This window comes from Lethenteron reissneri, unplaced genomic scaffold (assembly GCF_015708825.2).
Source record: "Lethenteron reissneri isolate LAM-NWPU_2019-01 unplaced genomic scaffold, ASM1570882v1 scaffold_1352, whole genome shotgun sequence".
Taxonomy (NCBI): Eukaryota; Metazoa; Chordata; class Hyperoartia; order Petromyzontiformes; family Petromyzontidae; genus Lethenteron; species Lethenteron reissneri.
Genome location: NW_026891061.1, coordinates 9,651 through 80,214, shown reverse-complemented (window position 1 = coordinate 80,214; position 70,564 = coordinate 9,651). Strand labels below are relative to the sequence as shown.

At 53.6% G+C, this 70,564-nt stretch overlaps 2 protein-coding genes and 1 pseudogene across 2 annotated transcripts; 1 reads left to right on the top strand and 2 right to left on the bottom strand.

Annotated features, from left to right (window-relative positions):
- Nucleotides 1-12,893: 12,893 nt before the first annotated feature.
- On the bottom strand, nt 12,894-23,090 carry LOC133362053 (E3 ubiquitin-protein ligase Mdm2-like). The gene is made up of 7 exons (XM_061581021.1): nt 23,049-23,090; nt 18,449-18,540; nt 17,437-17,514; nt 16,578-16,711; nt 15,315-15,406; nt 13,838-13,899; nt 12,894-13,380 (listed from the first exon to the last, which is right to left on the bottom strand). Exons 2-7 carry the CDS (start codon nt 18,506-18,508, stop codon nt 13,012-13,014), a joined length of 795 nt encoding a protein of 264 aa, XP_061437005.1. The 5' UTR covers nt 18,509-18,540; nt 23,049-23,090; the 3' UTR covers nt 12,894-13,011.
- A 12,887-nt stretch (nt 23,091-35,977) lies between these two features.
- LOC133362055 (gap junction gamma-1 protein-like) lies at nt 35,978-39,394 on the bottom strand. The gene is made up of 5 exons (XM_061581022.1): nt 39,093-39,394; nt 37,737-38,216; nt 37,070-37,228; nt 36,133-36,297; nt 35,978-36,020 (listed from the first exon to the last, which is right to left on the bottom strand). The coding sequence occupies exons 1-5, from the start codon at nt 39,392-39,394 to the stop codon at nt 35,978-35,980; spliced, it is 1,149 nt and encodes a 382-aa protein (XP_061437006.1).
- A 4,918-nt stretch (nt 39,395-44,312) lies between these two features.
- On the top strand, nt 44,313-65,149 carry LOC133362054 (zinc finger E-box-binding homeobox 2-like; annotated as a pseudogene).
- Nucleotides 65,150-70,564: the final 5,415 nt, after the last annotated feature.

Here is a 70,564-nt window from a genome sequence, read left to right as displayed (position 1 = left end):
TTTGCGAAACGATTCATAACGAGGACCTTTCCCCACCAGAGCGCATGCCGCCAATGAAAATAACTCGGGCGACGGGTCACGTGCTTCCATGGGCAGTGGGGGACAGGGCATAGTTGTATTGCCTACAGGTGCCACCGGGTACGTCCCCAAGTTGCTCCGCCCATGGCGGGGTCAGGTAGAGGTCATAGAGGTGGGTGATGTAAAGACAGTGCGTCAACTAAGGGACAACTTTAGCTCAACAGGGACACCTAACGACTACAATTGAACCCTCTCACAACCAGTGCTCATCACACCACTTCGGCAAGTAATCCGATAACATTACAAACCACCACTGTGCACGTCATTAAACTCTCACAAACTGTAAAACTAAAATGGTCAAAATTACACACAAAAGTACTCGATACGGATTAAAAAGTATAACCACATGACGTAATATTTTTTCAGTCACCCCGAGCTCTCTGTTTGATCCTCGAGCCACTCCATTACATCCAGCCATCTCTCGGGATCCAACTGCATGGGATCGAAGGTGGAAACTTCTTCAGGACTCATTGCAGCACCTTGAATTTCAGCTTTTGATTTCAGTTTCCTATCATTGTGGACCTTCTGATGCCTGTTGATGTGTGACTTGTGTGCAAATGTCTTCCCACACACAGAGCACAGGAACGGCTTCTCGACTGTGTGTGTTTTCTTGTGACTCTGAAGATGTGATGACTGTGCAAATGTCTTCCCACACACAGGGCACAGGAATGGCTTCTCGCCCGTGTGTGTTCTCTGATGAGTTTGAAGAGTTGATGCCTGCGCAAATGTCTTCCCACACACAGGGCACAGGAATGGCTTCTCGCCCGTGTGTGTTCTCTGATGAGTTTGAAGAGTTGATGAGTCTGCAAATGTCTTCCCACACACAGGGCACAGGAATGGCTTCTCGCCCGTGTGTGTTCTCTGGTGAGTTTGAAGATTTGATGCCTGTGCAAATGTCTTCCCATACACAGGGCACAGGAATGGCTTCTCGCCCGTGTGTGTTCTCTGGTGAGTTTGAAGATTTGATGCCTGTGCAAATGTCTTCCCACACACAGAGCACAGAAATGGCTTCTCACCCGTGTGTGTTCTCTGGTGTCGCTTAAGACTTGATGACCATAAAAATGCCTTCCCGCACACAGATCAATTGAATTGTTCCTTGCCCCCGTGTGCGTTGGGCTGTGGAGAGCGTCTTTGCTCCATGTGAGCGTAGTAACAGTAGCGGTGTTATCGAGTCAAAAGTACGCTGTCGGTCGCAAGGATGTTTAGCGTCGAGTTTTGGATTTTGTTAACTGCTAAAACAAGAACGACACTCGCGTCTAACCGAGACGCAAAAAAATCCCGCTAATTTGACGACGAACACGTTTAAGATTTTATCCGCGAAAATAGACACTTACTTGGAGATTCACGATATATCGATGTCTAGAACCCGTCTGAAGATGTCGCCACGAACTCTCCGAAGCAATTGTGCTCGCCAGGCTGCGTTGTCTCGCGGTTGAAGGGCGATCAGCAGAGCGACGAGTCGAGCGTCCAACCTCATCAAGTTCCCTCTCGAAATGGCATTGAGCTCTGCTTCTGAGCCACCTTATAACACCCCCCCCTAGGATCCAATCCTTTGTCTTTCAGGATATTTGCATTCGATTGTTAATTTTGGAAGGTACAATCCTCATGTCTATTAACATAGCGACGGGTAATGTGGTCATTGTGCTTCATGCATACATATGTAAGTGCATATCAGTGTGTAATTGTGCGTTTATTTTGAATAAATGGAAAAACTTTGTCCTCGATTTAAAGTGAATGCAGAGAAGTTAGCATGTAACTTTAGAAAAGGAAGAGAGCGGCCTTCTCGACGAGGGCGTGAAACCCAATAGGTACAATGGATAGGTTGTAGTTCATAGGTTATAATATTATGTTTCACTATGATAGAGCTTAACATGTGAGAGTCTACAATATCAGAGTTGATCAAATGCGACGATCAAGGGCGTCAATCGGGTGAGTTTGATCAGAGGCTTTAATCAAAAGCGTCATCCCATCACGGATCACCACCTCCCTGCGTTTATTAGAGCAACAGAAGCAACTACAGCAGCAACAACAGCAGCGACAACAACAGCAGCAACATCACATTTCGAGGGCAACGCAGCTACTTCCGATTCTGCTGCCCAGCTGTTTGTAGTCGGGACCTGCTCTCGCAGGACCCCACACGTCTTTGGAAATGATTGCGATGATCATGTCTGAGCTGAGAATTAAGTCACTCAAGATTACTTTGTTTAACCATAACTTTAGGTAGGTTAGTGTCATCGGGGCTGTGTGAATACTACTCATGAATGAAATCACACTCCTGTATGACCGACATTGTACTAATTTTGGTTGATCGAGTAGAACAAGGCACGTGCCATGTCCAGACGAATTCTTATTGCATTTGCACATAACACACATTCAAGTACAGTAATTTGCTAATACGACCAAATTGTCATTCTAAAGTTTGAATGCGATTCTTACCCTCGACCGCCCACAGTTCACATATCCGACCGTCGGTTCGATTGAACGGACAATTAACCATGTGTAGAGTTCCATTATAATACTTCTAATGAAATTAAAATACCGTACCTCCGTTTATGGTGCTATGAATTATAAAACCAGTTGATATTTTTTTTGTCGTTTAATGTTTAGTGTTATTGTTTATAGTGTTATCAATTTACATGTTTTTAAGTACAGGTGATTCCCGGTATACTTCGGTATTCTGGACCTGAAATTTGCGAAACGATTCATAACGAGGACCTTTCCCCACCAGAGCGCATGCCGCCAATGAAAATAACTCGGGCGACGGGTCACGTGCTTCCATGGGCAGTGGGGGACAGGGCATAGTTGTATTGCCTACAGGTGCCACCGGGTACGTCCCCAAGTTGCTCCGCCCATGGCGGGGTCAGGTAGAGGTCATAGAGGTGGGTGATGTAAAGACAGTGCGTCAACTAAGGGACAAGTGGTGACAACAAGATAGAGAGAGTTCGAGAAGGGAAGGCGAGACCAAGTGTGGGCGGAGGTTCACGCTGAGAATGAGAGAGGGGGAGGAACGAGGTTCGGGGCTGTTTTGGCTGGTTGCTGTCTCGTCGTCGTCATTATATCACACTTCAATGTAAGGTGTTCTGATCTGTAACACTAGTTTATGATGTTATTTTATAGCGTTATAATGTATCGCTCATAGTTTACAATAACACTAGTTTGTATTGTTGTCCCGCCTTCCCTTCTTGAACTCTCTCTATCCTATTGTCACCGCTTGTCCCTTAGTAGATGCACTTGTGGGGGTCGCTAGCCCCCGAGATCCCTCCCTCGATAATGCTAACGGCCGGGCTAGCATCATCAATCGCCCCCCCGCTGCTAAGCGAACCGCTGCTAAGTTCCTCACCTATGGCGGGGGAGCCGTCGCCCGCGGATTCCCCTCCACCGCGGGTCCGCGTAATGGGCATGGTTAATTACCGATTAGTATTCTTCCCCTCTCTACTACGATACTTCCCTTTCCTAATCGCGCGCCTGCAACCCACGCGGAGCGAACGCACGCACGCCCACACACACGCCGCGCCGCGCACTCCAACTCAACTCACGTTATACTCGCGCACCTGTATCACACACGGAGTGAACACACGCGACACCCACTCTCGCACCGCTCTGCGCAGCGCTCCCCCGAGGCGAGCCGCAGCACTACAGAATCACTGCGTACCCACGCGCAACCCGCGCGCTCAGCTCCGCGCAGCGCTCACTCACGTGGCGAACCACTGTGCACACAGCGCACCCACACGCTCACACTGCACGACAAGATCACGCGAGACCACGCTTCGCTATTAATGATTTATTATAGGCCACCTGCGAATTGATGTTGAATCAGTGAGTCGACGAGGCTGGCCTATTCCACTAAACCTGTACCTATTCCCTATTTATCGGCTTACGATACCCTACTTTACCTCCCCACTCACTGTTTGGTGCCCGCGGAGGTTCGCTGCTCTCTGCGCTAACAGCGTACCTCGATGCGTCGCACGGACGTCCGGGTCGCTGGCTGGAACTCCTGCTGGTCCGCTGGCCTGGAGAGAAGGGGCGATTTCCCCTCTCCGCTCCTCTATTTATCCTCCCTACCTCAAAGGGGATGCTGCGCTGAACAATGGGCTCGTGCACCCCAAGCCCGTGCACGGCGGTTCCCCGGGCGCTGTTGATATGCTAATCAGTGAGCGACGTTGGCGGCGTACATCCTAATTACTCCCTTACCCTTCCTAACAATGGGGCCTGCGCGCTCCAGCGCAATTATCCCAACCCCCCATGACTATGCGCAACAGCCCCTGTGACCCCGCTATTCATGCTGTCCCGTGCCTCCCCTGCTTGCCCCGTCGACTCGTGGGGGTGTGTGTGGGGGGAAAATGCGCCTCAACCGCGGTGGCCGAATGCCCCACGCCGCGACCACACCATATTAAGGCCGGCCGCGGCGCCGCGGTGCCACGTAGCACGGGGGGGTCATCCAATTCCCTGATCGCCGGAAACCGTGAGAATTAATCCCGATAAGGGTCTCTCGGATAAAAACCGGTCGATCAGGTGACCTTCCCTTCCAGCTCTATGGGGGGGGGGAAATGCGTGCGGGTGTGTGCTTATGTGGGGCGGGTGATGGGGGGCAGTGCGGTGGGGGAAGCCGGGCGGCTCCCTGGTTCAGCAGAGCGGCCCCGTCGTTGTGGCACCACATAGCCCCCCGGGGTGCCAGTCCCCGTCCCGGGTTGACTGGAGCACCTCGCCTGGGTTGCCCCCACGAGGTATCGCCGCGGGGTCCGCGGGATTCGCCCGGCCCTTGTGGCTGGCCTCGGGGGTGGCGGCTCCGTCTCCTGGGGCTCCGGCGGTGGTCTCCTCCTCCATTCCAACGGCTCCCCTCGGCCTCTGGCACCTGCGGGCTGGGGAACAAACTCAGAGGCGGTGGGGTTTAAGGGTCGCCGTCCTCGTCGCCCCCGGCCCCGCCCGGGGCCCCTCGGAGCCCGGGGCTCCGTGGGGCCCATGTACTGCGCGAGGCCCCCGGGCACAGGGGGTGGGGGGACCCCGGGGTTTCGGGGTACTTGGACGGCGGGGCTCCCCCCCTCGGGGGCTGCTCGCCACGGCTTCAGTCGGCGGATGTTGACCACCATCTCCCGGCCCCTCTCTCCTCCCTGAATCAGCACCGTCCATGGTGAGATCTGCCGTCTCACAATCCAGGGTCCTCGCCAGTAGGTGGTCAGCTTCCCCACCTGTCCGGCACCGACGCGGGGAGTGTACAGCCACACCTCGGAGCCCGCAGTGTAGAAGGGGGGCTCCATACGGGGTCGGGCGCCCTGCTCTTGCCGCTGGTGCGCGGCCTCTCCGTGCGGGTAGGCTCGGCCCCTGGCCCCTCGCAGGGTCTCCAGCAAGTGCTCCACGGGGTGGCTCCCTTCCTCCCGTTGCGGCGGAGGAACACCGAACAGCAGATCTGCGGGCAGGCGAGACTCGCGACCAAACATCATTAGGAACGGGGTCTGTCCTGTAGAGGTGTGAACGGCGGTGGTGTAGGCGAACAGGGCATAGGGAAGGTGTTCGTCCCAGTCCTGTTGATTCGCGGCCGCCATGCGTTTAAGCTTCCCGGCCAGAGTCTGGTTCATCCTCTCTACCATCCCGTTCGCCTGGGGGTGATACGCCGTGGTTCGGTCCTTCTGGATCCCGAACTCTCGGCACAGCGCCTGAAATAGTTCGGCCTCGAATTCACTACCCTGGTCGGTAATGACTCGTTCGGGGATCCCGCACTTAAGTACGTAGTTTTCCACGAAGGCCCGGGCCATTACGAGGGCTGTTTTATCCGGGATAGCCACCGCCACGGGGTAGCGGGTGAAGTATTCCACCGCTACGAGAATATATCGGTTGCCCCGGTGGGATCGTGGAAAGGGCCCCTGCAGATCGATTCCGACCAACTGATTCGTCCGACTGACTCGGAACGGCCTCAGGGGTACCTGGTACCTCGCCGGCTTTTGCCCACACTGCTGACAGGCCCGGCAGCCCTGCACCCAGGCGGCCACATCTTGTGCCAATTTGGGCCAGAGATACTGGCGACGCAGGGTCTCTCGAGTGCGTCGTTCCCCATCGTGGCCCCCGAGTGGGTGGTCATGCACCAGCCGTAGCAGCTGGGGTCGCACCTGGGCAGGAACACAGATGCACCCCGGCTGGCCGGCCTCGGTTAACTCCCGTACCACTCCGTTCCGCACACACAACCGGGCATACAAACCGCTCCAGGGTCCTGGTAGGGCGCTCTTTTCCTCCCGCAGTGCCGCCTCCACTGCCGCCAGATCCGGATCTCGCTGCTGGGTCTGTCTCAGCTGCTCGTCGTTTAGGCCCGGGAAGGCGCAGCCGACGTCCTCCTGGATCCGTCCGATCGGGTCCCGAGCCGCGGGTCCCGCGCTTGCCGGGCGGTCGACGGGATCCTCAGTGCCACCTGTGAGGGTTTCTGTGGCGCACACTGCACTCTCTCTCGCTGGGGGGGGGTCAGTGGCCGCGGCCTCTCGGGGGTCCGTTGCCCGCGGGCAGCGTCCCCCCGTGAAACACGGGCAGGCCTCCTCCGCCCTCGTCTCGGCGTACACCGTGGGTCGCCTCGACAAGGCGTCCGCGTTTGCATGCGTCCGGCCAGCCCGATACTCGATTTGCAGGTTGTACTCCTGCAACTGCGCCAACCACCGGGCCATCTGCCCCCGCGGCTCCTTGAATGTAAGAAGAAACTGCAGAGCATAATGGTCAGTGCGTACGCGAATCTCCTGCCGTACAAATACGGCCGGAACTGTTTACATGCGAAAATCACGGCGTACAACTCTTGGCGGGTCACGCAATAGTTCAGCTCGGCCCCACTCAAGGTCCGGCTGGCGTACGCGATGACTCGTTCCGTCCCATCCTGTACCTGTGACAACACCGCGCCCAGCCCGCTGCTGCAGGCGTCGGTGTCCAAAATAAAATCGGTGGTAAAATCGGGGAAAGCGAGGGTGGGGGCGTGGGTGAGGTGATCTTTGAGAGTGGTGAAGGCCGTCTGGCAGGTCCCCGTCCACTGGTAGGGGTGCTTAGGGGAGGTGAGTTGGGTGAGAGGGCGTGCAATCTCGCTGAATCCCTTTACAAATCGACGATAATAGGTGGCGAGCCCTAAAAATGATCGGATCCCCGTCAGATTCCTTGGCCGTGGCCACTCCACTACGGCGCGTACCTTCTCCGGATCGGTGTGCACGCCTGCCTCGCTGACGCGGTGCCCGAGGTACCCCACCTCGCGTTGTGCGATGTAACACTTACGTGGCTTGAGCTTGAGATGAGCCGCTCGCAGTCGCTGGAATACCTCCCGTAACCTGGACCAATGCTCAGACAAAGATCTACTGAACACTATCACATCGTCCAAGTAAATCAGGCACTGTTCCCATTGCAAACCCCGCATCACGAAATCCATCAGCCGCTGGAACGTCGCGGGCGCGTTGGCGAGTCCGAACGGGAGTACTCGAAACTCGAATAGTCCCATCGGGGTGGTGAATGCGGTTTTTGGTCGATCCTCCTCCGCCATCTCCACCTGCCAGTACCCGGACGCGAGATCGAGGGTGGGAAAATACCGCGCTCCGGTGAGGCTGTCGAAGGTGTCGTCGATGCGGGGTATGGGGAAGGTGTCGCCGAGCGTGACTGCGTTCAGTTTACGGTAATCGACGCAGAACCGGGTTGACCCATCCTTTTTCGTTACTAGTACCACGGGCTGACCAGGGGCTCGCCGAGGGCTGAATTATGTTATCGCGAAGCATGTCCCCAACCGCCTCTTTGATCTGGGCGTGTTCGGGTGCGCCCACTCGGTACGCGGAGAGTCTGATGGGTCGGGCTGCACCGGTGTCAATTTGGTGCTTAACGAGATCGGTCCGACCCACGTCCGAGCCGTGTTCACTGAACACGGCGGCATACTCCTGCAACCGATCGGCCTCTCCCTTAGGTATATCTGCCCAAGGTACGTGTAACGCGTCGGGCAGGGGAACAACCTCGGCTCGGGGAGTCGGGCCGACTCGCCAGGCCAGGTCCTGGTCACCGAACACCGAGTCGTCAGAGTGGCGTGCGTGCAGGGGGTGCACGGTGGCAGTATCGCCGGGGTACTGTGAGGGTGAAACATCCGCATAAACAATCGGCACCCATCCGCGTTTACCAACGTGGCTGAGCCCACCACCCCGTACCGTTTTGCCAACTCCGGGTGGGGGGTTAGCATTACCTCACCCGATGGTCGGCGGAGGGTGTTGTCACCAGCACCAGCATCTCGGCGAGCGGCCCGATGGTGACTTTGCCGAAAAAAACCTAAGAATCTGCACTCAATCTTAATTTTAGAGCTTTCGTGACTGCAGGAATAACTCTTTGGTTCTTTCGGTAAAGTCACGTATAAAGATAAAATAATAAATTAAAGTACTTTACTACCACGCGTCGCCGTACTCATTGACATGTAAATGTTTTGTCTCTAACCCCTCCCTCTCTCCGCCCCCGCCCCCCCTCTGTCTATTTAAGGCCTCGCCACAGAGACGATCTCCCTCTCTGTGTCTGTGTTGCCTTCTCTCTGTGTATCTTTGTGATATCTGTCTGCTTATATGTCTGTCTATAGTTTTCTGGTTAGATTCTTTGTTGCTATTTCTTTTATACCTGATGACGATTGCTTGTGTTGCAATCGAAATGTCGTATGCAATTATTTAATTTATTATTTTATCTTTATACGTCACTTTACCGAAAGAACCAAAGAGTAATCTGTACTCATTGGTGGTTTTTCGGTAAAGTCACGTGTGCAGAAATAAAATCAACTTTAAATAAACAAAATTCAAATAAATCACGACGTTTGTACCACAACACAAGCGCCCATCGTCAGGTGGAAATGGGGTGAAACGCACAGCGAGGAAACACGCAGGGGGACACCACGCACACAGCACGTAGAGATTTTTATTGTATTAATACACGTGAGACTTTACCGGAAAAACAAGTGTAATTTCAGCAGTCACGAAAGCTTCAAACCTAAATCAAATCTCTGGCCCTTGAACAAAACAATGACAAGTCTTGCTGTTATCATTCAAAACACATTCCTGCGGAGGGAGCTGGTAGGAACGCTGGGATGCTCGGTCAATGGCCTGCAGGGTCAACGGCGGCGTGGTGTATTCCGCAAATATGCCCGACTGTGAGGGCGGGCACAAGCCGGCGTGAGTAGATTAAACGTTGAGTTTTATAAGGGCACCTCGGGGTGACCAGCCCCTCCCCACCCAGCCCTACCCCTCCCACCCCCACCCCCACCCAGCCCCTCCCCACCCAGCCCTACCCCACCCTCCCCACCCAGCCCCTCCCTGCACAACGGACACAATAATCCCCTGTGGGCTGGTGTAACCAGGAGGTTCCTACCAGTGTAGCTGAAGACTGCACGAAGCAGCGACAAAGCATTTGCCACCGAGGCCACCGCACAACGATTTGATGTCAACGTTACACCCGCACTATTTCGAGTCGATGGTGAATGGCTCTGTCGGTGTGGTGAGTCGGTGATGATTGCAAGGTCACATCTTGCTCAACATCCCACCAACAAATGTCCATTCGTTAACTTCAGCAAGACTGATATCACAGCGTGTCAAAGAGGTCCTCCCGGGTTGCGATCCGTTTGGGATCAAACAAAACAAAAACCGCTCAGAACAGAATTGCCAAGCGACATAATCACCGCTCCCGCCACGGGCATAATCCACACTCGGGCAGCGACAAGCTGACTCCACGCTAACTGCCGGGTAGTTGGGAATGAACAATTTAGCTTAGAGGAATCATATATATATAGACTCAATGTTGTGATATACAAAAAATATTCAAAAGATAAAACAAACGCAACTTGAGATGGCAACTTCATCGTTGCTGTGCTGGGAGTATTTTTCAACAACAAAACAGCAGCACTGGGTGGCTGTCATTGTTTTTGTTGCAATAAAATTCTTATTTTCTTCTCGTTGTCTTCGTCTTCACTTGAATCGTCACCCGATTGCAATGGCGGCTCTCAGGCTTCGCTGGAGAATCCAAAAATCGAGTCACCAAATTATTGGACCCATCACTGCTTTCTCGTCTCAATTCCCACCCTCTGTGAGCACTCACGCACAAGGCACACACACACACACACGTGTGTGTACGTGTGTACGTGTGTGGGGAGCGGTGGTGTAGCGGTTAGCGCTACGCTGCGCTATGAACCCGGTGACCCGGGTTCGATTCCCGCTCACGGCCAACACCGGTGACGATTATCTGAACCGGTCCAGGGCCTCCCCTAGGTCGACTCAGCCTCAAATGAGAACCTGGTGCGGTGTGTAGTAAACATCACCACCGGGGAGACAAAGGCGGTCGGGCGTGGTGCTGGCCACCCACCCCCTCGTGTGCCGTTCCGGCCTTCGTAGGTGCTCGCTGACAGCACTTGCCTCTACAGTCTGTTAAGGCTACACGGGGATCTTTATCTTTGTGTGTGGGTGGGGAGCGGTGGGGTAGCGGTTAGCGCTACGCTGCACTATGAACCCGCCGACCCGGGTTCGATCATATTTGACCGAGGCTATTCTGACATCCAATCTGTACAACAACAAAAATCTGCCACCTTTTACATAGTTGATAACATAGTGATGGGTTTTTACCCTTTCAACTGGTACAACAACTAACACCTTTATACAAGGCATCATGTTTGCAATAACCACAACACAAGCAGTCAAAATGCAAACAAAAAGAAACAACTGCTTGTGTCGTGGTTATTGCAAACATGATGCCTTGTATAAAGGTGTCAGTTGTTGTACCAGTTGAAAGGGTAAAAACCTACCACTACCTTTTGCCACTGGTAAAGGAGATGTCTCATAGTCGATAACATTTTCAGTATCAACTTCCAGATAGAAAAACTCAACAGGCGGGATGGTGGTGGTGATGGGTGATGGTGGTGGGTGGTGGTGGTGATGGTGGTGATGGTGGTGGTGGTGGGTGATGGTGGTGGTGATGGTGGTGGTGGTGGTGATGGTGGTGGTGATGATGGTGATGGTGGTGGTGAAGGTGGTGAAGGTGGTGGTGATGGTGGTGGTGATGGTGGTGGTGGTGGTGATGATGGTGATGGTGGTGGGTGGTGATGGTGGTGGGTGGTGATGGTGGTGATGGTGGTGTGGGTGTTGATGGTGGTGATGGTGGTGGTGTGGTGATGGTGGTGGGTGGTGGTGATGGTGGTGGTGATGGTGGTGGGTGGTGGTGGTGATGGTGGTGGTGATGATGGTGGTGGGTGGTGGTGATGGTGGTGGTTGGTGATGGTGGTGATGGTGATGGTGGTGATGGTGGTGATGATGGTGGTGATGGTGGTGATGGTGGTGATGATGGTGATGGTGGTGATGGTGGTGGTGGTGATGATGATGGTGGTGGTGGTGGTGATGATGGTGGTGATGGTGGTGGGGGTGGTGGTGATGGTGGTGGTGCTGATGGTGGTGGGGGGTGGTGGTGATGGTGGTGGTGCTGTGGTGATGGTGGCTGGTGATGGATGGTGATGGTGTGGTGATGTGGTGGTGGTGAGGTGGTGGTGATGATGGTGATGGTGGTGGTGGTGATGGTGGTGGTGATGGTGGTGGTGATGGTGGTGGGGGTGGTGGTGATGGTGGTGGTGGTGATGGTGGTGGTGATGGTGGTGGTGGTGATGGTGGTGGTGGTGATGGTGGTGGTGGTGATGGTGGTGATGGTGGTGGTGATGGTGGTGGTGGTGGTGGTGATGGTGATGATGTGATGGTGGTGATGGTGGTGAGGATGGTGGTGATGGTGATGGTGATGATGGTGATGGTGGTGATGGTGGTGGTGATGGTGGTGGTGGTGGTGGTGATGGTGATGATGGTGATGGTGGTGATGGTGGTGATGATGGTGGTGGTGGTGTGATGGTGGTGGTGATGGTGGTGGTGATGGTGGTGGTGGTGATGGTGATGATGGTGATGGTGGTGATGGTGGTGATGATGGTGATGATGGTGATGGTGGTGATGGTGGTGATGGTGGTGGTGATGGTGGGTGGTGATGGTGGTGGTGGGGGTCTTTTGAAACGAAGCAGATGGACAAACAATCCGTCGGCCATCTCGACGTGATTCCCAGCGGATGCCAAATGCCGTCTGGGCAAGCGGAGCTCAGCCAGGGCACCGCTTGGCAGCCCGCGGCGTAGACGCCGCCGCCGCCGCTACCGGCTGGCGTCTCTCTCACAGCAGGTACGTCCTGACGACGGCGTGGACGGTGACGTCAGCTGGCGTCTCTCTCACCGCAGGTACGTCCTGACGACGGCGTGGACGGCGACGTCAGCTGGCGTCTCTCTCACAGCAGGTACGTCCTGACGACGGCGTGGACGGTGACGTCAGCTGGCATCTCTCTCACCGCAGGTACGTCCTGACGACGGCGTGGACGGCGACGTCAGCTGGCGTCTCTCTCACAGCAGGTACGTCCTGACGACGGCGTGGACGGTGACGTCAGCTGGCGTCTCTCTCACCGCAGGTACGTCCTGACGACGGCGTGGACGGCGACGTCAGCTGGCGTCTCTCTCACCGCAGGTACGTCCTGACGACGGCGTGGACGGTGACGTCAGCTGGCGTCTCTCTCACCGCAGGTACGTCCTGACGACGGCGTGGACGGTGACGTCAGCTGGCGTCTCTCTCACAGCAGGTACGTCCTGACGACGGCGTGGACGGTGACGTCAGCTGGCGTCTCTCTCACAGCAGGTACGTCCTGACGACGGCGTGGACGGTGACGTCAGCTGGCGTCTCTCTCACAGCAGGTACGTCCTGACGACGGCGTGGACGGTGACGTCAGCTGGCGTCTCTCTCACAGCAGGTACGTCCTGACGACGGCGTGGACGGTGACGTCAGCTGGCGTCTCTCTCACAGCAGGTACGTCCTGACGACGGCGTGGACGGTGACGTCAGCTGGCGTCTCTCTCACCGCAGGTACGTCCTGACGACGGCGTGGACGGTGACGTCAGCTGGCGTCTCTCTCACCGCAGGTACGTCCTGACGACGGCGTGGACGGGCCTGCCGCACGCGGGGCAAGGCTCGTTGCGGCGCTTTAGCTTCTTGGCGCACGCGCAGCACGTGACCAGGTGGCCCGTCTCTCCGTGCACGAGCGTGCAGGTCCTGGGCCGGTGCTGGCACACGAGGCACACGAGGCACGCGGCGTTGGCGTCGCTGCTGCTGCTGCCGCTGCTGCTGCTGCTGCCGCTACTGCTGCTGCTGATGTCGTGGTCAGAGCTCGCGGGAGCCGAGGGAGCGGGGGAGACGGTGTCCGACGACGTCTTCGTTTTGACATCGTCGTCAACGCCCTCCTCCTCCTCCTCGTGTCCGTCTCCTCCTCCTCGTTGCGGTTCCTGTTGGGACTGACCACAACTTGCTCTGGGCTACGGACACGATGAGCAGAGTCGACGGTTACAATGGTAAAAACCACCTGGTTCCACCCAGCCCACAGATTATTGTGTCCGTCCGTCAGTCGTGCATGCAAGAATGGGAGGGGTGGGGCCGGGTGGGGTGGGGAGGATGGGGAGGTGCTGGGTGGGGTGGGGAGGGTGGGGCTGGGTGGGGGGTGGGAGAGGGGTGGGGCTGGGTGGAGAGGAGAGGGTGGGGCTGGGTGGGGCTGGGTGGGAGGATGGGGAGGGGCTGGGTGAGGAGGCTGTGCGTAGCTACGCTGCTGTGAGAGACTTACTTTTATGAAAAACACGGACAAGTCAATCAAAGCGTGTGTGGGCCACCGATCCCCACGCTCGCACCGGCCGCACGCGCGAGCGCACGCGCGCTCCGACGTGCTCGTAACGCCACCGCCAAACTCACCTGCCGCTTGTCTCCGTCGGCCGTCGCCAATGAGCTTCCCTTCACGGCTCCCGCCGCGTAATCTGCATGCCGCAGAACGACACGCGCACCGATACGTGAGCACCGCGACAGCAGAGGTCGCAAACGGGTTTTGATTCCTTTCACGTACCCGTACCCGGCCGTACCCGTACCCTACCCGTACCCGGCCGGGTACGGGTAGGGTACGGGTATCGGGTACCCGATTGCGACCTCTGGGATAGAGCCATGTTGCAGGCGCGGGTGGGTTGATTCTAGGAACTTGAATTGTGAGAAGAGACAAGACGTTGGGAAATGAGTGACAAACGGTTACTCACCAGTGACTCACGGCCTACCCGTACCCGGCCGCACCAGGGTCGCAAACGGGTACCCGGCTACCCGTACCCGGCTGGGTACGGGTAGCCGGGTAAAGGTGTCGACATGCCAAGGGGTAAGGTAAAGGGGTTAAAGGTAGTTCGGAAGAATTACCCGGTAGGGTCAAGGTAGCGCGAAGTGTTACCCGGTAAATACGGTGCCTTGTTTACCGCTAGAAGCTCCGTGGAGCAGTCTGTGGCCTCTATTCAATAAGTAATATTTTTTAAAACTTTTTTTTAAACACGCTTTTATGAAATGTACGAGTACTGGCAGAACTCCACGACTCCAGGAAGTGGCCACAACGTGAGGGACCGTGGCCGATTGCAGCCAACGCCAGTTGATTGTGGACAATTAGACCCAAACCGAAACTTAACAAATAAAAAAGAATGTTCAAAAAATTATATATTTTTGTCATCAGTATGACATAAGTATACCAAGTTTGCAGTCGATACCACATTGGGAAGTGGGTTAAAATTGAGTTACAAGATTTGAGGATACAACAACAACGACAAGCGTGTAAAATTGGAATCATGGAGAGTATTCTACATGAACAAAGCGCTCTACCTATAGCATTTACCGTTATAAACCTTGTTCATGTGTAGTAGTTCCCCAGTAATTACCCTGTAATCGGGTAATTCGTATGGGGTAAGGGTAAAAGGTAGGGTAAAGGTAGGCTCGTTGCTTTTTACCGGTGATGATACTACTACTAATATTACCGATGATGATACTACTACTGATGATACTACCGGTGATGATACTACTACTACTGCTGATGATACTATTACTAATATTACCGATGATGATACTACTACTGCTGATATTACCGGTGATGATACTACTACTACTGCTGATGATACTATTACTAATATTACCGATGATGATACTACTACTGCTGATACTACCGGTGATGATATTAGTACTGCTGATACTACCGATGATGATACTACTACTGCTGATACTACTACTGCTGATGATACTACTATTACATTTTAACTTGTACCTTACCTGCTAAAGGGTCTAAGGTAAGGGTAGAGTGATTATATTATGGTAAGGTAAATGGTAGGGTAAAGGTAGGCTCGTTGTTTTTACCTTTAAACTTTTACGTTACCTTGCCGGGGCCTGGCTCCACCTTTGCGTCTGTCGGTGGCGGCTCTGCCGAGCGCCTTGGCCAGGAGAGCGCCCAGCGACCTGGGCGACGAGCTGCAGACAGAGGAGAGATGTCTGTGAGAGAACGAACGCTGGGGTGGAAGTTTGCGTGACTGCAAGAATCCATACTCTTTGCTTCTTTGAACAAATAAAATATTAAAAATTCGTGATTTAATTTAGTTATTTCTATTTTTATTTTATTTTTTTTATTTTATTATTTCCCTTCTACGTGACTTTACTGAAAGAACCAATGTTTGACAATTCATCGTGTTACATTCTATTTTATTCACCGTTTGCAACTCCAACTGAGGGTTAAAGTGCGCATGTTCGTCTGATAGTCAATCATTGAACGCAAGCTACCGAACAACCATTTCACGCACATGCCGGTTTACCTATTAAACCGAGTATAACACTTCCTGTAAACAACGAGAGTTTATTTGTTTCACCAGGTGAGAACTCAATAGTCCGGGGATTAGTTTCATACGCAAGGGTGGTGACACCTGGGTAACCCGAGCTGACAAAACCAAATCAAATCACGTGAAATACAGCAATCAAATAGAAACATCTGAGAAAAAACGGTGTCATATGAGAAATGGAAAAACATATGGCAGATATAAATCAATGTTCAATAATACACACTCTTTGTGTTGGCTCAGCCACATTTTCAAACTGATCATAGTACAATTACAATTAAGTTACATAATTGTTTTACAGGATGTGTGTGAAATGAACATTCTAAATTAGCACAAGCTGATAATTGTTTATATACCATTCTATCTGGCAACAAAACTGACACCTTTTTTACAAGGAATCATGTTTGCATAGACCACAATACCTGCAGTCATAATGCAAACAAAAAACACAACTCTGATAATGTATGCACTGTCCTTGAAGTTGATTGGTCCACACCCGAGACAGCTTTCCTTAGAGCCTAGTCTCACATGGGTTGGACCAGATGACGCCAATAGGCGCACAGCTCAAAGACAACGCACCATCAGAGTATGAGAGCTCGGGGTGAAGCACAAGCTGTCGCACAAACAAAATCAACAACGCAAGGGTAGATTTTACACGGCAAATTAGAAAAGTTGTGCCCATCAGATGAGCTCTCCCATCACGCCACAGGACCGATGATCCAGTGGTCACAACAGCGCACAGTTCATCCGTGGTACATACCGTCGCAACCCTCGGTTGACAAACTCCTCGACACGCCGCCGGTCTTTCTCACCTCGGCTCTTTGAGGGAGAAGCTCTCCACGCCGAACAGCTCCCCCAGAGGGTCGCCCTTGCAGTGCACGATGTGTAGCCTCCGCTTGTCGTAGAGTTGCTTCGTCTTGATGTAGCCGCCCAGGTGATGGAAGACCTGCGCGGGAGGATGCCTCCGTCAACTGAGAGGCCTCCTCCAACCTCTCAATACTCTGACAGTGCGCTCTTTTTGAGTGAGTTGTGCGCCTTTTGGCGTCATCTGGTCCAACACCATGTGAGACTAGGCTCTCAGAAAAGCTGCTTTGGGTGTGGACCAATCAACTTCAAGGACAGTGCATACATTATCAGAGTTGTGTTTTTTGTTTGCATTACGAATGCAGGTATTATGGTCTATGCAAACATGACACCTTGTAAAAAAAGTGTCAGTTTTGTTGCCAGATAAAAGGGTAAAAATTAACCCGTAAAAACAAAGTTTTTCGCTATAAATCCTTTATATGCGTGGCGGCTAGAGTCCTCTCGTCCTCTGGCTTGAGATGGCTGCCACCTATGGGTCAGATGATTGCCTGCCACCATTAAGCAATTGGTAATTAAATATAATAAAAAAATTCCTAAAAAGTGTAAAATTTTTGAAAAAAAATTTTTCACGAAAATAAATTGTCACGCACAACGAGTCTGTGTGCAAAATGTCAGCTCGATTGGATCACGGGAAGTGGGTTAAAAAACGACCGAAAGATTTGCACGGTCGTAAGCGCGCAAGCAAGTGAACTTAATATAAAGGATTTTTAAAAAAACAATTATCATTTTGGGGCAATGCCAGGCAAAGCGGCGGGCAAACCGCCCACGCCTCGGCACAGGCGTCGCGAGCGAGCATCCGCATCTCACCTGCGGCAGCGTGAACGTGTCGCCTGTCGCACCGACAGAGCGCAAGAGACGCAGCAGCAGAGGCACAGGCCTCACCGCCTGCGGGACAGACGGAGAGAGAGGCGGTCGTCACGTCACCCCCGCATTGAAATCGCCCTCGAAGCAATCGTTGCGCAAATCGTAATCACGCAACACTTTATCTGCTCGCCGGCTTGTTACAAAAGAGACACGCCGACACCAAGAACACGCGCATCTCCGGTGAGCGCACAGTCGGCTAAGTATGGTGCGGAAGAAGTTCAACGCACACGCACACACACACACACACATGCGCAGACACGCAAAGCAAACGCGCACACACACGAGCCATTAGGAGTGAGCAACACCCCTCAATGCGCGCGTTGCTGTGCAAAGATTCATACTCTTTGGATTTTTCGGTAACGTCACGTAGTTACATTTTTTAAAATCCTTTATATTAAGTTCACTCGCTTGCTTGCTTGCGCGCTTACGACCGTGCAAATATTTCGGTCGTTTTTTAACCCACTTCCCGTGATCCAATCGAGCTGACATTTTGCACACAGACTCGTTGTGCGTGACAATTAATTTTCGTGGAAAATTTTTTTCCCAAAATTTTCCACTTTTTAGGAAAAAAAAAATTTCATATTTAATTTAAAATACCAATGTGATAAAAATGAAAGCCGTCTCGGGTGTGGACCAATCAATTTCAAGGACAGTGCATATCATTATCAGGGTCGTCTCTATTTCGTTTGCATTTTGACTGCAAGTGTTGTGGTCATTGCAAACACGATCCCTTGTATAAAGGTGTCGGTTGTGTTGCCAGATAAAAAGGGTAAACCCCTATTACTATATCTTGCTACTGGCAAAGGAGGTATCATGATGTAGATTCCATAACTTACACCACCAGGCTGTGTTCACCCAACAACCCACTCAAACACGAAACAACACTCGGCCTAAAGCGATTGTCTCAAACGCATTGTAAGCACACGGCGACATGAACGCAATCGCAAACACTGACCAAAGCTTCCTCGCAAACTCCCAAAGCTGAAGAGATGGAGGTGGAGGGGCTGCCACTCATGATGACGACGACGACGACGACGATGATGACAACTGCAGAGACACACAGGGACGTGTCGGTTAGCCTGAAGCGCAGTGAGGACCCAGCCTGACAATGACCACCAATCAAGGGGGGTGCTGCTGTTGGTTGGCATCAAGGTCCACAACTGAACTCGGCTTTTAGAGACTGCAGCACGGTGTAATCACCTCTTAGGTTTGTTTTTCCGGTAAAGTCACCATGTAGGTAAAACATTTAAATTAATAAAAGTAAAATATAACTAATTAAAAAATTCACGACGTTTCGGAGGCAACACAAGCCTCCGTCTTCAGGTGGAACCGTCACAGCCACGACAGCTGTATCAAGTAAATGAGAGATTGCAAGAGCTACCACTCCGTATATATAATGGTTGGAGAGGGGGGAAGGGCCAGGTACGGCACACTTTTTATTAATATGGTAAGGTGAGGCTTAAGAGGCTGAGCCTTTGTTATCACCACCGCAACGCCGCCGATTCGCTAAAGTAGCAACGTCGCACACATCGAGGAGACACGATCATTACGGCGGGAGAAGAGATGATAGATGTACGTATGTTGTCTAGGATCTATGAAAGCATTTTGGATTGGGGATTGTTCCAGCTATTCTGATCGATTAAACTACACGCATTACAAATTGTCCATTTTCTAGCGCTGCTCCGAGGCCATAAACACTCAACTCTTTTCTCACCAGGAAAGGGCCGCTGAGCTACCCGGCTCTTTTTCAGAAGCGACCTGGCCACAGATGGTAGCCTAACGAAGCGATTCATTTCGTGAAAATTTATAGCAGTGGGTGGGTGAGTGAGTGGGTGAGTGAGTAGGTGGGTGGGTGAGTGGGTGAGTGAGTGGGTGAGTGAGTGAGTGGGTGAGTGAGTGGGTGAGTGAGTGGGTGAGTGAGTGGGGTGAGTGGGTGGGGTGAGTGGGTGGGTGGGTGACTGGGTGGGTGGGTGAGTGGGTGAGTGAGTAGGTGGGTGGGTGAGTGAGTGGGTGAGTGGGTAAGTGAGTGGGTGGGTGAGTGAGTGGGTGAGTGAGTGAGTAGGTGGGTGGGTGGGTGAGTGGGTGAGTGAGTGGGTGGGTGGGTGAGTGGGTGGATGAGTGAGTGGGGGGAGTGGGTGGGCGAGTGGGTGGGTGGGTGAGTGAGTGGGTGAGTGAGTAGGTGGGTGGGTGAGTGGGTGACTGAGTGGGTGAGTGAGTGGGTGGGTGAGTGGGTGGATGAGTGAGTGAGTGGGTGGGTGGGTGAGTGAGTGAGTGGGTGAGTGAGTGGGTGAGTGGGTGGGTGAGTGGGTGGGTTGAGTGAGTGGGTGGGGTGAGTGGGTGGGATGAATGAGTAGGTGGGTGAGTGAGTGGGTGAGTGAGTGAGTAGGTGGGTGAGTGGGTGAGTGGGTGGGTGAGTGGGTGAGTGGGTGAGTGAGTGGGTGAGTGGATGGGTGGGTGAGTGGGTGAGTGTGAGTGGGTGAGTGAGTGGGTGGGTGAGTGGGTGAGTGAGTAGGTGGGTGGGTGGGTGAGTGAGTGGGTGAGTGGGTGAGTGAGTGGGTGGGTGGGTGGGTGAGTGGGTAAGTGAGTGGGTGAGTGAGTGGGTGAGTGGGTGGGTGAGTGGGTGGGTGAGTGGGTGAGTGAGTAGGTGGGTGGGTGAGTGGGTGAGTGAGTGGGTGAGTGAGTGGGTGGGTGAGTGGGTGGATGAGTGAGTGAGTGGGTGGGTGGGTGAGTGAGTGAGTGGGTGAGTGAGTGGGTGAGTGGGTGGGTGAGTGGGTGGGTTGAGTGAGTGGGTGGGGTGAGTGGGTGGGATGAGTGAGTAGGTGGGTGAGTGAGTGGGTGAGTGAGTGAGTAGGTGGGTGAGTGGGTGAGTGGGTGGGTGAGTGGGTGAGTGGGTGAGTGAGTGGGTGAGTGGGTGAGTGGATGGGTGGGTGAGTGGGTGAGTGTGAGTGGGTGAGTGAGTGAGTGGGTGGGTGGGTGAGTGAGGGGGTGGGTGGGTGGGTGAGTGAGTGGGTGAGTGAGTGAGTGAGTGGGTGGGTGAGTGGGTGAGTGAGTAGGTGGGTGGGTGGGTGAGTGAGTGGGTGAGTGAGTGAGTGAGTGGGTTGGTGGGTGGGTGAGTGGGTAAGTGAGTGGGTGAGTGAGTGGGTGAGTGGGTGGGTGAGTAGGTGAGCGAGTGAGAGGGTGGGTGAGTGGGTGGATGAGTGAGTGAGTGGGTAAGTGGATGGGTGAGTGGGTGAGTGGATGGGCGAGTGGATGAGTGGGTGAGTGAGTGGGTGAGTGAGTGGGTGAGTGAGTGGGTGGGTGAGTGGGTAAGTGGGTGAGTGAGTGGGTGAGTGAGTGAGTGGGTGGGTGAGTGGGTGGGGTGAGTGAGTGGGTGAGTGAGTGGGTGGGTGAGTGGGTGGGTGGGTGAGCAAGTGAGTGGGTGGGTGAGTGGGTGGATGAGTGAGTGGGTGAGTGGATGGGTGAGTGGGTGAGTGGATGGGCGAGTGGGTGAGTAAGTGGATGAGTGGGTGAGTGAGTGGATGGGCGAGTGGGTTAGTAAGTGGATGAGTGGTTGAGTGAGTGGTTGAGTGAGTGGGTGAGTGAGTGGGTGGGTGAGTGAGTGAGTGGGTGAGTGAGTGGGTGAGTGGGTGTGTGAGTGGGTGAGTGAGTGGGTGAGTGGGTGAGTGAGTGGGTGAGTGGGTGGGTGGGTGAGTGGGTGGGTGGGTGGGTGAGTGAGTGTGTGGGTGGGTGGGTGAGTGAGTGGGTGGTTGGGTGAGTGAGTGGGTGGGTGGGTGGGTGAGTGAGTGGGTGGCTGGGTGAGTGAGTGGGTGGGTGGGTGGGTGGGTGGGTGAGTGGGTGGGTGGGTGAGTGGGTGGGTGAGTGAGTTGGTGAGTGGGTGTGTGAGTGGGTAAGTGAGTGGGTGAGTGGGTGGGTGGGTGAGTGGGTGTGTGGGTGGGTGGGTGAGTGAGTGGGTGAGTGAGTGGGTGAGTGAGTGGGTGAGTGGGTGAGTGGATGAGTGGGTGAGTGAGTGAGTGGGTGGGTCGGTGAGTGAGTGGGTGAGTGAGTGGGTGAGCGAGTGAGCGCGTGGGTGAGTGAGTGGGTGAGTGGATGGGTGAATGGATGGGTGAGTGGGTGGGTGAGTGGGTGGGGTGAGTGAGTGGGTGAGTGAGTGGGTGAGTGATTTATTGGGTGAGTGAGTGAGTGAGTGGGTGGGTGGGTGGGGTGGGTGAGTGAGTGGGTGAGTGGATGAGTGAGTGGGTGAGTGGGTGAGTGAGTGGGTGGGTGAGTGGGTGAGTGAGTGAGTGGGTGAGTGGGTGGGTGAGTGGATGGGTGAGTGGGTGTGGATGAGTGGGTGGGTGAGTGGGTGGGTGAGTGGGTGGGTGAGTGGGTGTGGGTGAGTGGGTGGGTGAGTGAGTGGGTGGGGTGAGTGGGTGGGTGAGTGGGTGAGTGAGTGAATGGGTGAGTGGGTGGGTGGGGTGAGTGAGTGGGTGAGTGGGTGAGTGGGTGGGTGAGTGAGTGGATGAGTGAGTGGGTGAGTGAGTGGGTGAGTGAGTGGGTGGGTGGGGTGAGTGGGTGGGTGAGTGGGTGGGGTGAGTGGGTGGTGTGAGTGGGTGGGTGAGTGGGTGAGTGAGTGGGTAGGTGGGTGGGTGGGTGAGTGAGTGGGTGAGTGGGTGAGTGAGTGGGTGGGTAAGTGGGTGGGTGAGTGGGTGGGGTGAGTGAGTGGGTGGGTGGGTGGGTGAGTGAGTGGGTGGGTGAGTGGGTGGGTGAGTGAGTGGGTGAGTGAGTGGGTGAGTGAGTGGGTGGGTGAGTGGGTGGGGTGAGTGAGTGGGTGGGTGGGTGGGTGAGTGAGTGGGTGGGTGAGTGGGTGGATGAGTGAGTGGGTGAGTGAATGGGTGAGTGGGTGAGTGGATGGGCGAGTGGGTGGGTGAGTGGATAGGCGAGTGGGTGAGTGAGTGGGTGAGTGAGTGGGTGAGTGAGTGAGTGGGTGCGTGGTCATTTATTAACACGTAATTCAACTTGTAGAAAACAACTGTACTTGTAAACCAATGCGATTGTTAAACGGTGTTAATTTTTACGTGGCCTTGGTTATATAAATAATAAAAGTACGCGTCTACACGGAGCTCTCCCATGCGGGGCCGCGTGCCCCGATTTGCGGCCAAGATTCAGGCGAGACCGAGGCTTACGAGCAATAACCGGGCCGCGTTTTTATTCGTTGAAATAAAAAAAGTTGCATTCAATTATCGACGAGAACGTAATGTAAGCTGACAATAAACGAACTATTCCAACGCGACATTTGAAAATCGATACATTCAAGTTATAGCTTAAAGCAATAAAAATTAAACTCGAATTAAAATCAACAATTCGAGGCGCTTGAGTGCGGCCTAGCGAATGGGGCTACGCTGCACCACTCGGCAGACTTCCCGCATTGAGAACTCAATCACCGACGTATTATCACGGAGAGCCTTGGGGGGTCGAGTATTACTTAGAGCACACGTTGCGAGTTTATTCTCGTGGTCGTCGTCGTTGTTGTTGTTGTGAGTCAGCGAGGGGTGACGCCGGAACGCCGCTCGACTCACCGAGTGGAGGATGTTCCCCGCAACTCTGGGGACGCAGGGGACGTGAGGGGGGGGGGCATGACGTCATGGATGGGTGTGGGCGAGTGGGTGAGTGGGTGGGCGAGTGGGTGAGTGGGTGGGCGAGTGGGTGAGTGAGTGAGTGGGTGAGTGGGTGGGTGAGTGGGTGGGTGAGTGAGTGGGTGAGTGGGTGGGTGAGTGGGCGAGTGAGTGAGTGGGTGGGTGAGTGGGTGGGTGATTGGGTGAGTGAGTGGGTGAGTGAGTGAGTGAGTGGGTGGGTGAGTGAGTGGGTGAGTGGGTGGGTGAGTGGGCGAGTGAGTGAGTGGGTGGGTGAGTGGGTGGGTGAGTGGGTGAGTGAGTGAGTGGGTGAGTGAGTGGGTGGGTGAGCGGGTGAGTGTGTGTGTGAGTGAGTGGGTGAGTGAGTGGGTGGGTGAGTGGGTTGAGTGAGTGAGTGGGTGGGTGGGTGAGTGGGTGGGTGAGTGAGTGGATGAGTTGGTGGGGTGAGCGAGTGAGTGGGTGGGTGGGTGGGTGAGTGGGTGGGTGAGTGGGTGAGTAAGTGGGTGAGTGAGTGAATGGGTGAGTGTGTGAGTGAGTGGGTGAGTGGGTGGGTGGGAGTGAGTGGGTGAGTGAGTGGGTGAGTGGGTGGGTGAGTGAGTGGGTGGGGTGAGTGGGTGAGTGAGTGGGTGGGTGGGTGAGTGAGTGGGTGAGTGGGTGGGTGAGTGAGTGGGTGGGTGAGTGAGTGGGTGAGTCGGTGAATGGGTGAGTGAGTGGGTAAGTGAGTGGTGAGTGGGTGGGTGAGTGAGTGGGTGAGTGGGTGGGGTGGTCGTGGATGGGGAAGCCAATAATTCAGCAAATTACGTCATTGTTGCTGAATACGTCATTGTTGCAGAGAACGTCATTGTTGCAGATTACGTCATTGTTGCTGATCACGTCATTGTTGCTGAATACGTCATTGTTGCTGATTACGTCATTGTTGATTATGCATGTTCTTTGAAAAAATTGTTAGAGCTCATGCACACTTTGGCCCTCTGTTTTGTATGTCAAAGACAGCCATGTCAGAGCCTTTGTTGATGTATTGGCAAACACATTGGATGGCTTATTTTAGAATAGCAGAATTTCAAATTAAAGTGGGCCTGGAAGATCTTGCACAGGAGAGGGCAGTAGGGAACGATCCACCGGTTGTGAACCTTCATTAGCGAATTAGTGGCAGGTGTGAGCGTTGTTTGAAATCCATCTCGCTCAGTATTTCTGTGACGATATAGAAGGATAGCCATCATGTGCCGACTGAGCATCTTTCAAGTAGTTCTATGGATACCACTTGGTGCACCTTTGGTCTTGCATTCATGGCGCATTTGGATAGAACTGGCCACATGGGCCATGGGCCATTTGGTTGCAGACCACGTAGACAAAGGGCAGCGTCTTGATGGGGGTGAGGGAGCTCAGCACTGATACATGTGTCAATGTGTCTTGCATTCATTGTTTCCCTCATGCAGACCGAAATGTGAGTATGAGGAAGACGACGTTTTTGGCACCCACTCCCCTACCCACTCCCCTACCCACTCACCCACCTACTCACTCACCCACCCACTCACCCACCTACCCACTCACCCACCTACTCACCCACTCCCCTACCTACTCACTCACCTACCCACCTACCCACTCACCCACCTACTCACCCACCTACTCACCCACTCCCCTACCCACTCACCCACCTACTCACTCACTCACCCACCCACACACTCACTTACCCACCCACCTACCCACTCACCCACCTACCCACTCACCCACCTACTCACTCCCCTACCCACTCACCCACCTACCCACTCACCCACCTACTCACTCACTCACCTACTCACTCACTCACCCACCCACCCACTCACCCACCTACCCACTCACCCACCTACTCACTCACTCACCCACCCACACACTCACTTACCCACTCACCCACCTACCCACTCACCCACCTACTCACTCACTCACCCACCCACACACTCACTTACCCACTCCCCTACCCACTCACCCACCTACCCACTCACCCACCTACTCACTCACCCAGCCACACACCAGCCCACACACCCACCTACCAACCCACTCACCCCCCTACTCACTCACCCACCTACTCACTCACTCACCCACCCACACACTCACTTACCCACCCACCTACCCACTCACCCACCTACCCACTCACCCACCTACTCAGTCACCCACCTGCTCACTCACTCACCCACTCACCCACCTACTCACTCACCACCTGCTCACTCACTCACCCACCCACTCACTGACCTACCCACCTACCCACTCACCCACCTACTCACTCACTCACCCACACACCAACCCACACACCCACCTACCAACCCACTCACCCACCTACTCACTCACCCACCTACTCACTCACTCACCCACCCACACACTCACTTACCCACCCACCTACCCACTCACCCACCTACTCACTCACTCACCCACACACCAACCCACACACCCACCTACCAACCCACTCACCCACCTACTCACTCACCACCTGCTCACTCACTCACCCACCCACTCACTGACCTACCCACCTACCCACTCACCCACCTACCAACCCACCCACACACTCACTCACTCACCCACCTACTCACTCAATCACCCACACACCAACCCACACACCCACCTACCAACCCACTCACCCACCTACTCACTCACCACCTGCTCACTCACTCACCCACCCACCCACTCACTTACCTACCCACCAACCCACACACCCACCTACCAACCCACCCACACACTTACCCACCCACCTACCCACTCACCCACCTACTGACCCACCCACACACCAACCCACACACCCACCTACCAAGCCACTCACCCACCTACTCACTCACCCACCTACTCACTCACTCACCCACCCACACACTCACTTACCCACCCACCTACCCACTCACCCACCTACTCACTCACCCACACACCAACCCACACACCCACCTACCAACCCACTCACCCACCTACTCACTCACCACCTGCTCACTCACTCACCCACCCACTCACTTACCTACCCACTCACCCACCCACTCACCCACCTACTCACTCACCCACCTGCTCACTCACCCACCCACACACTCACTTACCTACCCACCTACCCACTCACCCACTCACTTACCCACCCACCTACTCACTCACCCACCCACACACTCACCCACTCACTTACCTACCCACCTACCCACTCACTCACGTTTTTGGCACTATCCAAAGACGCCGCCTTCATTGGTCGTAATAAGCATGATGAGGTCATAAACTTTGAGTTTTAAGACCCTTGCTAAGATGTCATGTCTGTCTGGTGGCTTTTGGTTTTGATAAAGGTAAACCTGTATCTCCTTTCATTTGGGATTGCAAGTGAAGGTGATGAAGAGATGGGGCGTGGAATATTGGCTGATGAACGTCATGGCATCCTGAGTCTTCTCATGCATGTATCTTGGTAGAGCGGTGAAGAATGAAAGCAAAATAACTAATCAGCCCACATTGTGACCTTGATTTTAAGCTTTCGTGACTGCAGGAATCCATATTGTGGTTCTGTCCTTAATGTCACGTAGGTATTAAAATAAATCACGACGTTTCAGGTGCAACACCAGTTTCAGTTTCATTTATTAGGATTTACCCCGTGAGCCATTCGGCTGTTGATTTGGGTTCATCCGCAACAAACAATCAAATTACAAGATGCACCTAAAATTCATAGTACACAAATCTGAACATCACGTACGCAAACAATAAAATCCTACAGAAAAAGCACAACCCGTCCATGCTGTGCAGAGTGGTGAGGGGGAGAGTGGTGAGGGGGAGAGTGTGAGGGGGAGAGTGGTGAGGGGGAGAGTGGTGAGGGGGGAGAGTGGTGAGGGAGAGAGGGTGAGGAGAGTGGTGGTGACACGGGGGAGAGTGGTGAGAGGGCGCGTGGTGAAGGGGGAGAAGTGGATGAGGAGAGAGATGGTGAGGGGAGAGTTGGTGAGGGATGCATAAGAGAGTGGTGAGGGGGAGGGAGAGTGGTGAGGGGAGAGAGGAGATTGGTGAGGTGAACGAAGAGTGGTGAGGGGGAGGCGTGGTGAGGGCGAGCGTGGTGAGGGGAGAGTGGTGAGGGGAGATAGTGGTGAGGGAGAGAGTGGTGAGGGAGAGAGTGGTGAGGGGGAGAGTGGTGAGGGGGAGAGTGGTGAGGGGGAGAGTGGTGAGGGGAGAGTGGTGAGGGGGAGAGTGGTGAGGGGGAGAGTGGTGAGGGGGAGAGTGGTGAGGGGGAGAGAGGTGAGGGGGAGAGTGGTGAGGGGGAGAGTGGTGAGGGGGAGAGTGGTGAGGGAGAGAGTGGTGAGGGGGAGAGTGGTGAGGGGGAGAGTGGTGAGGGAGAGAGTGGTGAGGGAGAGAGTGGTGAGGGAGAGAGTGGTGGTGAGGGGGGAGAGTGGTGAGGGGGAGAAGTGGTGGGGGAGAGTGGTGAGGGGGAGAGTGGTGAGGGGGAGAGTGGGAGGAAGAGAGTGGTGAGGGAGAGAGTGGTGAGGGAGAGAGTGGTGAGGGGAGAGTGGTGAGGGGGAGAGTGGTGAGGGGAGAGTGGTGAGGGGAGAGTGGTGAGGGGGAGAGTGGTGAGGGAGGAGAGTGGTGAGGGGGAGAGGGGTGAGGGGGAGAGTGGTGAGGGGGGAGAGTGGTAGGGGGAGAGGTGAGGGGAGAGTGGTGAGGGAGAGAGTGGTGAGGGGAGAGTGGTGAGGGGAGAGAGTGGTGAGGGAGGAGAGTGGTGAGGGGGAGAGTGGTGAGGAGGGAGAGTGGTGAGGGGGAGAGTGGTGAGGTGAGAGGAGTGGTGAGGGGAGAGTGGTGAGGGGAGGAGGTGGTGAGGGAGAGAGTGGTGAGGGGGAGAGTGGTGACGGGGGAGAGTGGTGAGGGGGAGAGTGGTGAGGGGAGAGTGGTGAGGGAGAGAGTGGTGAGGGGGAGAGTGGTGAGGGGAGAGAGTGGTGAGGGGGAGGTGGTGAGGGGGAGAGTGGTGAGGGGAGAGAGTGTGAGGGAGAGAGAGTGGTGAGGGGGAGAATGGTGAGGGGGAGAGTGGTGAGGGATGAGAAGTGGTGAGGGAGGAGAGTGAGTGAGTGAGGGGGAGAGTGGTGAGGGGAGAGTGGTGAGGGGGAGAGTGGGAGGGGAGGGAGAAAGTGGTGAGGGAGGAGAGAGTGGTGAGGGAGAGAGTGTGAGGGCTGGAGAGTGGTGAGGGGAGAGTGGTGAGGGGGAGATGGGGAGGGGGAGCGTGGTGAGGGGGAGAGTGGTGAGGGAGAGAGTGGTGAGGGAGAGAGTGGTGAGGGAGAAGGAGTGTTGAGGGGAGAGATGGTGCGGGGGAGAGTGGTGGGGGGAGAGTGGTGAGGGGGAGAGTGGTGAGGGGGAGAGTGGTGAGGGGGAGAGTGGTGAGGGGGAGAGTGGGGGGAGAGTGGTGAGGGCGGAGAGTGGTGAGGGGAGAGAGTGGTGAGGGGAGAGTGGTGAGGGGGAGAGTGGTGAGGGGTGAGAGTGGTGAGGGAGAGAGTGGTGAGGGGAGAGTGGTGAGGGGGCGAGTGGTGAGGGAGAGAGTGGTGAGGGGGAGAGTGGTGAGGGGGAGAGTGGTGAGGGGGAGAGTGGTGAGGGGGAGAGTGGTGAGGGGGATGGGGAGGGAGTGGTGAGGGGGAGAGTGGTGAGGGGGAGAGTGGTGAGGGGGAGAGTGGTGGAGGGGGAGAGTGGTGAGGGGGAGAGTGGTGAGGGGGAGAGTGGTGAGGGGGAGAGTGGTGAGGGCGGTGAGAGTGGTGAGGGGGAGAGTGGTGAGGGGGAAGTGAGAGGAGTGGTGAGGGCGAGAGTGGTGAGGGGGAGAGTGGTGAGGGGGAGGAGAGTGGTGAGGGGGAGAGTGGTGAGGGGAGAGTGGTGAGGGAGGAGATGGTGAGGGAGAGAGTGGTGAGGGGTGAGAGTGGTGAGGGGAGAGTGGTGAGGGGGAGGGAGAGTGGTGAGGGAGAGAGTGAGTGGTGAGGGGGAGAGTGGTGAGGGATCGAGAGTGAAGTGGTGAGGGGGAGAGTGGTGAGGGGGGAGAGTGGTGAGGGGGAGAGTGGTGAGGGGAGAGTGGTGAGGGAGGAGTGGTGAGGGGGGAGAGTGGTGAGGGAAGAGAGTGGTGAGGGAGAGGGAGAGAGTGGTGAGGGGGAGAGTGGTGAGGGGGAGAGTGGTGAGGGAGAGAGTGGTTGAGGGATGAGAGTGGTGAGGGGAGAGTGGTGAGGGGGAGAGTGGTGAGGGATAGAGTGGTGAGGGAGAGAGTGGTGAGGGAGAGAGTGGTGAGGGAGAGAGTGGTGAGGGAGAGAGTGGTGAGGGAGAGAGTGGTGAGGGAGAGAGTGGTGGGGGAGAGTGGTGAGGGGGAGAGTGGTGAGGGGAGAGTGGTGAGGGTAGTGGTGAGGGGAGAGTGGTGAGCGGGAGAGTGGTGAGGGAGAGAGTGGTGAGGGGAGAGTGGTGAGGGGGAGAGTGGTGAGGGGGAGAGTGGTGAGGGGGAGAGTGGTGAGGGGGAGAGTGGTGAGGGGGAGAGTGGTGAGGGGGAGAGTGGTGAGGGAGAGAGTGGTGCGGGGGAGAGTGATGAGCGGGAGAGTGGTGAGGGAGAGAGTGGTGAGGGGGAGAGTGGTGAGGGGGAGAGTGGTGAGGGGGAGAGTGGTGAGGGGGAGAGTGGTGAGGGGGAGAGTGGTTGAGGGGGAGAGAGTGGTGATGGAGAGAGGGGTGGTGAGGGAGAGAGTGTGAGGGAGAGGAGTGGTGAGAGTGGTGAGAGTGGTGAGGGAGAGAGTGAGTGGTGAGGAGAGAGAGTGGTGAGGGGGGAGAGTGGTGAGGGGAGAGAGTGGTGAGTGGAGAGAGTGGTGAGGGAGAGAGTGGTGAGGGAGAGAGTGGTGAGGGGGAGAGTGGTGAGGGGGAGGAGTGTGAGGGGGAGAGTGTGAGGGGGAGAGTGGTGAGGGGGCGAGAGTGGTGAGGAGAGAGTGTGAGGGAGAGGTGGTGAGGGGGGGGAGAGTGGTGAGGGAGAGAGTGGTGAGGGATGAGAGTGGTGAGGGGGAGAGTGGTGAGGGGGGAGAGTGGTGAGGGGGAGAGTGGTGAGGGGGAGATTGGTGAGGGGAGGAAGTGGTGAGGGAGAGAGTGGTGAGGGAGAGTGAGTGGTGAGGGGAGAGAGTGGTGAGGGGGAGAGTGGTGAGAGGGGAGAGTGGTGAGGGGGAGAGTGGTGAGGGGGGGAGAGTGGTGAGGGAGAGAGTGGTGAGGGAGAGAGTGTGTGAGGAGAGAGTGGTGGGGAGAGAGTGGAGGGGGAGAGGGTGGGGGCGAGTGGTGAGGGGAGAGTGGGAGGGGAGAGAGTGGTGAGGGGGAGAGTGGTGAGGAGGAGTGGGAGGGGGGAGAGTGTGAGGAAGAGGGGGAGGGGTGAGGGGAGAGGGGTGAGGGGGAGAGTGTGTGAGGGGAGAGTGGTGAGGGAGGGAGAGTGGTAGGGGGAGAGTGGTGAGGGGGAGAGGAGTGGGAGGGAGAGGTGGTGAGGGGAGAGAGTGAGGGGTGAGGGGGAGAGTGGTGAGGGGAGAGTGGTGAGGGGGAGAGTGGTGAGGAGAGAGAGTGGTGGGGGGAGAGTGGTGAGGGGGAGAGGGTGGTGAGGAGAGGTGGTGAGGGGGAGAGTGGTGGGGGGAGAGTGGTGAGGGGGAGAGTGGGAGGGAGGAGAGTGGTGGGGGGAGAGTGGTGAGGGTGGTGAGGGGGCGAGAGTGGTGAGGGGAGGAGTGGTGAGGGGAGAGTGGTGAGGGAGAGAGTGGTGAGGGGAGAGTGGTGAGGGAGAGTGGTGAGGGCGAGAGTGGTGGGGGGAGAGTGGTGAGGAGGGAGAGTGGTGAGGGAGAGAGTGGTGAGGGGGGAGAGTGGTGAGGGGGAGAGTGGTGAGGGGGAGAGTGGTGAGGGGGAGAGTGGTGAGGGAGAGAGTGGTGAGGGAGAGAGTGGTGAGGGGAGAGAGTGGTGAGGGGGAGAGGAGTGGTGAGGGGGAGAGTGGTGAGGGAGAGAGTGGTGAGGGAGGAGAGTGGTGAGGGGAGAGAGTGGTGAGCGGGAGAGTGGTGAGGGAGAGAGTGGTGAGGGGGAGAGTGGCTGAGGTGTGAGGGAGAGTGGTGAGGGGGGAGAGTGGGTGAGGGGGAGAGTGGTGAGGGGGGAGAGTGGAGGGGAGAGTGGTGAGAGGGAGAGTAGTGAGGGGGAGGAGAGTGTGAGGGGGAGAGTGGTGAGGGGGAGAGTGGTGAGGGGGAGAGTGGTGAGGGGGAGAGTGGTGGTGGTGTGGGTGAGTGGTGAGGGTGAGGTTGAGTGGTGAGGGTGAGTGGTGATTAATGAGGGTGAGTGGGGAGGGTTAGTGGTGAGCATGAGTGGTGAGGGTGAGTGTTGAGCGTGAGTGGTGAGGGTGAGTGGTGATTGTTGAGGGTGTGATTGGTGAGGATGAGTGGTGAGTAGTGAGGGTGAGTGGTGAGGGTGAGTGGTGAGTGGTGAGGGTGAGTGGCGGTTGTGAATGGTGATTAGTGAGGGGTGAGTGGTGAGGGTGAGCGTGAGTGGTTAGGGTGAGTGGTGAGGGTGAGCAGTGAGGGTGAGCAGTGAGGGTGAGTGGTGATTGGTGAGGGTGTGATTGGTGAGGATGAGTGGTGAGTGGTCAGGGTGAGTGGTGAGGGTGAGTGGTGAGCGGTGAGGGTGAGTGTTGAGGGTGAGTGGTGAGTGGTTAGGGTGAGTAGTGAGGGTGAGCGTGAGTGGTGAGTGGTGAGCGTGACTGGTAAGGGAGAGTGGTGAGGGAGAGTGGTGAGGGAGAGTGGTTAGGGTGAGTAGTGAGGGTGAGGGGTGAGCGTGAGTGGTGAGCGTGACTGGTGAGGGAGAGTGGTGAGGGAGAGTGGTGAGGGAGAGTGGTTGAGGGGTGAGGGTGAGTGGTGATTGGTGAGGTGAGTGGTGAGGGTGAGTGGGGAGGGTGAGTGGCGGTTGTTAGTGGTGATTAGTGAGGGTGAATGGTGAGAGTGAGTGGTGAGTGGTGAGGGAGAGTGGTGAGTGAGAGTGGTGAGGGTTAGTGGTGAGGGTTAGTGGTGAGAGTGAGTGGTGAGGGTGAGTGGTGATTGGTGAGTGGTGAGGGTGAGTGGTGAGGATGAGTGGTAAGGGTGAGTTGTGAGTGGTGAATGGTGAGGGTGAATGAGTACAGTCAATATGCACTGCTGTTATCATACCAGGTACCACCACCACAATATGTACTCCTATCATAGCAGATACCACCACAGCAGTATGCACTGCTGTAATCATAGCAGGTACCACCACAGTCAGTATGCACTGCTGTCATCATAGCAGGTACCAACACAGCAGTATGCACTGCTGTAGTGATAGCAGGTACGACCTCAGTCGGTATACACTGCTGTAGTGATAGTAGATACTGCTATCGAGTTGGTAGATACCGCTATAGTAAATACTAAAACAGTCAGTATATACCACTACAGTCAGTACATACTGCTACGGTGAGTAGCTACTAGAGTCGGTAGATACTATTATAGAGTGAGTAGATACTGCTATAGATTTTGTAGTTACTACTATAGTCAGTGGATACACTATAGAGTCAGCAGATTACTATACAGTAGTCGTTACGAGTATATAGTCGGTAGATACTACTGTAGGCCCAGTAAATACTACTATGGTCAGTAGTTATCGGCTACAACGCAAGCAGCCGTTCTTCAGGTGAAGAATGAGACACTACCAAACTAGGAGCTTATATATAAGCTGCATTGGGGGTTTGAAGAGCGCCTTAACAAAAAGAATGTGCATGTGAAGAGGGATTTAGCATATTCATGGAAAATGCGTAGGCGTTGGGCGGGGGGGTGTCCAAAGTCATATTATGCCCATGCATTATGCAGGATCAGCAGCAACCCAAGGGGGGTGCAGGGATTAGCAGTAACAAAGGAAAGGAATGTTAATGATATGTAGCTGCAGTTACTCAACAACCACGTAGAAAACTAAAGTATAAACTACATAAAAAACTTAAAGTATAAACTGCATCGCACCATCAGTATACTTACTATACTCTATAATAAGCTGAGTTACTAACAGCAAGTAATACATTACAATTTTACCTCGTAAAAATTCTATAATATGCTTCCATCTAAACCTTATTCTCTTACATCACACGAGCATATACCGTACTATATACTGCCATAGATAAACCAAATTAAATTATATACTGTATTGCTGTAAACCAACTATATCTTATAACATTTAATATCACACTATGTATTATTCTACACACCTAATGTGTATCGAAATGGTTTATTACGTCCTTCCAATGATTGCTGAGCCAGAATCCATCTTCTCGGTTTTAAAGTGTCTCTGTGTTTGTATATGTGGATCGCCTCATGAACGAATCTCTCATGATAGCCAGATGGCTTGCAGAGAACTCTGTCTTGGAGAAGTCAATATCATGTGAGCCCACTGAGTTGTAACAATAAAGTCAATAATACTACTACACAGTCAGTAGCTACACATGGCTCAGTAGATACTACGGTACAGTCAGTAGATACTACTACAGAGTCAATAATACCACTTCCTCTGTTGTATGTAAGGTGTTGTTAGTATATATACCTACGAGGGGTAAAGATATTTTTTGAGGGGGGGGGGGGGGGAGACCGCAATTTTCGGAAACATTTGACATCAACTATTTACCCCACACTTTCTACAACTTTTTGGACTTGTGAAAGCCTCTTATATATTTGTTGGTGGAGAAATTTACAAACAGCCCACCGGGCTTTGACAATACCTTAGTATCTGTGTATATATATGTAAGGTTTTTAAGAAATATATTTTTTACCCGGGCAAAGCCGGGTACTTCCGCTAGTAAAATAATAAATATATAACCCAATACATTTATGTTTTATTTTTACAATTTTATTACTTCCCTTCTACGTGACTTTACCGAAAGAACCAAGAAGGTTAAATAGTTTAGTTTAAATTCGTTACTACTTTAGCGCAAAGCAATTGCGTTCTTATAGAGCAAACCCACAACGCCGACTGTGGAGTTGGGCGTCCCGCTTGGCGATGACCACCAGAGGCAGTCACTGAGCGACCGTTCGAGTGACAAACGTCTCCCGTTGGCCGTGCCGCGTGGAGCTGACAGGGTCACGTCACTTTCACATCCATCAGAAACTTGTCTGCACTGGAGGGATCCGTGCAGCTCCATAGGAGGTCGTGGGTTCGATCCCGATTCTGACAGCTGCTGCCGTATACTTGGAGTCTGTGTCTCTCTCTCATCATCATCATCACCACGGTGGCTGTGAGATGTTAACTACCTCGCCTGGTCTACAGGAGGTCGTGGGTTCGATCCCGATTCTGACAGCTGCTGCCGTATACTTGGAGTCTGTGTCTCTCTCTCATCATCATCATCATCACCACGGTGGCTGTGAGATGTTAACTACCTCGCCTGGTCTACAGGAGGTCGTGGGTTCGATCCCGATTCTGACAGCTGCTGCCGTATACTTGGAGTCTGTGTCTCTCTCTCATCATCATCATCACCACGGTGGCTGTGAGATGTTAACTACCTCGTCTGGTCTACAGGAGGTCGTGGGTTCGATCCCGATTTTGACAGCTGCTGCCGTATACTTGGAGTCTGTGTCTCTCTCACTTTCTCTTATCAACACGGTGGCTATGAGATGTTGACTACCTCGTCTGGTCTACAGGAGGTCGTGGGTTCTATCTCGACCTACTGCGCCTGTTAAAATGCAAATCAATTTATAACATTTTTGACCTTCTTGGTTCTTTCGGTAAAGTCACGTAGAAGGGAAGTAATAAAATAATAAAAACAAAACATAAATTAATTCTCACGACGTTTCGGCCACAACACAAGCAGCCGTCCTCACCTGTTTTTATTATTTTATTACTTCCCTTCTACGTGATGACTTTACCGAAAGAACCAAGAAGATGAATCCCTGCAGTCACGAAAGCTTTAAATCGTAATTTAACATTTTTGACATGCGTTTTTCTGGATTTTGTTGTTGTTATTTTGTCTTTTACTGTTAAAATAAACCTACCATTAAAATTATAGACTCATCATTTCTTTGTCAGTGGGCAAACGTACAAAATAAGCAGGGGATCAAATACTTTTTTTCCCTCACTGTACTTGCCAATTGATAAGCATTTATTAGACAAAGCTACACACACTCACAGGTACACCGTTGTTTCGGGAAATTTCTTTAATTGCACAATCTTACCAATCAATTTGAGGTCCATTTTTGCCATTGGGCTCACGTTTCTACAGCGCGGTTCCGTATGAAGTAAAAATCGTTTAAGGACGTTCCTATTGTAATCACACGTGCGATTGATCACATGACAGTTACTCAATTAGCATAAATTAACATGAAACACACAAGCATCATTTCCATTTCCCAATAAAAAAAATTAAAGATTCAGAAAAACAATAAACACAACAACACCGTGTCACCTACTGTTCACATTTGCCCACAGCTGTTCCCAAACCGCATAGCCAACATCTGAAATGCCTTTTGCTTTGTCAATGTAAACCGCAGCGGGCTGTCACGCCCTCATAACGACGTGCGCAACGCTAAACCCAACGCCTCTCAACCAGCGATGGGAGAAGGTTTAACGAAAAAATTGAAACAGAAACTCACGCAAATTAAGAAGCTAAAGTAACGAAAAGATTTGCGTTGCTTTAATCAAACATCCCCCTCCCCCCCCGACTCGTACATTTATACGTCGGCCCAATGCGATAAGCCACGATGCCACAAAGAACGCGTTCTAAGGAGACTTGAACTCTCAACGCTCCGCTGGGTTACAAACCCAGAGCAGAGCTGAATCCCCCCAGCTACGAGGCTGGGTGCCGGGCTGCCCCCCCCCACCCCCCCACACCGTCGCGTGGGTCAACGGCGTGCCCCCCACCCCCCCCCCCCACATCGCGTGGGTCAACGACGTGCCCCCCACCCCCCCCCTCCCCGTCACGTCACGTGGCTCAGCGTGGCGGCCGCCTGCCGCTTGAATCTCGACAGAGAACGTCGACAAAAAAAAGACGATCACAACGGGGGCGGCGCATCGGGGGGGGGGAGGGTGTAGCGGGCGGAGAGTGAAACTGGCTCTGGCGCTAGAGCCACACCGTGCGAGGGGCGGCGGTGGCGACGTCACCAGCGACGTCACCAGCGGCGTCACCAGCGGCGTCACCAGCGGCGTCACCAGCGGCGACGTCACCAGCGGCGTCACCAGCGGCGTCACCAGCGGCGTCACCAGCGGCGACGTCACCAGCGGCCTGTCCGGGGGCCTCCTGGCGGCGGGGGGGCGGCCTCAGCGTCAGCCCCAACTCCGTCTGGAGTTCCCGCAGCTCCTCACGCAGCTGACACAATTCACGCGGCGACATCGCCACCACTGCCGCTGCTGCTGCTGCTGGTGCTGCTCCTGCTGCTGCTACTGCTGCTGGTGCTGGTGCCGGGGCTGCCGGGGGCGCCGGCTCGCCCGGAGCCGCCACCCTAGAAAACGAGTTGAATTTCAAGAGTTTTCATTGACAACAATATGTGAATACACTGCACACGATAGAGGGTTTGTCTGGGTTATATTGCGTGTGTAGTGTAGTGTATAGTGTAGTGTATAGTGTAGTGTATAGTAGTGTAGTGTGTAGTGCAGTGTGTAGTGTAGTGTCTAGTGTATAGTGTAGTGTATAGTGTAGTGTATAGTAGTGTAGTGTATAGTGTAGTGTATAGTAGTGTATAGTGTAGTGTAAAGTAGTGTATAGTGTAGTGTATAGTGTAGTGTATAGTAGTGTAGTGTGTAGTGCAGTGTGTAGTGTAGTGTCTAGTGTATAGTGTAGTGTAAAGTGTAGTGTATAGTAGTGTAGTGTATAGTGTAGTGTATAGTAGTGTATAGTGTAGTATAGTGTAGTGTATAGTGTAGTGTAGTGTATAGTAGTGTATAGTGTACAGTGCAGTGTATAGTGGCTAATGCGATCTAAACCCAAAAACCTCGACAACGACGATGATGAATGATAGTAGTTATCGCCGTGACGCGTGAGGAGCGGTGTGAGCGCTCCTCGTGAAACTCACCCGGCGCCGTTCCCGTCCGGGGCGGCGCCCACCAGCGAGTGGTACCCCGGGGGGGGGGCGGGGAGGGGGGGCACCGGCGACACGCGCTGGCTGCCCTGGGCCACCTTCACCCGGGAAGCCTCCAGCGTCGTGAGGGCCGCCTGCTTGCCCTCCGCGGACCTACGTCACACACACACACACGTCTATATACACAGCTGTGAACACATTACACTACACTATACACTACACTATACACAACATCTATATAGATAGCTGTGAACACATACACTACACTATACACTACACTATACACTACACTATACACTACACACACATCTATATAGACAGCTGTGAACACATACACTACACTATACAAAACACTATATACATCGCTGGCAACACACTACACTATACACTACTATACAATTATCATATTTTTTACTGGCAAATGAGGTTTCAACGATCTACAATCTGAGTACGACGCTTCGTCCAGTGATCACAACCAGCATCATCAGGCGGACAGCAGACAGACCGGTGCATTTGCTCTGCAACACGACGGTGGCTGAAGCATGAACCCATCGGTGAAAAAACTATTATCAACCTCCGACAAGGCGTCGTTCGCGCCCCCCCCCCCCCGCGTGCCCCCCCCCCCCCCGCGTGCCCCCCCCCCGCGTGCCCCTCCCCCCACCTGCTCCCGCTCAGCAAGTCGTGGAAGGCGCCCAGCCCCAGGTAGCAGATCTCGGACAACTCCAGCAGGAGGCTGAGGGCGGCGATGGCGTACATGAGCAGGAGGAAGATGGTCTTCTCCGTGGGGCGAGACACGAAGCAATCCACGCGATGTGGGCAGGGGTGGCGGACGCACTCGAAGCGTGGGGCCACCTCAAAGCCGTAGAGCAGGTACTGGCCTGCCAGGAAGCCCATCTCGGCCAACGTACGCGCCAGCAGCTGGAGGGTGTAGGCCGCCATCAGCCCGTCAGACTTGATCCTCCAACGCTCGTTGTGTTGCCAAGGCTCCCGCTTGCTCTCTTCTTCACCCTCCTCCTCCTCCTCCTCCACATCCACCTCCTCCTCCTCCTCCACCTCCTCCACCTCCACCTCCTCCGTGCATTCAACCGCACGGTCGACTCGCTTGGCCCGCTTGTTCCGTTGGTCTCGCTTTAGCTCGATCCTGACCACGGCAGAGAGCGGCGGCGGCGGCGCCGTTCAAGTCCCACCGCTCGGTGTGAAGCGTCGTGGGCGAGTGAAAGTGCTCGCTCGCTGCAAAACGCGACATCACGACGACCAACAGAGACGGACACGGGGGCTGTCCGGGATCCCACTCCCGATCGTCGCCTCCGAGAGACGCTTGAAGTGTCAAGTGAGCACCTGGTGCGACGTGCAAGAACTTCGCCAACCGGGGAGGCAAACGCAGCCGGCGTGGCTCTGGCCACAGACCCCCTCGTGGGCTTTGAAGCGCCGCTCGCGAGAAGCACTTATCCCGACGGCCTTTGGAGACTACGCGGGGGACTTTTGTCTTTGTGCGCGTGTGGCCCCGTGTGCGTGTGTCTGTGTGTGTGTCTGCGTGTGTGTGTGTCTGCGTGTGTCTGTGTGTGTCTGCGTGTGTCTGTGTGTGTCTGCGTGTGTCTATGTGTGTCTGCGTGTGTCTGTGTGTGTCTGCGTGTGTGTCTGCGTGTGTGTCTGCGTGTGTCTGCGTGTGTCTGCATGTGTCTGTGTGTGTCTGCGTGTGTCTGTGTGTGTCTGCGTGTGTCTGTGTGTGTCTGCGTGTGTCTGTGTGCGTGTGTGTCTGCGTGTGTGTCTGCGTGTGTCTGTGTGTGTCTGCGTGTGTCTGTGTGTGTCTGCGTGTGGCCCCGTCTGCGTGTGTCTGTGTGTGTCTGTGCGTGTGTCCGCGTGTGTCTGTGTGTGTGTCTGCGTGCGCGTGCGTGTGTCTGTGTGTGCGTGTGTCTGCGTGTGTCTGTGTGTGCGTGTGTCTGCGTGTGTCTGCGTGTGTCTAGAATCCAAATTCCCCCCCCCCGCTGTGAAACACTCCCTCCGGGGACGTGTGTACCTGGTGATGCGATGCACAGCGAAGCCGAGGTACAGGATGGTGGGCGTGGCGACGGCGATGATCTGGAACACCCAGAAGCGGACGTGCGATAGTGGCGCGAAGCTGTCGTAGCAAACGTTCTCGCAGCCGGGCTGCGCCGTATTGCACGTGAAGCGGCCTTGCTCGTCGTAGTAGATCGACTCGCCGGCCACCGTCGTGAGAACGATGCGGAAGATGAGGAAGGTGGTGATCCACAGCTTGCTCAGGAATGTGGAGTGTCGGTGAACCTCCTCCAGCAGCTGTGTCAGGTAGCCCCAGCTCATCGTGAACGCCACTCAGATGCAAAGACGCTGCTGCGGGGAAACGTTCGAGTTTGTACGGGCAACTAGCGTCACTTAGAAACATTCAACTTCAGGACTTTGAGAGATGATCAAATAACCTGTCCCATTTGTCCAGTTGCCCGTTTGGAACGAGATTCGTAAGTTCAACCTCCACGCACAATAGATGACAGTGGTGGCATCCACATCTATAAAACGTGAAGAACCAGTGGCATCTACATCTACAGAACGTGAAGAACCAGTGGCATCTACATCTACAGAACGTGAAGAACCAGTGGCATCTACATCTGCAGAACGTGAAGAACCAATGGCATCTACATCTGCAGAACGCAAACAACCAGTGGCATCTACATCTACAGAACGTGAAGAACCAGTGGCATCTACATCTACAAAACGTGAAGAACCAGTGGCATCTACATCTGTAGAATGTGAAGAACCAGTGGCATCTACATATGTAGAACGTGAAGAACCAGTGGCATCTACATCTGTAGAACGTGAAGAACCAGTGGCATCTACATCTACAGAACGTGAAGAACCAATGGCATCTACATTTACAGAACGTGAAGAACCAGTGGCATCGACATCTGCAGAACGTGAAGAACCAATGGCATCTACATCTACAGAACGTGAAGAACCAGTGGCATCTACATCTGCACAACGTGAAGAACCAGTGGCATCTACATCTGCAGAACGTGAAGAACCAGTGGCATCTACATCTGCACAACGTGAAGAACCAATGGCATCTACATTTACAGAACGTGAAGAGCCAGTGGCATCTACATCTGCAGAACGTGAAGAACCAATGGCATCTACATCTACAGAACGTGAAGAACCAATGACATCTACATCTACAGAACGTGAAGAACCAGTGGCATCCAGTGGCGGCTCCTGCAAAATCTCTCAGGGGGGGCAAATGTCTGGATGATTGATAAGGATAAGGTCCACCCATGCAATGGATAAATTAACAGCTTAAGCATGTAAAGGCAACTTCACTTCTTTAATATTAATGAAAAATAAAGTGACTCTTACAATACATCTTGTTTGTTTCTATACTCACTATTAAAACAAACCACTCAAGTTTCTTTTATTAAAGATTCCACTAGGTGGCGACAAATTATATTGTTGGATGAAACGTGCTTACGTATGATGACGTAAGCACGTATGATGACGTAAGCACGTTAGGGCGAGCCCTCCCTGAAGCCATAGAGAATGCATTGCAGCGCCCCCGTTCGAAAAAAAACATCTTTGAATGTAAGTCTATGGGACCACTCGGGGCGATTGTCAGCTGGAGGGAAATCGCCCAAAAAGAGGCGGTACTCCACAGAACATAGCATGACGCTGATTGGACTATATCCAGAGGCACAGTGACGGCTCGCGTGACTCTGTGGTTGAATGAGATTGGTGGTGCGTCGCCCAATCGGCCTAATAAAGAAACCGCCCCTGGTGGCATCTACATCTGCAGAACGTGAAGAACCAGTGGCATCTACATCTGCAGAAGGTGAAGAACCAGTGGCATCTACATCTACAGAACATGAAGAACCAATGGCATCTACATTTACAGAACGTGAAGAACCAGTGGCATCTACATCTACATAACGTGAAGAACCAGTGGCATCTACATCTACAGAACGTGAAGAACCAGTGGCATCTACATGTACAGAACGTGAAGAACCAGTGGCATCTACATCTGCAGAACGTGAAGAACCAGTGAATTCTACGTCTGTAGAACGTGAAGAACCAATGGCATCTACATTTACAGAACGTGAAGAACCAGTGGCATCTATATCTGCAGAACGTGAAGAACCAGTGGCATCTGCATCTGTGTTTGGTGTACATGCCATACACCACGTTTGGATCGACAGAAGTCAAGTTGGACTTACAAACGGTACCTCTGGAACCTAACCTTGGTAACGTAAGTTGAGTTCGCTCAGCGTTGTGTCCACACGCTCACACAACAACAACAGCCATTCGGCAGTCAACCCAAGGCACCTACCATGGGTTGGCTGACAGATGGCTGGCCGATGCAACAACTGTGCCCCCTACTGTGAATACTCGCTGCGCTTTAAACGCCCGGCGCTCCGCTCGTTGTTGTGAGCGTCGCTCCTCTGCCCTTCGTTGTTGCTGGAGGGCGACTGCCTCCAACTGATTCTAGATTTGAAGCTTTCGTGATTGCAAGGATTCATACTCTTAGGTTATTTCGGTAAAGTCACGTAGGTAAAAATATTAATAAATTATAAAAAATTATCATGGAAATAAAATAATAAATCACGACTTTTAGGAGGCAACCCAAGTCTCCGTCGTCAGGTGGGACCGTCACAGCTAAATTGACTGTATCAAGTGAGGCAAATTCCAAGTGACAAGCTCTTAAATACAAGGGGGAGGGGGGGAGGGGCTTATCTGAATGTTAAACGCGGGAGATGTCAACACTCGGTAAATTAGAATAGTACCTGTCAAATAAGATGGTACAAATATGTGTAGTTAAATCTTTTACCGTGATGATGGGTACAAACTAATCATTGGAAATATATTATTAACCATGTAACAGTCACTCACCCACTCACTCACCCATCAACTCACCCACTCATCCACCCACCCAACTCACCCACCCACTCACTGTCACTCACTCACCAACTCAGCCACTCATCCCCTCACTCACTCACTCTCCCACCCACTCACTCAGGCACTCACCCACCAACTCACCCAGTCACTCACCCACCCAGTCACTCACACACCCACTACCCACTCACCCACCCACTCAGTCAGTCACCCTACATTATAGACTGTACCTGTGTGTACAGTCTACATTATAGACTGTATCTTTGTTATAGACTGTATCAGAGGCAATATTGTTATTTCTATTAATATTATTTTTATTATTAATTTTTATTTTTACCTACGTGATTTTACCGACAAAAAACCTAAGAGTATACCTCCAACTGCCCAGTAGTAGCAGCGTCCTTCACGAGCCTCCTCCTCCTGCTCCACAGAGGCTGATCCACTCAGCTCCACATCACTCCATCTCTTCTCTAGCCGTTCAGGCGTTCGCTCACACACACACACACAGCCACAGCAGCAAGGAGAGACAAAGACGGCAGCGGCTGCGTGGGAGACAGAGCGCAGAGAGAGAGAGAGAGAGCAGCAGGAGGAGGGTGGTGGGGTCAGACCTCTGCTGGAGCGCAGGAGACGATCAGCTGGGAGAAGATGCAGCGAGTGGAGGAGACGCCTTAGCAGATGCACGTGGCAAAGACGCCATCTTTCTGCCCCTCCCCCCTCACCTTCGGCTCCTCCCCCACATCCGGCCCCCCCTCCACATCCGCCCCCCCCCCTTCTTCACCCTCACTTCGGACTATTTATTGTTGAATATTTTCATTATTTTATTTCCATTCTACGTGGCTTTACCGAAAGAACCAAGAATATTACCCTGTTCGTGACCTTGACCCTGCTACTGACTTTGACCCCGTGCCTGACCCTTGACCCTGCCCCCCGAGGGCAATGCCTGCATAGGTGCTGCTACTCGCTACTAACACCACTTGCCCCTACAACCTGGTACAGTCTACATGGGGGGGGGGGGGATAGTTGTGTTTGCATTGACATTTTCAGTTGAAGTTTCTACTTGAAATAAATAATTCAAGTGAACACAGACATTGGGGATTTGTTTGTGTGTGTGTGAACGTGTTAAACTGTGTGTGCACGTGTTCAATAAACTGTGTGTGTGCGCGTGTTAAACTGTACGTGTGTGTACGTGACGATTATCTGAACCGGTCCTGGGACTCCCCTAGGTCGACTCAGCCTCAAATGCGTACCAGGCGTAGCGGTGTAGTGTAGTGAACATCGCTAGCCCTGGCCACCCACCCCCTCGTGTGCCACAGTGCCAGGTTGCTACTGCTACTCGCTATCAACGCCACTTGACCCCAGCAGTCTGTTAAGGCTATAGGGGGGTCTTTGTGTTTGGAGCGAGCGTGAGAAATGAGTATGGTGTGAGCCAGGGAGTGTTGAATCCTGTATCTCTCTCTCTCATCAGGACTCTGCCTGGACTCCCCAGAACCTCAGAACAACGTTGAGGAAGACTCAGCGTGAGTGATTTTCTCGCTCTCACTCTTCACACTCACTCGCTACCTCACTGACTCAGTCACTACCCTCACGCATTCACTACACTCACTCGCTACCTGCACTCATTCACTCACCACCCTCACTATCCTCACTCGCTACGCACCCAGTTTGTGTGACTAGTGCTGTACTAGTAACGAATTGGCAAGTTCTGTTTACGTGACCAACCCTGTTACTAATTGGCTGTGTCGCGTGGTGAAGGGTTTACAAAAACCTGTAATATGGATCATATTGGTCGCGAAAACCTACGTTTTCAACGTAGGCTTTCACAACAAATATCCATCATTCAGCTTTTTGGGTTGGATCACGTAAATACGAACGTGTCGCGATAGTGCCGATCGTTGTGTTGGTGGTACAGGTGTTGGTGGTACAGGTGTTGGTGGTACAGGTGTGCGCGTTGCATCGCCGGCACGACAAGCCAGGAACTTCCATGGAGAGAGGGGGGAGAGGAGCGGAGGGAAGAAGAGGCCAAGGCAGAGAGCCAACTTGGAACAGGCTTGACGATGAGCGGAGAGGCTACGGTGCAGACCGAGCCGCCCAGAGGGGAGCAGCTGCAGGGAGAGCAGCTCTGAGCGTGAGAGACGAGGAGAGACGGGACAACCTGGCCAGAGCCGGGCAGGAGAGGGGGGCACAGGGGGACAGAGGGGGGCAGGAGAGGGGGGCACAGGGGGACAGAGGGCATGAGAGGGGGGCTCAGCGCGGGAGATGGCAGGAGAGGCAACCTCCAGACGACAGGGCCAGGTGGGAGCAAGAGGGAGCCAGGAGGAGGGTGGTGATGCCGGTGATGCTGAGACCGATGGACGTGGCGAGGGACGCGGGGAGGCAGGCCGGGGGGGCGGGTGCGCGGGGTGGAGAGGCGGAGGCCAGAGCGATGGCAGACAGGAGAGAGAGACAAATGTGGCAGGGGTTTTGTGAGGAAGCCGTGGAGGAGGGCAGAGGAGCGCCGAGAGACGAGTTCGCGAGACAGACGTCCATAGCACGAGCGATGTCGGGGCTGAAGGCCATCGAGCATAAGTGGCCTGGCAGGAGAGCCAGAGGCAGGAGAGGGGGAGGCTGGTAGAGGAGACTTTAGTGAGGGCAGATTCACACACAGAGACCCGTAGAAGCACACAGAGACCCATAGATTCATAGAGACCCATAGATTCACACACATAGACCCATAGATTCACACACAGAGACCCGTAGACGCACACAGAGACCCATAGATTCACACACAGAGACCCGTAGAAGCACACAGAGACCCATAGATTCATAGAGACCCATAGATTCACACAGAGACCCATAGATTCACACACAGAGACCCGTAGACGCACACAGAGACCCATATATTCACACACAGAGACCCGTAGAAGCACACAGAGACCCATAGATTCATAGAGACCCATAGATTCACACAGAGACCCATAGATTCACACACAGAGACCCGTAGACGCACACAGAGACCCATAGATTCACACACAGACCCACAGACTCACATAGAGACCCATAGATTCACACAGATGTAATAAAGGACTCTGTCAGGCGATGTTGGTCTCCGTTCGTCCTTTATTTGGGTTCGTCTCCGCACCCCACTGGCCTCCTCCTCAGACCAGCGTCGTCTCGCACGCGCCCCGCGCACGCTCTCCTCCCTCAGCTCCTCCACTCCTCCTCACACCCCGCTGGTCCTGACAAGGGACCAGCGTCTCCTCTCGCGTGCCACGCACGCTCCTCTCGCGTGCCACGCACACTCTGCTAGTCACTCACTAGCTACGTGCGCCCCGCACACTCTTCTCTCGCTCCGCACACCCTGGCCGACGATGTGCCAAGCCCCATCAGCCACGTGGCTGATGGCGCGGCGGCCACCCAACGTGGTCCCGCCTCTTCACTCATTCGACTGGCCCTGATCTCTTCCGGGCTCCCCTCTATAACCTCTCTCCCACGTGACCCTGACTCCTCCCTTCCGGATCGTCAGATCCGCTCTTCCCACCTCCAACACCCCGGGTCGTGTGATTGGGTCAGAGTCCAGCAGCAACCTCATTTACGCTCGCATTACACAGAGACCCGTAGACTAACACAGAGACCCATAGATTAACACACAGAGACGCGTAGACTACACAGAGACCCAGAGATTCACACAGAGACCCATAGATTCACACACAGAGACCCATAGATTCACACAGAGACCCGTAGACTAACACAGAGACCCGTAGACTAACACACAGAGACGCGTAGACTACACAGAGACCCATAGATTCACACAGAGACCCATAGATTCACACACAGAGACCCATAGATTCACACAGAGACCCGTAGACTAACAGAGACCCGTAGACTAACACAGAGACCCATAGATTCACACAGAGACCCATAGACTAACACAGAGACGCATAGATTCACACACAGAGACCCATAGATTCACACAGAGACCCGTAGACTAACACAGAGACCCGTAAACTAACACAGAGACCCGTAGACTAACACACAGAGACGCGTAGACTACACAGAGACCCATAGATTCACACAGAGACCCATAGATTCACACACAGAGACCCATAGATTTGTAATGCGGGCGTAAACGGCCCTCCGGAGGTGACGTCATGAGGGGAGGAGTTAGGTCACGTGGGGGGAGAGGGGTTAAGCTATAGAGGGAGGGGAACCGGAAGAGGATGGGGAGTGACGGGGGACCAGGAACGAGAGAGGCCACGAAGGGCGAAAGCGGAGGGTGGCGAGATCGCCACGGACACGAGGGAGAGAGGATCGGCACCGTCGGCCAGCGGTGACCGACCCGAAGCAGCGAGGAGGCTGCAGTCAGCAGCGGGGCTGCATACGGAGTCAGCAGCGGGTCTGCACACGGAGTAGCAGCCAAGAGGGTCTGCATATAGAGTAAGCAGCGGGGATCTGCATAGGGAGTCAGCAGCGAGTCTGCAGGGAGAGGACGGAGGTTACAATAGAGAAAGGAGAGAGTCTGCGGGGAGAGGAAGGAGTCTACAATAGCGATAGCAGCCGGGGGCTACAAATACAGTGTCTATAAGAGAGTGCCGTGTGGGAGAAGACAAGAACCCAATAAAGGACACGAAGTCAGAGAGAAGCGTCTGAGTCCTTTTATTACACTGGAGTCAGAAGTGAAACGGCATGGCGAAACAATTGAGGAAAAAGAATATTCCATCTCCGGCGTCGGCTTCATCTTCCGACGACGACGATCTTCCTCCTGCAGTCGGCTTGACTTCGGCAGAGGAAGAGATCCGTGAGGGTCCGGGTGTCGAGGAGGTTGCCGCGTCGTCGGACCCATCTGCTCCACAGGACGCAGATTTAAGATGGACCCAGATGGCGGAGCAACTGGTAACTCTCAAAAACGTCATCACACAGTTGTGTGACCTTGTCACGCCAAGGGCGGCGTTGGAAGGTGATGGTGGTGATCGGCAGGAGCCCGGGTCGTCTTCGATGGCGCCGCCATCGGCCACGCGGCGCGAAGACGCCATCTTGGGCGTGGCGCACCACGGAAAGCGGGAAGCCGCCATTTTGGGACCGCCGCGACGGTCGGCCGCCATCTTGTCGACACCGCGTTGCGACGCCTTGTTGAATTTACCACCGGAGGAGTCAGCGGCGGAAGGAAGCAAGCCAAGGAGTCGCAGTCGTCACCTAACAACCGTCAAAGAATTCTCCATCGGTGGCGATTGGAGTGCGTTCGCCTGTAGATTTTTGGCGGCGGTACGTACAGCGAGGTGGACGGACGCTGAGGCACTGGAGGTGCTTCCGACTCTTCTTGATGATGAGTCCGTTCGTTTTTTTCGCTCCATAAAAGCTGCGAAGAAGAAGACTCTGCGAGGGGTGTTCGATGAAATGGCGGACGCGTACGAGCCACCGGATGACGCCCATTGCCGATTCGTGCAACGGCAACGCGCACCTGAGGAGTCACCGGTGGCGTATAGGGGCGCCGTGTTGGAACTTGCTATGGCCGCTTACCCGGAGACGGAGCCTGACCTGCTGGAACCTCTCATCCTGGGGAAGATGTTGGAGTTGTCCCGAGATCTTGGCATTCCTATGCCGGCGTGCGGTCACGAAAAGCTCACGTCCCGGGCCGCGGCCAAGTGTCTGGACGCCCAGTTTAATCTCCGCCGCTGGAAACAGGTCACGGCGTGGACGGGCGGTCCTATCGTCGAAGGGGGTGCCGTAGGGTGGGACCCTACAAAGGCCGTGTACGTGCCGGATGGGAGCGGCCAGAAGGAGTTGTCGGCTGCCTCTGCTCCGTGGCCGGCCCGAAGCGGGCCGGGGCCGCGGGCTGCGCCGCCGGTGCGGCCGCGTCGGGACGGGGTGCCCGCTGCGCGCCGCACCGACGTCGAGTGCTTCCGCTGCGGCCGTCGGGGCCATTATGCCAGGGACTGCTGGGCCCGTGTTCCGGGTCCGCCCCAGCAGGAGGCCTCGACAGCGGACGCTCCAAAGAAAGATCCTCCAGCACAGGCAAGTCGGTGCGCACCAGACACCCGGCAAGGCCCGACACCTCACTCATCGCCGTTGTTGTGCGACGCGGATGTTGTTAAATACGGGAGGCCAGTATCTGCGCCTTGTCGCTCGATAACGCAGTGGCGTAAGCTGGCTCGGCGGGTTGTCGCGGCCGCTACCGGTTCGTCCACTGTACCTGGGTCGATCCAAGGGGTGGACATATGCATTTTGGTGGATTCCGGTGCGTCCGCGACCATTATTTCGGATGTGATATTCCATCTTTTGAACATTCCACCGGGGGCCGTGAGGCCGGCTTACGCTTCCTGCATCGCTGCAAACGGGGGTAGTATGGGCATCGTGGGCCAGGTGGACGCTAACATTTCTATCGGGGGAGTCTCGGCCTCGGGCGTTGTGTTAATTTCGAGGTCCCTGGCGGTTCCTTGCCTGTTGGGTACTGATTTTTTGGCTAAGATGCCCATTCTAATTCGAATCAATGAAAATTGCATTGAACTACCGGGGGGCCGGAAATTGGCATTTTTACAGTCCGCCTGGGGGCGACCGGCTCCTGTCGCTCAGGTGCAGGCGTTATCGGAAGTTTCGGTTGATATTCCACCTGGCTCGCAGATGCTCATTCCCTTACGATATCGGAAGCCGATTCCGGGTCGGCAGGATGCTTTTGGGATTTTGCTGTCGCCGTCCGCCGCTGTTACGGGCAGATTGGCGCTAGTGGGGGCGCAAACTATTGTCCGTCCAGATCAGCGGCCGTTTTTGCAGGTGCTTAATGCGAGTACTGAAAGCGTGTGTGTGCCGGCTGGTACCGTTGTGGCACATGCCACCACGGCGTTTACGGCTCAGAGTGATCTGCCGGACGGAGGGCTGGTGGGTGGTGTTTCACACGATGGAGGGGTGGATGATCGTTGGATCGCTGAATTGTGTGGGGAAAATTCGGCCCTTTCCGGCGAACAGCGTTGTGCGATTCATAAATTATTATCGTGTTATTCGGATGTGTTTAGCTCCGACGATTTGGACTTGGGACGCACCTCGCTGCTTTATCATCATATCCACACAGGGGACGCTGCCCCTATCCGCTTGAACTCGCGTCGGATGAGTCCGGCTGAGCGTGAGCATGTTCGAGGGGCAGTGGATGACATGTTGAAAGCGGATATTATATCTCCGTCTAATAGCCCGTGGGGCGCGCCTGTTGTGTTGGTTAAAAAGAAGGATGGTAAATTGCGATTTTGTGTGGATTTTCGTAAGTTGAATAAAGTGTCGGTGGCAGATGCGTATCCCCTGCCGCGTATGGACGATTCTCTCGACGCCTTGTCAGGGGCTAAGTTTTTTTCAACGCTAGATCTCTCTTCGGGCTTCTGGCAGCTCCCCCTTGACGAGCCCTCGCGAGAAAAGACTGCTTTCCGTACGCCGCAGGGGTTATTCCAATTTAACTGTCTTCCGATGGGGTTGAATGCGGCCCCTGCCACTTTTCAGAGGTTGATGGAGTTGGTATTAACGGGGTTGCAGTGGGAGACATGTCTGATTTATTTAGATGATATTATTGTCTTCAGCCGCACATTTGATGAGCATTTACTGCGGTTGGAGGCTGTATTCACCAGAATGCGTTCTGCTAATTTGAAATTCAAGCCAAAGAAATGTCACCTACTGCAACACTCCGTTCGATACTTGGGACATATTGTTAGTGCGGACGGGGTGGCCACGGATCCGGAGAAAACTGCGTGTGTCCGTGATTGGGCAACCCCGGCCACGGTGGGTGATGTGCGTCGGTTTTTGGGGTTCGCCTCGTATTATCGGAGGTTTGTTCCGAATTTTGCTACTATCGCGAGGCCTTTGCATCTCCTTACTGGGAAGGGACACAAATTTGCTTGGGGACCGCCGGAGGAGGCGGCGTTTCGGAGCCTGCGCGATTTACTGGCTACTGCACCGACGTTGGATTATCCGGATTTTGAACATCCTTTCATTCTGGATACGGATGCAAGTGACACTGGTATTGGGGCGGTGTTGTCCCAGTCGAAAGGTGGAGTTGAGCGCGTTGTGGCGTATGGGAGTCGGGTTTTGTCTCCCGCGGAGACCCGCTACTGCGTCACTCGCAGGGAACTTTTGGCCATTGTTTTTTTTCTCCGCCAATTTCGACCGTATCTGTACGGTCGGTCGTTTATTGTCCGCACGGACCATGCGGCCTTGCAGTATGCTCTTAAGATGGACCAGCCATCCGGACAATTGGCGAGGTGGCTGGACACGCTGCAAGAATTTTCCTTCCAAATTCATCATCGGAAGGGTGTGCGTCACGCTAATGCGGACGCACTTTCCAGGTTGCCGCAACAATCCCCTTGTGCGTGTGCGTCGGGGACGCATAGGTGTGGACCGATTCAGCTCCCCCCTCAGCCTGTCGCGCTGGCGGTGGATGTTCTTGAAACTCCGCTTACACCGGGACCGGTTGATGGGGGACCGGCTGATGGGATTTTGCATCTCCCGAGGTCTGTGTGGATTCGGGAGCAGATGTTGGATGATTCCTTGGTGACGTTACGAAAGCAAACGGAGAAGGCAAGTAAGGGACTCGGTGCGGGTGGTGTACCGGAAACTGCTCTCCGAGATGGGTTGCTGATGTGGAGGGAAGGGATACAGGAACGCTGGCGTCTCGTTGTACCGGCGTCATTGCGGTACGAATTGATTAGATCTCTGCATTGTGATACACTTTTACATCTGGGGGTGCAGAAAACCCTATTGACGCTGCAGCGAGACTATTATTGGCACGGCATGACGACAGATGTCGTCGGTCACGTTCGCGCGTGTCCCGATTGTGCCCGCCGTAAGCCGCCTAAACATCCATATGTTCCGCCGATACAATCGATTCAAGTATCTCGAGTTAATGAGCTGGTGGCGTTAGATATTTTGGGACCCTTTCCGCCATCCGCTAGGGGAAATAAGTATTTACTGGTGGGGGTGGAGTACCTCTCCCGCTGGCCGATGGCCTGGCCTTTGCCTGACCAGTCAGCGGCGTCTATCACTGACGCCTTTCTATTTGGGTATGTAATGGACAAGGGGGCGCCGGAGAGGCTCCTTACAGATCAAGGCCGAAATTTTTCGTCCAAATTGTTGGGGGAGGTGTGTGCGGCTCTTGGAACTAAAAAGATACGGACATCCCCCTACCACCCACAAACGGATGGTATGGTGGAACGGTTAAATCGGACCCTGTCCGCCATGCTGTGCCATACAGTCGGGGTAAATCAATCTGATTGGGATTTGCATATCCCTGGGGTGCTTTCGGCGTATCGCATGACGCCGCACGCGGCTACTGGATACTCGCCGTTCTTTCTTATGTACGGCCGTGAAAATGTTCCGCCGATTAATGAGCAGTTGGGAACCGGTGCGAGGGGACCTGTTAAGCCTCTTCCTGAGTATATTCAGGACAACGTTCGCCGTGTCACTGAGGCGAGGGAAAGAGCCCGCACGGCTACGGCCAAAGCTCAGGCCAGGAATGAGCGGTGTGCGCGACGTTCAAAGGGGGAGTGCCCCTGGAAAACGGGGGACCTGGCCTGGCTTCATTGCCCACAGGTGCGGCCAGGTACCTCTCCTAAATTACACAAACCATGACAAGGTCCGGTCCGCCTCATTGAGGTTCCCAACCCACAGTCGGCGCGGGTTCGGGTTGGTTCGCGGCGCTGGTTCGTGCATACATCCCGGTTGAAGCCGTACATTGCCCCGCGACCGGATGCGTCATCTCCCGAGGTTGCCTTGCCGGGGTCTGTTGCTGCCGACTCGCCCTTGCCTGTGCCTGCTGACCTTGCAAGAGCGCCTGTCGTACCCTTTACAGACAAGCCGGCCGTGACGCCGCAGGAGGGAGGACGTTCCGCTCGTGGGATGCCGACCGGAGCCACAGAAACTACGGGACCTGCAGCTCTTCCTATCCCTCCGCGGACGCGATTACGGGACGTCTCTGAACGCGACCGGGACGGTGGCGGGCCTCCAATGGCGGCGGATGAACTTGCTCCTGTCGCCCTTAAAACCCTGCCACGTTCCCGCTCGGCGGGTGGGCTGCCGACCGTCCGGGACGGCCCGGCTACCCGTACTCGCTCGAAATCCCTCACGTTTCGTTAAATTGTGTTGTGTTGTGTTCTTGTTATATTGTTGTTGCATGCTTCGTGTCTTTTTACGTGTTGGTCCTTTACACCCGCATTGCTTGTCAAGTTGCATTTCAGCCGAGGTCGGCTGGATTTTCTCTATGGGGGAGGGTGATGTAATGCGGGCGTAAACGGCCCTCCGGAGGTGACGTCATGAGGGGAGGAGTTAGGTCACGTGGGGGGAGAGGGGTTAAGCTATAGAGGGAGGGGAACCGGAAGAGGATGGGGAGTGACGGGGGACCAGGAACGAGAGAGGCCACGAAGGGCGAAAGCGGAGGGTGGCGAGATCGCCACGGACACGAGGGAGCGAGGATCGGCACCGTCGGCCAGCGGTGACCGACCCGAAGCAGCGAGGAGGCTGCAGTCAGCAGCGGGGCTGCATACGGAGTCAGCAGCGGGTCTGCACACGGAGTAGCAGCCAAGAGGGTCTGCATATAGAGTAAGCAGCGGGGATCTGCATAGGGAGTCAGCAGCGAGTCTGCAGGGAGAGGACGGAGGTTACAATAGAGAAAGGAGAGAGTCTGCGGGGAGAGGAAGGAGGCTACAATAGCGATAGCAGCCGGGGGCTACAAATACAGTGTCTATAAGAGAGTGCCGTGTGGGAGAAGACAAGAACCCAATAAAGGACACGAAGTCAGAGAGAAGCGTCTGAGTCATTTTATTACAGATTCACACAGAGACCCGTAGACTAACACAGAGACCCGTAAACTAACACAGAGACCCGTAGACTTACACACAGAGACGCGTAGACTACACAGAGACCCATAGATTCACACAGAGACCCATAGATTCACACACAGAGACCCATAGATTCACACAGAGACCCGTAGACTAACACAGAGACCCGTAGACTAACACAGAGACCCATAGATTCACACAGAGACCCATAGACTAACACAGAGACGCATAGATTCACACACAGAGACCCATAGATTCACACAGAGACCCGTAGACTAACACAGAGACCCATAGATTCACACAGAGACCCGTAGACTAATACAGAGACCCATAGATTCACACAGAGAACCGTAGACTAACACAGAGACCCGTAGACTAACACAGAGACCCGGAGACTAACAGAGAGACCCCTAGACAACCATAGAGACCCATAGATTCACACAAAGACCCGTAGACTAACACAGAGACGCATAGATTCACACAGAGACCCATAGACACCCATAGAGACCCATAGATTCACACACAGAGACACGCTCACCCACCCACTCATGGAGGAGCAGCAGCAGCAGGATGGGAGCCTCCACTTCCAGCACCGCTTAGAGGTCACCGCTGATTGCCTCGCTGGGCTATCCCACACACTTCGCCAGCCCTCCACCACCCAGCCTGCCCCTTTCTTTACCCCTCCCCCCCGGAGCGGTACTGGGCCTCCCCTACGTCCACTCTGCCCCAAATGAGTGTGCCTGCTGCTGCGGTCTGTGGTGAACATCACCGCCGGGGAGACAAAGGCGGTCGGTCAGGGGTGGTGCCACAATGCCGGCCTCTATAGGTGCGCGAGTCGCAGCACTCACCCCGACAGTCTGTTCAGGCTGCACGGGGCGTGGGTAATCGTTGCCTTTGCGTTGACATTTTCATTGAAGATTCTCGGTAAAAAAAAAAAACGAATTTGATAAACAAACATTTGGAATTTTTGTGCGCACAATGTTTTTTCACCTGCAACTCAATCCGTCGTGAGAATTGGAAAATGCAAAGGGGGAGGGGGGGGTGCAGTAACAAGCAGCCACGTGACAATTCAGCGGTGGACGATTTTGTCGGAGAGCCCCTGAACTGAACCTTGTGGCAGAACCCCGGGGTCCCAAATAAAGAGTCTAAAAGCGTGACGTTGATTTTGGAGAGAAAACCCGGAGGACCCCTAGAAAAATCCACTTGAGCACGGAGAGAGAGAGAGAGACGCAAACTCCAAATATACAGCAGCAGGCGTCAGGGTGAAGATCGATCCCACAAACTCCTGTATACTATGCGAGGTAGTCAGCATCTCCGAGCCACGATGATGAGAGACACGCAAACTCAAAATATACAGCAGCAGCAGGCATCATCAGAGTCGGGATCAAACCCACGACCTCCTGTATACCAGGCGAGGTAGTCAACATCTCCTAGCCATTGTTTCACGGCGTGCACCCTGTGCCATTTACACTTTGAATTTCGCAGCATTTCCATTCCTTCATTCTCGCAGAAATAATCTCAACGTTTGTGTCACGTGACGGTTGATTTGGAGCGTTCACCGCCCTTTGGTTATAGTTGGTTTCACACAATTGAAATGTCTACTTATTTCTTTATGAATAAAACGCCGCGTCTGTTCGCCTCTTCAGGATGTACAACTTTGTTTTCCTGTTGCTCCAACTGAAAGTGCCGCATCAGCAAAGAGAAGCCAGCAACGGTTGAAGGTTATTTTTTGTTCACCATTGGCCACCAGATTGTTTGAGAGTCTTCATCCAATCTGAAACGTGTCCCAGAGGAACGGCCACTCCCGAGATGGAGCCATGGACTCAGGTATTTGAAAGCGGAAATCTCGCTCTGAATCAGTTGGGTGGCATTTTATTCGCCTTTGTAACGCTGCCGCGTGGAACCTGCCTGGTCTATCAATCCTTGTGGAAGCTTCGGGTCTTCTCGGCCACGGTCATGCCCCCTCCCTTCTCTCTGCTTGTGTAATGAGCGACTTCCACGACACGTCGTATAGAGGGTACTTCTTTATTTCTCACACTGAGCACAACACAGGCCAGCACTGGTTCTTCCTCTTCACTGAATACAACTCGAGGCAATAACACCTCCACTGGCTACACACACAGCCGATCACTCGGCGAGGTCCCCTCGCCCTCACTCGTCTCCGCCGCTGGCTGGCGGCGTGACGATGACAGCGATGGAACCAACGCAGGAGATCTTCCACGTGGCTGGACGATGGAGAGCAATGTGGGTGAACAGCGACACAGCCAGGACCCAGGACCCCTCACCCGCCCCGAGCCATGTGTCCGCTCCTCCTTATATCCCCCCAGGCTAAGCCCCGCCTCCGGCCACGCCCTCTCGTGGAACGTTCCAGCAGGTTCCCGGAGCATCTCGGCGAGCCCCTCCTGTTACATTTGCCCCAGATACGCCTCCTTCCCCGATTGGCTGTTACCTCTGTGGCTGTAGCCGTGAAACTCTTCCCAGGCCAGCTGGTGTCACTTTGTCATGTCAACATAACCCTTTCATTACACTTGTGAAACGTGGACCCGTTCAATGGAACATCAGCGTTACACAACCAACGAAAAGATAATGCCACTCGACTGATTTGGAGTGAGACCTCTGCTGTGAAACCGGAGCCGGTCATTAGCACACTGCCCAGGTATGGGAAACTCTCCACTCTCTCCACAACTGCCCCATCACCGATTGGGAGTTGTGGGGGTGGAGTGCCCGATGGTACAAAATGCCCGGGCAGGTGTTTCACACACACGCGCACACACACAACAACAACCGCCATTCGCCACTAAGTGGCGGTGACGTCACCACGACGCTTGTGCCAGGCCATGTGCACCTTAAGGCCACGTGAAGTGTCGAACGCCCGCCGGCAGGAGGTCACACACACACACAACACCAAAGTCATGGTGAGTTTGAAGTAATTCTGCCGAGCAGAACTTTGAAGGTTAATTTGTATTCACATCGAGTCAAGCGCCGCCCCTCATCAAACACCGAAGACGTGTCTGCGGTGTAACAATTGGCATGCTGGACTCCTCCAGGTCGCTGGTTCCATTCGATCTCCCAGCAAAGCAGATTCAATGTGAGCATGCTACTTCAGTCCCACATCATCTGCCCAACCAATATTCATGGATTCATCACAGTGGTTCAAGTACAAGGTCACGTGTGGTGGGGTAATGTGTGGGTACGACCACTTTGTCCAGAATGTTTGACAGGTGTGGGGTAGGTTGGTCAAATGCTATTAACTCTTTAACTAAACTCTTTGTTATTTCACTGGTAAGGCCCACTAAGCTATATAGCGCTTTTTTCAGAAGCAATCTGGCCACAAATGATAGCTCAACGAAGTGGCCTATCGTGTGGATATCTACAGCAGCCAAATACTCTCAACGCGTGTTTCTAAATGTAGAGGGGAAAACCGGACGACCCGGAGAAAAATCCATGGGACAACTCGGAGAAAGAGAGACACGCAAACTCCAAATATACAGAGTGGGGCTGGTGGTGGTGGTGGGGGTCGCTGCGCGGGTATTTAACGTGGGGGGGCACATTCCATTAAACCCACGAATTGATGGTGTCACACTTGGACGTGACGACCAGAGGTTACTGAATATCGACAGTTTAATGATTGGGCAAGTTTCTTAAATCTGTCCAGCCAGTGGTTATCATGTTATGTGTACGCCGCAGTCTAGCGGGAGGTCGCGGTGAGGTGGGTGGGTGGGGGGTAAAGTGTGAATACGCCCAACTCTTTAAACTCCTCTGATCAGCATGGAAGAGGAGGCCAAACACACTCTGGAGTTCACTGGGACGGAGGCTCTTCCGCTAGCAGGGGTCGTGAGCGAGAAATCCCTGTTGCCATTGAGTTCGTCTGTGATGGTTATCTGAGAAAAGACGTGGGCACAATAGCTGTTAGTTACCCCCAAAAGTCGTCTTGCGTATAGATGTTAGTGTATGAACACATCGTCCTGCGGAGGGAGCTGGTAGGAACGTTGAGTTGCTCGCTCAATGGCCTGCAGGGTCAACGGCCATGCTTATAAAGGGCTTATGATGATGATGGGCCATTGTGCCCCAGGCTGTGGTCAGATTTGTCATCTTGCACTCCAACAGCAGCGCTTAGGAGAAGCCACTGGGTGGCAGTAAGTGGCTGGGCTCAAATAGCAAATGACAATTCAATTCGCGAGTGTCCATGTTATGTTGTTGTTGCTGCTGCTGTTGTTGCTAAGTTCTCCCCCACTCTCGTGTGAGCTTGTCCATGGTGTTGTTGTTGTGTTGTTGCTGCTGCTGCTGTTGTTGTTGTGAGTGGGTGGCGTTGCAGCCCAGTAACGAACACTGCAGTTTAACACGAAGTAAGTAAAGACTTGCACGACAAATATCTGCCATCTTGTTGTTGTGGTGGTGTTGTTAGATTGTTTAAATATAAACGTGTTAAATATCTGCCATCTTGTTGTTGTGGTGGTTGTGTTGTTAGATTGTTTAAATATTAACATCGTGACAAATATCTGCCATCATATGGCTGTGTTGTGGTTGTTGTGTTGTTGTTGTGGTGGTGGTGGTGGTTGCGTTAGATTGTTTAAATATAATATCGTGACAAATATCTGCCATCTTGTGTTGTGGTTGTTTTGATTTAAAGCTTTCGTGACTGCAGGGATTTACATTCTTGGTTCTTTCGGTAAAGTCACGTAGAAGGGAAATAATAGAAGAAGTTTCTGTTGCAAAAAACTTAGTCGCTAATGTCCCAATACTATCGGTTTAAAACAATAAAATTTAAACCTCAGAGAAGCGTCGAGAAGCACGTGGAAATTCCACATTCCCATGGCGCGAGTTTAGCCACAAGGAAGCCACAAGTCGCTGGCCAGCCTCACCACCCACCCCCTCGTGTGTGTATCGATCCCCGAGGGTCGATCAGCTCTGTTACTGTATTATTACCGTACAGTAATAACACAGTAACCACCTTCAAGAGCCGAATGGCTCACAGGGCTATACCTAATCAATGAACTTGAACCTTGCAAACTAACTCTTGACTCTATTGTAAGCGCTGGTTAATAAGAATAAGAATGCTGTTTTGTTTTTTAATGGCACCATACAAGAGCCCTTGATGCACATTGAGATTGGGTTGCTGCAGTGGCTAGGAGATGTTGACTACCTCGCCTGGTGTGCAGGAGGTCATGGGTTCGATCACCAACCCTGACGCTTGTTGTATATTTGGAGTTTGTGTGTGTCTCTCGTCATCATCATCACGGTGGCTAGGAGATGTTAACTACCTCGCCTGGTGTGCAGGAGGTCGTGGGTTCAATCCCGACCCTGACGCCTGCTGCTGTATATTTGGAGTTTGCGTGTCTCTCTCATCATCATCACGGTGGCTAGGAGATGTTGACTACCTCGCCTGGTGTGCAGGAGGTCGTGGGTTCGATCCCGACCCTGACGCCTGCTGCTGTATATTTGGAGTTTGCGTGTTCTCCCCACAAAACGTGGAAGACGTGACAACGCTGTGCGTTGCTGTAACTGTGAATGGTCAGCCATTACGGCATGGAATTAGCCTTTGCCGCATGCAGGAACACTTCCTCATAGGCACACAGATCCCCCGCAACCAGAGGTCGCAATCGGGTACCCGATATCCGTACCCTACCCGATAGCCGGCTACCCGTACCCAGTCGGGTACGGGTACCCATTTGCGACCCTGGTGCGGCCGGGTACGGGTAGACCATGAGTCACTGGTGAGTCACCGTTTGTTACTCATTTCGGGTAGGGTACGGGTAGGGAACGGGTACCTGTACCCGGCCGGGTACGGGTACCCGTTTGCGATCCTGGTGCGGCCGGGTATGGGTACGGGTAAGGAATCAAAACCCGTTTGCGACCTCTGCCCGTAACGTAAAAGTTTATTCACAGACCTAAGCCATTAGTGGGAGGGAGGGAGAAAAACAAAACTGGCCTTGGCAAAGCACGTGGCGTCAGTCTCGCCTGGTCATCCTCGCTGCCGATGTGATGATGTTCTTGATTTGAAGCTTTCGTGACTGCAAGGATTCATACTCTTAGGTTTTTTCGGTAAAGTCACGTAGGTGAAAAATAATGATGTTCGTGTCGGATGTGCTAGACCACACACTGGGAATGGAGGGGGCGGGAGGGGGGAGAATATATTAATAATAACAAAGCAATGGATCTTTAGAACCCAGCGTGAAGCAATGTCCACCACAGTTGCCCTCTTGGTTGTTTCCTTTGAGTCACACCCTTGAAGGTAAAATTGTAAAACTTAAAAGGCGGCGTCGGCAAAACGCGCTGACGCGCCGCTCTGCTCGGTCGCAGTGGCGAGCTACACGAGCGCGGCAATGCGAGACTGCAACGTGGACGATGAGGAGGAGAGGCTGCAGATCATCGAGGAGGTGGACGAAGAGGAGGAGAAAGACGAGGTGGAGGCGGCGGAGGAGGAGGAGGATGACGAGACGAACTTCGAGGGGACCGGCGTCAATCCCGGCGGCAATCCCGGCGTGGACAAGACTGCCGAGCCGCTGGGCAGTGCGCAGGACGGGCCGGTGGCGGAGTGCGATGTGCCGGGCAGTGGGGCCACTCGCCCTGGTGGTCGTGGTGGCGGTAAGAGCGCACGTGCTCACACTCCACAGCGTAGTTGTTAGCGTTGTATTTTAAATGAAAGAAAAAAAACACGTTTGTAGCATTCTACTACAACAAACGAACATGGCCAAACCAAAAAACTTTTCGAAAATCACCAAAATAAAGCCATAAAAGCAATGAAGCAGTGGTCATAGGAACTGTGACCGAATTTTCACAATAAACGACGTAAACAACATTTAATTTGGAGCTTTCGTGACTGCAGGAATTACTCTTTGGTTCTTTCGGTAAAGTCACGTGTAAAGATAAAATAATAAATTAAATACTAGCATACGACATTTCGATTGCAACACAAGCAATCGTCATCAGGTACAAATGAAATAGAAACACAAATCTCGTATACTTAGAAATGTAATACAACAGAGAGTCGGATAACATAACAGTCAGCACCCCACCTGGTTGATTACATTCTCCCTCGCCCCGTGCCTCCCCGCTAGGCGCGAGGACTCCCGGCGCGTTTGCGGCGCCGCCGCTGCCGCCGCCGCTGCTGCTGCTGTCGTGCCCTCACTGCGGCCGCGGCTACAACCGTCGCAGCTCGCTGCGGGAGCACGTCCGCCGCCGGCACAAGAGGGGCGCCGCGGGCGACGGCGGCATCGCGGATCTCCGCAAAGCACCGCGTCCTCGCCGCGCGGGCGAGGTGACTGACCCCGTTTGCCGGCATCGTCGCCAATATACAGTGGCGGCTCGTCCGTCAGAATGCGTCTGTCTGAATGCGTCCGTCTGAATGCGTCCGTCTGAATGCGTCCGTCTGAATGCGTCCGTCTGAATGCGTCCGTCTGAATGCATCCGTCTGAATGCGTCCGTCAGAATGCGTCCGTCTGAATGCGTCCGTCTGAATGCGTCCGTCTGAATGCGTCCGTCTGAATGCGTCCGTCTGAATGCGTCCGTCTGAATGCATCCGTCTGAATGCGTCCGTCTGAATGCGTCCGTCTGAATGCGTCCGTCTGAATACGTCCGTCTGAATGTGTCTGTCTGAATGCGTCCATCTGAATGCGTCCGTCTGAATGCGTCCGTCTGAATGCGTCCGTCAGAATGCGTCTGTCTGAATGCGTCCGTCTGAATGCGTCCATCTGAATGCGTCCATCTGAATGCGGCCGTCAGAATGTGTCTGTCTGAATGCGTCCGTCTGAATGCGTCCATCTGAATGCGTCCGTCTGAATGCGTCCGTCTGAATGCGTCCGTCTGAATGCGTCCGTCTGAATGCGTCTGTCTGAATGTGTCCGTCTGAATGCGTCCGTCTGAATGTGTCTGTCTGAATGTGTCTGTCTGAATGTGTCTGTCTGAATGCGTCCGTCTGAATGCGTCCGTCTGAATGCGTCCGTCAGAATGCGTCTGTCTGAATGCGTCCGTCTGAATGCGTCCATCTGAATGCGTCCATCTGAATGCGGCCGTCAGAATGTGTCTGTCTGAATGCGTCCGTCTGAATGCGTCCGTCTGAATGCGTCCGTCTGAATGCGTCCGTCTGAATGCGTCCGTCTGAATGCGTCCGTCTGAATGCGTCTGTCTGAATGTGTCCGTCTGAATGCGTCCGTCTGAATGCGTCTGTTTGAATGTGTCTGTCTGAATGTGTCTGTCTGAATGCGTCTGTCTGAATGCGTCTGTCTGAATGTGTCTGTCTGAATGTCTGTCTGAATGTGTCTGTCTGAATGCGTCTGTCTGAATGCGTTTGTCTGAATGTGTCTGTCTGAATGCGTCTGTCTGAATGCGTCCGTCTGAATGTGTGTGGGGGAAAGGAGTTTGAACCGTGACGTGTCGTCGCGACGCGTTGTTGAGCTGCTTGCGGAGTCACGCTTACTCGCCCCTACGCAACGCCTGTGCTGAAGAGCTTCGTAGCTCATCCGATTCCCTCCGGTAAAATTGTTTTATTATTCTGATTCTCACTTCGCACCTCTGTTCCATCTTTGCTCAGAAGGGTCAGCCTCCCGCTGCCGTGAGCCACAAGTGCACAGAGTGTGGGAGAGACTTCAAGTGCAAACACCACCTCAAGGAACACTTCCGCATCCACAGCGGTGAGTGTGGAACAATTGCAACGTTTGGCAGAACGCACCCACTGATGTGATTTCCTTCCTGCGCGTGTGTCTACAGCGCATGCCGCATTCGCCGCGTCACGCGGCACTTTGGATGATGCGTTTATAATGTTTTGGTTTGACACGGCGACTTTCGCGTCCACAATTCTGGCTGCCCACCTGATGACAGTGGTTGTAGTTACTGGCGAAACGTCGCCGCACTTGAATTGCAAATGTCGTAGGTTTGCTCTCCTGCACACCAGTGCGTCGCAAACTTTACGAACCGTCCGTATCGGTTTTTGACGACGCGTTTATATTGACACGATGTAACCCAGAAACCTCCGTCGTCGATGTATTTGTTTGTAATTTCCAGGGGAGAAGCCATACGGGTGCCCAAATTGCAAGAAGCGCTTCTCCCACTCGGGCTCGTACAGCTCGCACATCAGATGCAAGAAGTGCGTGGGCTTCGTCACGGCGAACGGCAGGGCGCGTGCGGCGACATCTCCAGTTGCCGGTGCCGGCAAGATGGAAGGGGCCGTCGCCACGTCTCCCAAAGCCACGGGTCGTCCCGCCGTCAAGATCAAGACCGAAGATGCGGATCTGGAGAAGCGTTCTTCCCACGTGGAAGGGGCGGCTCGCCACGCCTGCCGCTATTGCCACGAACCGTTTCCGAGCGCAGTACCTCTGCACCAACACGAGCGCTATCTCTGCAAGGTGAACGACGAGATCGACGCGTCGCCTCAACCGTCAGCGCCACAACCTCCGTCTCCGGCTCAACCAAAGAAGTCGAAATTGTCGGCTGGAAAGGGGTTGAAAGGGAGCGGCGCTACGGGACTCGGAGACCAATCGGCTTCCCTGAAGTCGTACTGCCTTGCCGGAAGTGTCGAGGCGTGTCCCGAGGAGTCGACGAAGATGCCGTTGGCCATGAGCCTCCCCGGAGACGTTCTCTCCGAGTGGCTGGAGACGAAACCTAACGCGGCGGGCAGAGCACAGGAGCACCGTGCGTCCGGCTCGCCCTCCTACGAGCCGGCGGGCCGCAGCTGTTCTCCAGCTGGGCAGGCCGCCCACGGCACGGAGGGAAGTCCGGCCCTGCAAGGCCCCGCGGCGGGTCACGCGGAGAGCGGGCCGCCCGGCGGCGTGGCAGACGGGCTTTGCCGCGGTCGAGACCAGGCCCGGCCGCTCGACTTGTCGCTGCCAAAGTTGAGCAGAGCGAGGCTTAGAGAGACGGGCTTTGTCGATGTCCACAATTCGAGCGGCGTCGAGCGCAAAGAGGAGCCGTTGGACTTGACTCACGCGAAGAGATCGAACGGCGAGCCGGACTCGAGTGCTTCTCACGCGACCGATGGCTCATCGAACAACAACGGCGTTGACCGTTTACACGAGAACAAGCCGACAATGAACATGGTCACTTCCAGCTACGGCAACGGTCCCGTGCTCACGGCCTTTCCGCCGCCCAGTCTGATTCCGGCCTTCCACATGGGTGACCCCGGCCTGAGGCCCTACACGGGCCTGGACCAAGCAGCCTTGCTGTCCCACGCGGCTGCTCTCGCCGACTTCCACGATAAGATGCGCCACTTTGCACAGGTAAGAACAACTGCTTGGAGGTTGCGCTGTTGGACTAACACGGAAGCACACGCGCACCGGTGGTGGCGCCTTGCGTTTACAATTCACGTGTTGAACCTTATTCATTGTGCGGAGAGATAGATGTGTAATGTGAGGATATATCCGGATCACTGACGTATCACAACTCGTCATGATGATTGGCTCTGCCGGTCCTGGTCCATAGCCAATGGGGGGAAGCCTAGGGGCGTGGCCCTGACGTGATGGATAGGTGACAGCTCTAAGAAAAGATTGGTTCTGCTGGCTTTGGCCACAGCCAATGGGGAGATGAGTCAGGGGCGTGGTCCCGGGAGCTGACGAGGGAGCCTGGAATATTGCATGGAGGCTAACCAGGATTGGTGGAAACGTACCACGTGACCCGGGTATTAAATAGGGGTGGAGATGAATGACACGTGGTCAGAACAGGAACGAACAGAGGAAGGGGGCCACGCGGGAGCGGGGCTCCGGGTTGCCACGTGGCGGTGTCTATCTGTTCCTCTCACGCTGCCTGTCAGCAGCGTGAAGGAAAGCTGTATACAAGTTGAATAAAAGACCGGATTCCAGAAGTCGCCTCAACAACCTTTATTACAGATGTGTTACGTGATGTTGCGTCGAACTAGGATCCGCATATTAAAGAGCGGGTCCTTGCAGATAAAATCTTGATGCAAGCGAGTCTGCCTCGGCTGATGAGACACTGTATGTCGAATATCGATCCCAGAATCTGCTTGTTCTGAATCAACGCTGCGGACATTGTGCACATCCATAAGGATGTAGCTGAGTGCGTGTAGCTGGGTGAGTGAGTAGCTGAGTGAGTGAGTAGCTGAGTGAGTGGATAGCTGAGTAAGTGATTAGTTGAGTGGGTGTAGCTGGGTAAGTGAGTAGCTGAGTGAGTGAGTAGCTGAGTGGGTGGATAGCTAAGTGGGTAGTTGAGTAGGTGGGTAGCTGAGTGAGTGGGTAGCTGAGTGGGTGGCCGAATGGGTAGCCGAGTGGTTGGATGAGCGGGTGGGTAGTCGAGCGGGTGGGTAGCTGAGTGGGTTGCTGAGTGGATAGCTGAGTGGGTGGATAGCTGAGTGGGTAGTTGAGTAGGTGGGTAGCTGAGTGAGTGAGTAGCTGAGTGGGTGAGTAAGTAGGTAGCCGAGTGGTTGGATGAGCAGATGGGTAGCTAAGTGGGTGGCCGAGTGGGTAGCTGAGAGGCAAATACGAGACGAATCCCGTCGGTTCACCTCGGCGGCTCAACCGACGACGGCGCTCCACAGGGAGAGTCTCCTGAGCGGGGAGAGGGAGTCCCCGTGGTCTCGGTGGCGGTGACAGACTCGGGAGCTCCCACGCGCAAGCGGCAGCGGAGGAGGGGGCGCGTGCCCGGGGGCTCGTTCGCCTGCGACCTGTGCGACGGAATCTTCCAGCAGAGCAGCTCGTTGCTGCGCCACCAGTACGAGCACACAGGTACGCGTTACGTCGCGTCCCCGCGCGCTTGCCCCTCCGTTCCCTGTCCGTCGCAGGCAGGCGGTTCGAACCCACGACCTCCTGCATGCCGTGCGAGGGCGATAACCCCGCCCCTCCGTTCCCTGTTCGTCGCAGGCAAGCGCCCGCACCGCTGCTCGGTGTGCAGCAAGGCGTTCAAGCGCAAGCAGCACCTGGCCGAGCACTCGCGGCTGCACTCGGGCGAGAAGCCGTACCGCTGCGGGCGCTGCGGCAAGCGCTTCTCGCACTCGGGAGTCTACTCGAAGCACACGCACCGCCGCTACTCGTGCTGCCCGCGCGGCGACCGCGGGGAGCCGGGCGCTCCGGGGGGGCGGCGAGCGGAGCGACGGAAGAGCTCGACGAGGGGGGTGACGGGTGCGGGGCGGAGGGTTGTGTCCGTACCAGAGGGCCGGAATGACGAGGCAGAGTGGGAAGATGCGCGCGCGGCGGGGGGCTGCGGGAAGCGAAGAGAGAGATGCCGCCGTCAAGTTGAGCCGTGCTGACGGAGATGATACTGCGATGGAAGCTCCGCTCGGGTGAAGACCAAGAAACTAAATGCGTAACTGACGGTGCGAGTGACGACGATGCTTTGAGTCGTGATAACTCGCCGGTCGATCTGAGAGCAAATGTGTCGTGTTGCAAGCAGACCACTGCCGTGCCTGAAATGTGTTTTGTGGATGCAGAATGTGTTTTGAGCAAAGGTATTTCTGGACTAACTGAAATGCTGTTGGAATGAGTGGGTACTAGCGGCGAGGTGTTTTTCGTATTAAAATGATTGCAAAGAGGTGGAAAACGGAGTTAGGAATGGGCATGTTAAATGTGGATAGATAATGCTATGATTAGGAACATCTGTAGGTGGAAGATACAAGAATGATCTGAAAAAAAGTATTTAATGTGCACACTTTAAAAAAGAATAAGTTTTCTACCAGTGCCATCTTTTACAAAAGCAGTGTTACTCAATGTTTGAAATGTTAAAGATTTGCTTCTGTTAGTCTTGAAAAGATAAAAGTATTCTGCTAAACTTTCACGCAGTGTTATTTGACAGCATGCAGCTTGTGTAGTTTACACTGTTTGTGCAATTCCTGTTGTCGTCTCTCTGAAGCTGCGGTGTTTGTTTGTTTGTTTACACGTTGTCATCTCTGTAGTTCATTCATTCCGTTTTACATGCAAGTAGAATGACGTTGTTGTTGTTGGTTCTTTTGGTAAAGTCACGTAGAAGGGAAATAATAAAATAATAAAACATCATAAAATCATTCTCACGACGTTTCGGTCACAACGCAAGCAGCCGTCTCCAGGTAAAGAACAGGTCAGAAAGACAGCGTCTGAATGAACAGGTCTGTCTTTCCGACTGTCTTTCCGACAGACCTGTTCATTCAGACGCTGTCTTTCCGACAGATCTGTTCTTCACCTGAGGACGGCTGCTTGCGTTGTGGCCGAAACGTCGTGAGAATGATTTGATGATGTTTTATTTTTATTATTTTATTATTTCCCTTCTACGTGACTTTACCAAAAGAACCAAGAAGATGAATCCCTGCAATCACGAAAGCTTTAAATCAAATTTAAACTTGTTGTTTATAATTGCCAGCCAGAACATGAGTCAGTATTAATACTCTTTGAGCAAGATATTTGTAACATTTTCACAAATCGTCCAGACCATTGGTCCGTGTTGTACTGCGCGTACTATTTTAGCGGTGCATTTTAGTGTTCTCTTTGCAAGTTGCTGTTTGACAAACGTCAGTGTATTTCTCCTGGATGTACAACCCCGTTTTTAACGTGCTTCCATTTGAATACATTTTGTTTACCGACGCAGCCAAGGCTGCCAAGACTTGAATTTCTACATTAAAACTCAGAAATAAATCTCAGCGTCTTTATCGTAATGATCGCATTGCTCTGCAATGCTGGCGAGGGGGGTGTCGGTGTGCAACTCCCGTATGCGCAATCCTCTCTTAGGACAAGAGACGCACACTTCCATTTCTTGCGCTTATCCAGAGTTTGAAGTTAACGTTCTCCCATTAAGTAAACAGAAGCATGATAATTGTTTTTTTACCCTTTTATCTGGCAACAAAACTGACACCTTTTTTACAAGTTGCCATGTTTGCATAGACCACAATACCTGCAGTCAGAATCAGGGGCAGTTTCTTCATTAGGGCGATTGGGCGACGCACCACCAATGTCATTGAACCACAGAGTCACGCTAGCCGTCACTGTCAGCCTCTGGATATAGTCCAATCAGCGTCATGTCACGTTCTGTGGAGTACCGCCTCTTTTTGGGCGATTTCACTCCTGCTGAGAATCGCCCCGAGTGGCCCCATAGACTTACATTGAAAGATGTTTTTTTTCGAACGGCGGGCGCTCCAATGCATTCTCTATGGCTTCCGGGAGGGCTCGCACTAACGTGCTTACGTCATCATACGTGCTTACGTCATCATATGTAAGCACGTTTCATACAACATAATTTGTTGCTACCTAGTGGAATCTTTAATAAAATAAACTTGAGTGGTTTGTTTTAATAGTGAGTATAGAAACAAACAAGATGTATTGTAAGAGTCACTTTATTTTTCATTAATATTAAAGAAGTGAAGTTGCCTTTACATGCTTAAGCTGTTAATTTATCCATTGCATGGGTGGACCTTATCCTTATCAATCATCCAGACATTTGCCCCCCCTAGAAGATTTTGCAGGAGCCGCCACTGGTCAGAATGCAAACAAAACACAACTCTGATCATGTATGCACTGTCCTTGAAGTTGATTGGTCCACACCCGAGACAGCTTAGTCTGGCCCTCGACGAACGAGCTACTGCACGGACCTACCTCGTTCTCTTCACACCACCCCCAGGTGTTGATTGTCAACCCTCACCCGGGTGCTCACCGGCTCGGCGTGCCGTCGTCGAAGCGTCGTGGCTGGAGCGACTTTGACTGGGGGCCTTGGGGTGCTCACAGCGCGGCTCTGTGAGTCAGCCCACGTTCAAGGCGCGTGTGATTGTTGCACTCGAATGAGCGTGGGGGCAGTGCAGAGGTCGCAACCGGGTACCCGATACCGTACCCTACCCGATACGGCGGCCGGGTACGGGTAGCCGTTCGCGACCCTGGTGCGGCCAGGTACGGGTAGGCCGTGAGTCACTGTTGAGTAACCGTTTGTCACTCATTTCGGGTAGGGTACGGGTAGGGAACGGCTACCGGTAATCAGCCGGGTACGGGTATCCATTTGCGACCCTGGTGCGGCCAGGTACGGGTAAGGAAACAAAAGCCGTTTGCGACCTCTGGGGCAGTGCCCTATCTAATAATAATTCAAAACAATAGATACATCATGTGCCTGCAGAGCTGTGAGTAGTCGGTGGTGGGACTTGTGCACATTGCCACAGCAGCAGCAGGGTGGGTGTATTGTATAGGCCGCAGACTTCTTCATCGCAAGGCCACCAGCGGCCCGTGGTGGTGACCTTTAGAGCGGCCCCCCGACATGACGCAAATGTGAAAACGCCCCCCCTCCCCCCCATCATACTGCTGTCGAAACCCCAAATGGTTTCAAGCGTGTGGCGGCCCTCACCACAATGATGATGCCTTCATCGCGAAAGTGGTCCCCCCCTATGAGAATGAGTGAAAAACACCGATACAGGACAACCTCTGTTTGCTTTCCACAAAGTAGTACTCGCTTTATCGACCCCCAAGAGATGATTTTTAAAACTACAACTTTTTGATGGGCAAACTGTGCCCCAGCCACCGGGCGCTGTGTCCGATTCTACGACCTGAAACTTCCTTCAAACGGTCACAAAAGGTTTCCCACCCCGATGTGTTGACGGCACTGAGCGAGCGGTGGGCATCGCAGCCATCCCACGGCAGGGGCTAAGTCTTCCTCAAGTACAACCGCTGCTGACTTCACCACCAAACAAGTATAAGCCGTAAAAACAAAGTTTTTCACTATAAATCCTTTATATACGTGTCGGCTAGAGTCCTCTCGTCCTCTGGCTTGAGATGGCTGCCACCTATGGGTCAGATGATTGTCTGCCACCATCAAGCAATTGGTAATGAAATATTTTAAAAAATTCCCTAAACATTGTAAAATTCGTGAATTTCACGAAAATAAATTGTCACGCACAACGAGTCTGTGTGCAAAATGTCAGCTCGATTGGATCACGGGAAGTGGGTTAAAAAACGACCGAAAGATTTGCACGGTCCTAAGCAAGCAAGCAAGTGAACTTAATATAAAGGATTTAAAAGAAGATGCTTCCCCATGTATTGACCCTGTAAAAGCCGAGTCATTCCCTGACCAAGATCTGGATTCGCAGCCTCGCGATTGCCCAGCTTCTGCACTATGCAACAGTGCAACAGTTGATGAACTACCCATTGGAAATTATTGATCGGACTAAACATTTGCGAAATTTCCACTCGTGGCTCTGAGGATAAGCACCAGTATATGAAGTGTAATCCCTTGCAAGCGCTTCCAGGCTGTGCTGACTCTGTAGCTATCACAGCGGTGGAAATTATTTGTATTTTCCTCAATTTCGATTGATTCTATAATTAGTCTTGGCCAGTAATAATTAGTTTTTGCATAACACTTCCACGTTATAAAAATTAGTTGAATGTCCTTGTTGGCAAGCATGCTCTGCCACTGCTGGCAGCTGGCTTTGAGATGTAATTATCAGCGAAACGTCGTACGACTCAAATCCTAAATATTGTGGATTCACTCTTCAAACACACAGGTGGCCTGCAGAAGTAACTTATTAGTGTTTGTTAACTTGACGCAGGTTTTTACTGATTGGCCGTGTCGGGTGGTGGAGGGTTACGACACATTTATAATAACGCGATCAAACCCAAAACCTTTATTATGAATAATACTGGTCGCGAAAGCCAACGTGTTAAACTAGTATATAATCAGTAGCAGCAGTAGTAGTAGCAGTAGTAGCAGTAGCAGCAGTAGTAGCAGTAGCAGCAGTAGTAGCAGTAGCAGCAGTAGTAGCAGTAGCAGCAGTAGCAGCAGCAGGAGTAGTAGCAGTAGCAGCAATAGCAGCAGTAGTAGCAGCAGTAGCAGCAGTAGTAGCAGCAGTAGTAGCAGCAGCAGTAGTAGCAGCAGCACCATATTTTAACACTAAAGCAATCACTGACTCGCAACAACTTGCAATCATAAGTGACAGAGTTAATTTCGGGTAAAATCAATGAAAATGGGGTATACCGATAGCATGGAAATGAGATGTGATTGAGCAAATCTGACATCAGATTTGGAATCAGCACCCTGAAATTAGTCTAGAACAGCTGCAAAAGTCCAGGCCAGTTGATTTTTTTGTTGTTGACCAGTGTAATTATCAAACGAGGCTCTTGTCGCTACATCATGGGATCTCCTTTGCCAGTAACAAAATATACTAATAGGGGTTTTCCCCTTTTTTCTGGCAACAAAACTGACACCTTTTGCAAGGAATCATGCTTACACTAACCACAATACTTGCAGTCAAATGCAAACAAAAAACAATACTCTGGTAATGTATGCATTGTCTTTGAAACTGATTGGTCCACACCAGAGACAGCTTTCTTTAGAGCCTAGTCTCATATGGTGTGCGCCTTTTGGCGTCATCTGGCCGAACACCATATGAGACGAGGCTCCAAAGAAAGCTGTCTCTGGTGTGGACCAATCAGTTTCAAAGACAATGCATACATTACCAGAGAATTGTTTTTTGTTTGCATTTGACTGCAGGTATTGTGGTTAATGTAGACATGATTCCTTGCAAAAGGTGTCAATTTTGTTGCCAGAAAAAAGGGAAAACCCCCTATGAGTATAGAGGCTCTTGTCCTTAAGGGGCGGATACAAAACAAACTGAAACGTGAACATCAGAAGCAGTAGCAGCAGTACGTGAGATTCAAGGCTGCTTCACGTATTTTTACGTCAATTCGACAACGAGGTGAGGAGAGTGGGGGGGTGGGAGAGGCTTTGAGGAGTATGTGTGTGTACACGTGTGTGTGTGTACACGTGTGTGTGTGTACACGTGTGTGTGTGTACACGTGTGTGTGTGCGTGTGTACACGTGTGTGTGTGTACACGTGTGTGTGTACACGTGTGTGTGTGTGTGTACACGTGTGTGTGTGTACACGTGTGTGTGTGTACACGTGTGTGTGTACACGTGTGTGTGTACACGTGTGTGTGCG

Excerpts from the sequence above, each read along its gene's own strand:
- LOC133362053 (XM_061581021.1), bottom strand. The coding sequence starts at position 18,508 with ATGAGTGGCAGCCCCTCCACCTCCATCTCTTCAGCTTTGGGAGTTTGC. Across the intron at positions 17,515-18,448 it reads GAGTTTGCGAGGAAGCTTTG|GCGGTGAGGCCTGTGCCTCT; the intron begins GTCAGTGTTTGC and ends TCTGTCCCGCAG. Across the intron at positions 13,381-13,837 it reads CCGACGGAGACAAGCGGCAG|GAACCGCAACGAGGAGGAGG; the intron begins GTGAGTTTGGCG and ends CAGTCCCAACAG.
- LOC133362055 (XM_061581022.1), bottom strand. The coding sequence starts at position 39,394 with ATGAGCTGGGGCTACCTGACACAGCTGCTGGAGGAGGTTCACCGACAC. Across the intron at positions 36,298-37,069 it reads CCGGACGGGAACGGCGCCGG|GAGGCCCCCGGACAGGCCGC; the intron begins GTGAGTTTCACG and ends CCCCGCCGCCAG. Across the intron at positions 36,021-36,132 it reads CCACCGCCGCCCCTCGCACG|ATTCAAGCGGCAGGCGGCCG; the intron begins GTGTGGCTCTAG and ends TTCTCTGTCGAG.